Below are 72,089 nucleotides of genomic sequence, written 5' to 3'. Positions count from 1 at the left end.
GATCTCTCCGATGATATGTCCAAAGGACGTGCGATGCAATCTCACTGCTCTCTCTTCCGAGGGTCTGGCTGGCTGGACTTCCTCCAACTCGTGCTTTATTCATCTTCCTCCCCATCGCCCTCCCTCAAAGGCATTGTTTCTTCGGTGGTGCCTGGCGCAGCTCTCACAGGGTTAGCCCTAGTACAATAAAAGCCATCACATCTAAACGCAATTAACGAGAAACAAGATCAGATGCAGGATCCGAGCGACCAGTTTGAATATGCAGAGTTCCAAGAGTGTCGAGAGGTCCAAGTTTTATAGTCAACACATGCGCTTCTAGGCAGAGGAAAGCTTCCATCCACTGACACTATGTCATTCGGTGGTGGCTTGCACTTTGCTGTGGGGCTAGCGGTGATGCCCCCAGGCATGATTACGAGTATCAGCAGGTGGACTGGTTTCAGGGCAGTGTCCAGACTAAAGCAATCTAGGAATAAAGGCCGGGTGGTCTACTTCCACATCGTAGCCATTGGAAAACTCGTGCGTTCCAGAAGATGTGCCATCTCCAGGATGGGACCCACTCCCAGTACACAGTGCTGACAACAATGGAGCCAAGCATGCCAACTGTCACGAAGATGGGGCCGTATCAGGTGGTACTCCATTTTGTTGTATATGGGGGTCACTCTCAGGTCCTGAATGTCAGTACTGGGTCAAGTTACTATTTGGGCGTGGGCCCTCGGGTGGCGGGTAGGGAGTGCTCATTCACTGCCAAGCCAACTGTGTCCCCTTATGCAAGCCCTCGCAATTCTGAACCTGCCCAGGTTTGATCAGACCTCCCGGAGCCTGGGGAGACTACCACACTCTAGTTCCTGAGAGCTCCATCCAGATGCCTGGAGCCAGTCCACAGCAGACGGACATCTCCCCTACCCAGCCGCATCCAGGAGCAGATCCGGACCTCCTCAGTCCTAGGGCTCAGGACACTCTCCCAGAATGCACAGGGCAGCCCTACACAGCAAAGGATGATGCCAACAGCTGAGGTGGAGAAACTTTGGTTTGAGTGTATCCAGCAGAATATGGCTATTTTATCTATTTTATGCTAAGCAGAGTCCACTGAAAGAAACATGCACATGCTATCGTTTGATCTCCCTTTTGACTCATTTTAAATTTGTTCTATTTTAAAACATTTTCTGCTTTCATTTCAAGTGAGGTTTTGCTCTGTTTTACTTTGTTATTGTAGTTGTGAGTTTTGTTTGTATGTTTTTCTGTATTCAAAATTCAGGATAGGCAAATCTATAGAAAAAGTAACTGGATTAATGATTTATTTGGAGTGTGACAGGGAGGTTGGGGGAAAATGGGGAGCTAATAACAATGAGTACAAGAATCTACACATAGTCTCCTCCCTGGGGGAGGGGCAGCAGAGAAGAAGGCAGGGGGAGACATCGGACAGTGTAATATATGACAAAATAATAATAATAATCTATGAATTATGAAGGGTTCATGAGGTGGGGGGGAGTGGCAATGGAGGGGGAAAATGAGCAGCAGATATTAAGGGCTCAGGTGGAAGGCAAATGTTTTGAGAATGATGATGGCAACAAATGTACATATGTTCTTGACACAATGGATGTATGTATGGATTGTGATAAGAATTGTATAAGCCTCCAATAAAATGATTAAAAAAAAGAAGAAGAAAATGTTCTAAAATCAATTGTGATGATGACTGCACAACTCTTCTTAATAAGACTGGTCTACCAAATTGTATGATGTGTAAATTTATATGTCAATAAAACTGTTAGAAAAAATACTAGTAAATGCGCTGGAAAAAATACCCGCATGCACACTTATCTAATGTTTCCCTTTCTCCTTGAAATTGTATTCCACTCCTTTTACTCACAGAATTTTATTCTGATAAATATACTTTATTTAAAGAGTAAACATGTATACTTGAAAGCCTTATTAATCATCTAATATGTCTCTGCGATAAAAATGTTCATGGTGGGCGGTTTGGGAGGGAGGATTACAAAGAGGAGCTAAAACCAAGGGCTCAAATAGAAAGTAAATAAATGTTTAGAAAATGGTGATGTCAACATACGATGCATGCAATGTTATAAGAGCTGTGAGAGTTCCCAATAAAACGATTAAAGCAAGATATTCATATACATTGAAAGTGTTTTAGTTTCAAATCCTATGGCCATGGAATTCTGAAAGTTAAGGTAGCATTCGTCGTCCAAATTACGGTAGCATTGTTATGTGACAGATCCAAACAACAAAAAAATATTACAAACTTGGATTAAAAATACTTTATTACTTTTATTAAGCACAGAAACCTTTTGGTTGAAAGGCTTTCCGTGGGGAGATCACCCCAAGTGTCTGGTAAGATGTGGGGTTTTCAGCAGGGGTGCAGGGCAGCTGGAGGTGGGGCTGGAGAGAGAGAGAGATGTGCCTACTAGCATATGATCGCAGTCCTGCAGTTGTGGAAAGAGGGTAGAAATGATACTCCTGCCTGCTATTTCCTTAGGCAGATCAATTTTAGGACATTAAGCTCAGGGGTGTTGAGGATTTGGAAATGAAAGAGTCCTCTAAAACTTTCCGGGCCTGGTACACTCCGGAAAGTTCATGCTTCACAGAGGCAGGGTATCTCCCTGTGGTGTGACCCAGTCTGGCTGTAACTGATGACTCCTCCCTTTCAGTGATGCTGACTGTCTGCACACGGCTAATGCATGTGAAAGAAGCCAGTGTAGATCATGAGTACTTTACAAGTCAAGCCAGTCGAATTCTCACGGGAGGCATAATTATAGTGGAGGTGGGATAGCATCTTACTGGCAGCGTGTGTGATTTCGGGAGTCAGACGTGGTATTTGCTCCTATTTTCCGACACTAGCAACCGTGTGACCTGGGGCAAAGGAGGAATGGTTCTGGACTGCAGCCTTCTCACCTGGGAAGTGGCGCTAAAAAGAAAACCCCCATTGTGAGATTTAAATGAGATCCTGCATGCAAAACACTTAGTACAGTGTCTGACCTTAGTAAGCACTCAGTACACCATAGCTAATGTTATCTTCACAGGAAGGAGCCCTGGTGGTGCAGTGGGTACACTTTGGGCTGCTAACTGCAAGGTCGGGAGTTTGAAACCACCAGCTGCTCCCTGGGAGAAAGATGAGTTTTTCTATTCCCAGAGAGTCCCTTGCCTAGGAGAGTTAAGAGCGCAGATGCTAGCAAAGTTTAGCATTTCAAGGCCAATCAGAAGGTACCTTGGAAGGAAGAATGCTCTGGTGATGATCTGCTTTACGAAAATCCCATAGAGTGCACCTGGGGTACTTGAGTTCGCATCTACTCCAGGCAACTGTTTAATTATTTTTATTGTTAGCTTTAGATAGCATAGCGTTTGTCTCAGGAATGAGTATTTCAAAGGTAATGGACTAATGATTTCTGCCTCCTTTCTTTTTATTAAATACTTTTATTGGGGCTCTTACTTCTCTTAGCACAATCCATACATTCCTCCAGTGTGTCAAGCACATTTGCACATATGCCACCATCATCATTTTCAAAGCTTTCTCTTTCCATTTGAGCCCCTGATATCAGCTCCTCATTTCTTCCCCTTCCCTCCCCTGCCTGCCCTTCCTCAGGAACCCTTGATAAGTTATAGATTATTATTTTTATATCTTACATCGTCCTCCATTGCCCCTCACCCACTTTTCTGTTATTCATCCCCGTGGGAGGCGGTTATAGTTTGATCCTTGTGATGGATTCCCCCTTTCTCCACACACCCTCCCCTAACCCTTCTGGTATCTCTATTCTCCTTGTTGGCCCTGAGGAGTTTATCCTGAATTCCCTGTGTTGCAGGCTCTTGTCTGTAGCAGTGTGGATGCTCTGGTCTAATCCGATTTGTAAGGTAGAATTGAGGTCATGATAGTGAGGGGGAAGGAAGCACCAAAGAACCAGAGGAAAGTAGTGTGCTTCATTGGTGCTATACTGCACCCTCACTAGCTCGTTTCTTCCCTGTGACCCCTCTGTAGGGGGATGTCTCCACTCCATGTCTCCCCCAGCCCCCAAATTCACCTTGGGTATGATTTTTGTTCTGGGTCTTAGATGCCTGTTACATGATCCCATCCACACCTCATGATCACACAGGTTGGTGTGCTTCTTCCATGTGGGCTTTGTTGCTTCTCAGCTAGATGGCTGCTTGTTTATCTTCAAGCCTTTAAGACCCCAGATGCTATATCTTTCGATAGCCGGGTCTGTCTTATTTCTTATATCACTGTGTCATTTTTGGATACTGAAGTTATCATAGTTGACTTCCCAGAGTTTATGGACAGTAGTAGGTCTTTGATCATCCCCAACTTAACCCTGAGTCCAGAAAGCCCCAGGCTCTTGGGATGCTGCTGGAGCTTTGGAAGGAGGCTGTCAGGAGCCTCAGTGGCACTGTGGGTGAGGTTGGGCAAGGCCAATGGTCCAATCTCACCCGCTGTTCCATGGGAGAAAGAGCAGGCTGTCTGCTGCCCCCAGAATTTACATTCTTGGAGACTCTGTATAGTCAGAGTCAGAATTGACCGGGTGGCAATTGGAGACCACAGTGTGCTCTCATTTTCTGGCCAGCCTCACAAGGACAAACGTAAATGCTCTCAGCACACCTTTGGGGAGGGTGACCCCTTCTTACTCTCAGAGCACTCTAGGAACTGCACCCTGTAGACAGACCTGGTGCCGAGTCTCCTGTGGGATCCCTTACCCACACTCAAACCAACCCCACACCCATGGCCATCGACTTGACGGATGCCCCGAGGATGTAAGGGCATGCCTCGAGGTAACAATACCAAAGCCCCTTAGCCTCATGTCGACAACGGTTCTCTTGGGTTCCGCAGTTTTCATCCCACAGGAGTTGACTCTTGACATTAAACTGTCCAAGCAGTATTTATATCTGCGGCTGCCCTGCAAGATCACTTAACCCTGCAGAGCCGTGTAAAAGTAGTTAATGACGGAACCGGCAGGACTTGCCCCTTATGAATGATCACACAAGTTCGACCTGCGCTGTCATGGTTTATGGAGGAAGGCAGTTTGTCCATAGCTGGCTTCACCCACAGCAGGTAATTTGAAATGAAATGAGACAGTTTCTACAAGCAGATTGATTTGGGAATCTTGCCTGTTCTTCCCTTTGACCCTTGACAAGTTGACACTACAAAGATTGTGACTTTAAAAAATGATTGGGTGCAAATGCATGTAGGGAGATGATTTACGGTGTGCCGAAGCAAGGACAGTGCATTTCGAGGATGCTGCGAGGGAAGGTGATTGTAAGCTTTAACAGCGCGGGTTTTATATTTCTGGATCTTGTTAATTGTCCTACCAGCACAATCTACAGACTACTGTTGATCAAATACTTCCTAAGCCTGGTAAGACATCAGGGACCCACTGTCTGGGCAAACACCGAGAGAATTAAAGTCCACACTGAGAGATTCTAGTGGAGTGTTTATGATGAGCTTATCCAAAATTACTGACTCAGTGCATTGTATTTAGCTAAAAACCACTTTGAGTGTATGAGGATAAGAAATAAAGCCCTCTCTTGTGAATCTCATTTTCCCCCCTTGTTACTTAAATGTGTGTGTGTGTGGGGGGGGGGATGCGCGTGGTAAATATAGGAAACGGCGGTGTGATTAAAAGTATGATACATTTAACTTGTGATTTCTAGAGATGTCAGAAGAGGAAGTGACATCCAAATGTGCATTAGCACGTGTTTTTTTCTTCCCCAACCTTTTGTAATCACATTTAGATTTTCACACCAAATATGATGTAATGCTTAAAGAAATCTTTTCAATCGTATGACTCCCTCCCCCTGACGCAACTTGTCTTTTAGATGTGACATTTCATCATGAATAGACATAATCACCAAAGAATTTAAACATCAACTCTTTCCCAAATAGCAAGCAACTGAAAAGTGACAAGATTATTATTGCTATTAACATCTGCTTTCTCTGTTCAAAATTCTATAACCTTCATGCCCACATGCTTTTAAAAATGACATTTGTGATAGAATGGTTAATTTCTTTAATGCTTGGATTTTCGTGGAGCAAGCAATAGATGCCCCTGCCCTTTGGCGTAGAAAATATCGGCCACGTACGGTTTGTATGGCTTGGGCTGCTCTGAAGCCTCTTTGTGTTTCTCTCTCTTCTAAACCACTTCGTTTGAAATAGAATTTTGAAGATGCTAGTAAAATATATATATAACAAATTCCCTATTGGTCTTGGTTTAAATTATTTACTGCCCCTTGGAGTCATATCTTCATTGAACTATGCTAAAAGTATTTTGCTGAAATGTTTCTTTATGTTGTCCATTGGGTTTAATAGACGTGCCATTTAATAAGCTCTCTACCTGTAAGGATAGACTATTTGACCTCTGTGACCTGCCACTGGTACACATAGTATAAGATTGCTTTGTGAAATAAAGCTGTCGGTAACATCAACAAAATAAAAAATGATCGTATTCCAATACTCTCTGCTGAGTACTATGACAGCGCTGAAATATGGAATAAAATTGAAAGTAGATTAGTTTTGGGTCTTAAGTCATGTTTTGACAAGATATAAGAGAGGAGAACATATCTTTGAACTTTTAGTTTTAAAGTTTTTTAATGAAAATATTTATCATTTTGTAAGGTCCCTTCTTTCTTGATCACATCTAGGCTCTATAACCTTAAAACAATCTGTTCTCTCATTGTGAGGGATATAAATACTATAGCTCTCTTTATACTTTATCTTTATACTAAATATCATAAAGGACAGACCGGCAGTGGGAGATGGGTTGACATGTGTAAGTTAGGGAGTGTCATGCTAATAAAAACAGCTATGGCTGAGGCTGGAAAATCCATCATTAATAAGCTACATATTTTTAAGGTATGTAAAGCATGTAAATACAAGAGACAAGCAGTGCTTTTTTTTTCTGGCAAGGGTTTGGATTTGAAAAGCAAGAACTGAGGTGTCGGGAGTTGAGGAAGTTTGTCTGGTGGTTGCTTTCAGCTTACAAGAATTTGAAAATTGAAGCAACATGCAGATAGGGGAAGTATGTCTTTCCTCTCTGCGTTAAGATGGAAGCGGGGGGTCCACAGAGCATCCGCGTGCCCCTGAGCCCACAGCCCTACCCTTCAGGAATCTGCAAACATCCTGGGTCATCCAATAGCGAGGTTGTAGAGCAATTAACACAAGCTGGGCCAATTTCCCCTGCATTTCCTATGCAGAAGGATTACCAAGGGGCTGGGCAAGCAGCTCTGGGAGCTCCGTTCAGAAGGAACTATTCTCTTTTCAAATTCTTTCCTTTAAAAAAAAAGGCGCATTCTCCCGCCCCTGCCCCCCACCCTTCCATGCTGGGCAGGAAAAGGCACTGCCCCACCTGGCCCAGTGTGCCCTGCAGCCTCTGCACAAAGGCAGGGCAATGCCAACTGGTGGGCCCTGCTAACAGGGGTTTCTACCTGAAAAATCCAAATGAGCTTTTCTGGTCTTCTGAGAAATGTGAATTTGATGGTCAATGAGGACCGGGGAGAATTACAGCCAGAATGCTCCTTGGAAGCAAGGACGGCGAGCCGTCGGTCGCCTCACATACTTTGGACCTGTAGTCTGGAGAGACGGGTCCCTAGAAGAGGACATCAGGCTTGGTAAAGTAGAGGGGCAGCGAAGAGGAGGAAGACCTTCATTGAGGGATGGGCTCAGTGGCTCCAAGAACGGGCTCAAACATAAGAGCCATTGGGAGGACGGTGCAGGACCCGGCAGCGTTTCCTTCTGCTGTCCACAGGATCACTGAGAGTCGGAACCAACTCCCAGTACCTAACAACCACAACCTAGACGAATGGAGATGGTGCTTGCTCCATGGACAAATGTTTCGCTTCCCTGAGGGAAACCCTGGCTTGATTTCCAGCCAGTGTAGCTGCCCGTCTGACGGTGATGTGGTGGCTCGCTTGTTACAGTGCTGAGCAGGCTATGGTGAGTGTCCAGACTCCAGCGAACCAGCCAGAAAGGGGATCCAATTCCAAGAGATCAGCCAAAGAAACCCCGAGGGCTCACAGTGACCCCAGCCCTGGGGCAGTACAGGGCAGCCTGCCAGTCATGGTGCACTGGGATGACCATTGGCACTGGCCGATGGGTTAAACCTGCGGCGAGACCCCAATGGAGTCTTTGTCGGCATGAAAAGGGTTAACGTGTTGGTCTAACCACCAGACGTTTAAAAAGTAACAGTTACGTAGTCAAAAAGTTCTAAAGCAATTTCTCCCAGAGTTTCAAAACTACCTCTTTACCAAATAGTTTAAAGCTGTGGCCAAGGGAACAGGGAAAACATCAGTGAGATGAATATAAAATATAGTTGTCTTTCCAGTAGTTGAGGGTAAAGGGGTTTGTGAGGGTCCTGTAACATCACCCCTTCATTTGTTCCGTGACATGATTTTAACCTTGACTTTGCTAAATAATATCTTTAAACAGGACAGTGAATGACGGTGTCATTAGGCGGGTGTCATTTGTCATCATCAGTGTAGGCTTGTCTCCGGACCCTGGGAGGTTGTTAAATAGCTATAGTATTCAGCCATCAAGACCAAATCGACATGCATATTTCCTTTGTGATTTTTCCTGTGTCAACATGTCAGCTGGAGGAAGGGCCTGGAGCCCTTGGGAGGGGTCAGGGACAGGGAGTCAGCATCTGGCTCTTAGAGGATAGGAATGCCGAATCCCTGGGAGACTGTGCCCAGGCAGCAGGAAATCTGCTGGAAGTGAATGAGGCTAAGGAAGGAGCGGGATATGACTCAGAACAGGGGAGAAGCCTCCGTAGTCCAGGGATTCAGAGCTTGGCTTCTTAAAGGTCAGCGGTTCAGGACCCCCCTCTGCCTGAGAAATATCGGGGGATCTGCTCCAGTAAAGATTAGAAAACTCGTAGTGACCCCAGGAGAATTGAAGAGCTGCGCGTGGGGCTCCCAAGGCGCAGTCTTCATGGCTGCATTCTGCTTTGCCTCTCTCCAGTGGAGCTGCGGTGGGGGGGGGGGGGGGGAGGTCGGAACTACTGCCCTCTGGTTAGCAGTTGAGCTCTTCATCATTGCACTATGAATGCTCCTTCCTATAAAGATTACAGCCTTGGGAACTCTTTGGGGGCCATTCTATGCTACCCTACAAGGTGGCTATGAGTCTCAATCAACTTGCCAGCACCTAACAATAAGGTCCTGGGAGGGTAACAGAAACTTAGAGGTGGGATACAAGTTAGAACTTTTCAGAAGGGAAACAGAGAAATCGAAAGACAGTATTAAAAAAAATGAATCATGCCACTCTAAAGAACTACCTATTGAAATGAGGATGAGATAGCTTTCAGAAGGACCTTCTCCAAGTATGGAAAACGGTACCTTGTCCTTGGATGGTAGACAGTTGGGGTTCAGGCGTCCGTTCTACACTTAACAGCTGTGGTGCCCTGAGCAAAAGACGTGAACCTTCTTAGTCTCAGCTTTCTAATAAGCTTTGTAATCTAGAGGGCTGTGCTCACCTGTGAAATAAGTGAAATCACATACTTTAGTGAGCCTTGCACGGTGGCTGACACATGGTAACTGCCCAGAGCATGCTGGGGGCCTTTTCTTCCACTCCACCTGCAGTGAGGGTGTCAGCCCCTCCTTCTGCCCAGATTGCATGGCCTCAATGAGTCCATTCCATCTTGTGAAAGGCAGTACTTGAGTGGCATCAAAAAGTCTGTGGAAAAATGGAATGAAAAGATACTGGAAGCTTTCCACAAACTTTTGAAGCTTCCATGAATTTTATCTCCATTAAACAAAACACCTTTATTCCATTTTTATTCCAGTCATTTAAAAAAATTATTATTTCCCCCCAGTCATTTGGTTTTATCTAATCCAGAACCCTAATGTCATGAATTTTAGAGACAATTTATCTTGTAGCTTAGTAATTAAGTTGGAATTAGCTTTATTTGTAAAATTGTGGGTCCCTTTACTGTGCATCCATCCATAGTATTATAGGAGAATATAGGACCTTAGGTGAATAATGACTTTTTAAATCATTTTTTGGCATATAATCCTTATATCATAACATGCCACAGTGCAATCATATCACAAAGAGTTGTACAATCATCATCACAATCAACGTTAGACCATTGTCTTCTTTCTTGTGCTCATTGGTATTAGCTCCCCATTTCTCTCCAATGTCTCCTGCGGTACCCCAGGAAACCGTTAATTCAGTTACTGTGTCTGTAGAGTTTCCTATCCTGGGCTTCATATACAGAAAAGCATATTAAACAACAACAACAAAATGAACAACAACAAATTAAAACAGAAAAAATTCAATTGAAAAAAGAGCAGGAAACATTAAAGAGTAGAAGAGAGGTTTTAGAAGACACACAGACTCTTAGGTCAGACTTCCTGATTTTTCTATCCAGGCTCTGCTATTTCCCGAAGGACTTACTTCTCTCTGCCTCAGTTTCCCCATCTATTAAAAAAATTACAACACACAGGTGCCATCAAGTTGATTCTGACTCATGGTGCTCCTACGTGTGTCAGAATAGAAGTAGGTTCCACAGGATTCTCAATGTCTGATTTCCTTAAAAGGAGAGCACCAGGCCTTTCTTGAGAGGCACCTATGGGTGGACTAGAACAGGCAACCTTTTGGCTCAAGGAGCAGTCAGACTGACTGACAAGTCATTTCCTGAATATCTAGAGGAGTGATTGCTAAGGGACAGTGCATTTCTGTTGCTGTTGGTAGGTAGTCAAGCCGGTTCTAACCCATAGCGACCGTAGGCACAGCAGAATGAAGTACAGCTGCCCGTCCCTGTGCCACGCTCACAGTTGTCCCTATGCATATGCCCATTGCTGCAGCCCTGGCGTTAATCCATCCCCTGAGGGCCTGCCTTTCCTTTGCTGCCCTTCCACCTTACTACACATGATGCCCTTCTCCAGGGACAAGTTCCTCCTGACCACATGCCCAAAGTATGTAAGAGAGGTCTTGCCATCCTTGCCACTAAGGAGCACTCTGACTTTACTTCTTCTAAGACGGATGGGCTTCTCCTTTTATCAGTCCACGCTACTTTAACACTCTTCTCCAGCCCCACAGTTCAAGTGTGTCGATTCTTCTTTGGCCTTCTTCATTCAGTGTCCAACTTTCACCGGCATGTGGCGCAATGAAAACACCATGGCTTGAGTCGGGTGCATCCCAGTCCTCTAAGAATAATCTTTGCTTTCCAGTACTCTGAGGAGGTCTTGTGCAGCAGATTGACTTAATGCAGTGGTTCTCACCCGCGGGTCTCGGCCCCTTTGGGGGGTGTTGAACGTCACAGCGGGCACCTAAGACCACCAGAAAACACAAAATTTCATATATTTGTAATCAGAAATAAACATTTCACAATATATAATTACATACTGTTTTGTGATTAATCACTATGCTTTAATGATGTTCAATTTGTGACAAAGACAATACTTCCTGCATATCAAATATTTACATTATGATTCATAACAATAGCAAAATTGCAGTTATGAAGTAGCAATGAAAATAATTTTATGGTTGGGGGTCACCACCACATTAGGAACTGTATTAAAGAGTCATGCCATTAGGAAGGTTGAGAATTTAATTCGAAAGACTTAATGCAACTTGTCTTTTGATCTCTTGACTGCTGCTTCAGTAAGCATTGATTATAGATCCAAGCAAGACAAAATCCTTGTCAACGTCAACATTTTCTCCATTTATCATGATGCGATCGATGCTCTGGTTGTGAGGATCTTTGTGTTCCTTTCCACTGAGTTGTGATCCATTCTAAGGGCTGCAATTCTTTATCTGCTCCAAGCCCTCCTCACTTTCAGCATGCCAGGTTGCACCATGTGCACATCGCTGGTTGTTAGTAATCCTTCCTCCAATCCTGATGCCACCTTCTTCCTCCTACATGGCATCTTCTCTGATGATTTGCTCAGCAGACAGATTAAGTGTGGTGCGAGGTTACCTCCGGATGTGCCCCTTTCCTGATTTTAAATAATGCAGGATCCCCTTGCTCCCTTCTCACAAGTGCCTCTTGATCCATGGACATGTGTGCAGGAGCACAGTTATCAGGCATCAAAGACAAAAAATCATATCATTGTGTGCTCACCTCCTGGATACCATTACTGACGACAAATGGGTGCATAAGCAAATGTGGTGAAGAAAGCTGATGGTGCCCTGCTATCAAAAGATATAGCGTCTGGGGTCTTAAAGGCTTAAAGGTAAACAAGTGGCCATCTAGTTCAGAAGCAACAAAGTCTACATGGAAGAAGCACACCAGCCTGTGTGACTATTGCCCAGAAGTTCGATGTACACAGGTACAGATAGGAACTGGAAACACAGGGAATCCAGGACAGATGATCCCTTTAGGACCAGTGCTGACAGTGGCGATACAAGGAGTGTGGGGTGGAAAGGGGAACCGATTACAAGGATCTACATATAACCTCCTCCCTGGGGGATGGCCAACAGAAAAGTGAGGGAAGGGAGATGTTGGACAGTGTAAGATATGATAAAAATAATAATAATTTATAAATTATCAAGGGTTCATGATGAAGGGGGTAGCAGGGAGGGAGGGGAAAACAAGGAGCTGATACCAAGGGATCAAGCAGAAAGCAAATGTTTTGAGAATGACGAGGGCAACAAATGTACAAATGTGCTTGACGCAGTGGATATATGTATGGATTGTGATAAGAGTTGTATGAGCTCCGAATAAAATGATTTTTTAAAAAAGGTATTCGGGAAGCCCCATTCTTCTCAAGTTGGTCCGTAGTTTTTTATGATCCGTACACTCAAATGCCTTTGCATCGTCAATAGAGCAACCGTGGACATCTTTCTGGTGTTCTCTGCTTCCTGCCAAGATCCCTGTGTTATCAGCAATGACAGCCCTTGCTCCAGGTCCTCCCAGGAGTCTAGCCTGCACTTCTGGCAGCTCCCTGTGAATGTACTGCTACAGCTGTTGTTGGAGGATCTTCAGCAGAATGTTACTTGCAGTCACATCAGTGATACTGTTCCATCATTTGAGCATTTTATTGGGCTACCTTCCTTTGGAATGGGTACAAATGGATCTCTTCCAGTCAGTTGGCCAGGTGGCTGTTTTACAAGTTTCCTGGTGAAGACAAGTGAGCGTGTCCAGTACTTCATTAGCTTGTTGAAACGAGTGTTTCTGTTCAAGGCGAGGAAACCATTTGGAAATGGATAGTGGCAGTGACTGCACAAGCATGATGAACGTCACTGAAAGGCACATATAACAAGGGCAGACATTGCAAATGGTTGGGTATAGAGATTCCCGCCCCCCGGAAAAAAAATCATCCTTTGGGGGGAAAAACCCTAAAATCTGTGGCTATGCTACTGTAAATATAACTGCTTCTCGATGCCTGCTTGAAGAGAGGCTTGTGTGGGCCACCGTTAATTCTGTTTGATTCTTGCGTAAACGGCAGTGGCTGTTCATGGGAAAGGAAGTGCCAGCACCTCGCTGGTAACACCCGTCATATGCATTTGCGATTGTATGCGGCAAAGAAGCGCGTGAGCTGCATTTTATTGCTTGAATAAACAGCAATGGCTCTAGAAATGACTCAGGCCCCGGAGCAGCAACACTCTGCGGGCTGGCTGCCTGCCCTGCCCCTCCTGGCAGAGGTTAGTCAAATTTCTGTTAACTAGCAATAAGGCTCCTCTCGGAAATGACAGCATTGAGGAGAAAGGGTTGCATTTTGATGAGCGAACATGTTATCCGAGAGCTATGCGAGCAACAGCCCAGATAATACAAACAAACAAACAAACAAACAAACAAACCCAAGTCAACGAGAACGAAAAGCAAGATGGGAGAACTTCTCATTCATGGGGTTGGCACAATGCCAGATTTGGTAGAAAATCACGCACCCCTTGGCACGTTGGCACCTGCACTGTATGTGGGGTGAGGGAAGTTAAGGGCGCTGTTCAGATTGCTGGAGTGTACGGCTCCCAGCACGCTGGGCTAATACCTTGGCCACAGTGACAGGTAAAAAGGACCGTGTTGAACCGTCTGGGCCGGTCGATAGCTCTTTAGGCGTCTGCCATTCACTCCATTAGGCGCTCCAAGGTCTGGGCCGTGGGAGGGTGGGGGCAGAGGGGCTCCCTGCGGGAGGCGGTCGGCTTCGGGTCTGGATCGCCAGCGCTGGCCGCTGCCGCCCTGCTAAAATCTTCGTAGAAACCCAGAAGGCATTTCCATACACGGAGCAAAGGACAGCCTTGCCCCAGGGAGGATTTAAGGGAGCTACAGCGGCCGTGTCGCAATCATACGGCTTCTGTTGGAAACTCGCACCTCCCAGAGTCCCTGGAGAGACTTCTCCAGCGGTTAGAATTTAGATGAACAACGATAAGAAATCGGGTAGTCTTTGCTGCAAGGCGAAGTTCAGAGGGAGTCCCCCTTCCTCCCCACCCCTGCCCGTTTCTTTCAAGGCCTAATCAATTTTGAACTACAAGAATCACTTGAAGGCAAACGCTATCTTCTGGATGAGTTTGCATTAGAATTCTTGGTTCCAAGTGCCCACACTCTCCCAGAATCTGTCATAGCTCATGCTTGTGTTGCGAATGCTTGACGGGGTCTGGAAAGGGTATGCGGAAGGGCTTCAAGTGGTCCAGAGCATTCTACATGTGGGTAGAACAGAACAGAACAAAACGGTTTGTGTGTATATCTTTGCTGGGGAGGAAGTGCAAAGCTTCCACAACATTCTCCGAAGGGCCTGCAATCCCCTGGCTGCCCCTTAGAAGCAGGGCCCTGACAGGAACACTGCTCCTTGCCCGGGGGTGCATTTCCTTGGAAGTCCAAGAGATGGCAGCACACACAGCCACCTGCCGCCGTCCCATTTTCCTGACAGGCTTTGCAGGGGTAAATCTGAACCATGCGATGTCTCACGGGTAATTTTGTTTTGACTTGGACGGGCTGTCCATCCAGGGTCCTGTCAAGCTGTCCTGAATACTTGTGGGGCAGCAGAATGAGAGTGAGTGAGCAGCCCTGTACTTAAAAGTCACAAAATGTCAAACACGATATTTTATATACTTCGGATTAGGACGTTGGGCCCAGTGTGGAGAAAAGTGCAGACTGGGGCTTGAGTTGAACTAAAGACCTTGACGTACTGTAAAATCGAATGTAGTTTCCAAGCTGTTTAGCTAGCATACCAGGAATTACTTACTCTGAGCAAGAAAACACTTTAGCTTCTTAGAACGAACCACCCAAACATCTGTCAGGCTTTTTTTTTGTCTTCAGTCCTTGGAGGATTGAAAATAATAGAAAAGGGGAAGTTATTTTACACATGTAGACTCTAAGGATTTAAAAAATCTGACAGCTAGGCATCGCTTTCACTTTCTGTAGACTTAGGCGAAGGATGAATGAGTGCATATGGCAAGCGAATCACACTGGAGTACTATTATTTTTTCACTTTAAAGATATCGGCTGTTGCTACTTGTAATCAAATCAATTACAACACACGGGGAAGCCAGGTGTCTTTTAAAAAACCAAACCAAACTCATTGCCATCAAGTCAATTCTGACTCATGACCACCTTATAAGGCAGGGTAGAGTTGTCTTGTAGGCTTGTAAGACTGTAACTTTTTAGTCTTGGAAAGCCTCATCTTGCTCCCCCAAAGTGGCTGGTAGCTTTGAACTGCTGACCTGTGGTTACCAGCCCAACTCATAACCCCATGACACTACCACTGATTCTTGCCATGTGTGCTGAAGCCAAGTCCCAAATAAACTTTTAAGTACATAGTTGTTTCTGGGCCTTAACATGGCGATTATAATGGCATTTCCTAAGTACACTCATTTGTTTCATGGTGTACCTTATCTGGTGTTAGTGGTTCTTAGTGATGAAAATAAGTCTCTGCTTAATTTTTTTTGTTTTTTTTCTGCTTAAATCTTAAAGGAGACCTTGAAAAAAGTCAGTTGATGGGTTTAACTGGAAGATAGTTCACCTATGATTTTGTTTCTTTGATAAAAACTCTCACCGCCATCGTGTCGATTCTAACTCACCGTGGCCCTATAGGACAGACTGGAACTGCCGCCTGTGGATTTCTGAGACTGTAACTCGTTCTGGGAGTAGAAAGTCTCATCTTTCTCCTACGGAGCAGCTGGTGGATTCGATGTGTTGACCTTGCGGTTTGCAGTGCAACACATTAGCTCACTATGCCGCCATCACTCTCTGTTCCTTTGATAAGGTCTTGTAATATCTTTAAAATTCCTAATAATTAACTAGTGGTGTAAGTGCGCACTGTCAGTTTGAGGCTGTTCTTTGTGGAAGAAGAGGCTTGGATGGGCCGGTGGGGGTGGACCGACATCCACAGGAGCAACGCAAAGGCGGCTGAACAGAATCGGGAACTCGGGTCAGCTTCCACTTTCAGAGTCCGGGTCAGTCTGCGGTGCCCCTTGAGTGGAAAACCACCTCCCGGGGAGAAGCTGGGCCGAGGTGTTGGCATCCAGCTAGGAGTCCAGCTTCTCTGCGGTGACAGGGCCTTCAGACAAAGCATCTATCGATCCGTCCCTTAATCAAGCCATTACCATTTCGAAGCGTCTCCTTTTGGCCTACTCCTCAGCTAAGGCTCATGGGAAGGGGACACAAATGTAGGCAGACTCCCTTCGTGGGAGCCATGTGATTGCTGTGCCTTTCTGTAGTGCTGGTGGTGGGTTGGGGTGTTGTAGGAAAACTTGAATGGGCAGGGGGGCCTGTGTTTTCCTGGAGGCGCTTCGGTTTTACTTTCTGGGGTCTCTCCCAGATGGAGGAGGACTGAATGAACCCCCTTCCCTGTGGACTGCCCCTCATTTGCTGCCAGCCAGCTACACTGGGTGCCCTGGGGCTTCTCTAACCAGCTGCTCTGGCAGGGTGCACCGGGTGGGGCAGCGGCTAGCCCTGGGGCTGCGGCTTGTCGCCAGGTGCAGGCCTGAGGCTCCGCACATTCCTCTGTCCGCACATCCCTCTGTCGGTGGCCAGCGTGTCCCGCAGAGCAAAGGGCACTTGGCAGGGCTTTACGGTCATGCAGACCAAAGCCTGCTGATTCGCTTTGGGAGTCCACACCGGGGCTCAGGGGGTAGACCAGGGCTGCACTGGGCGCAGCAATCTCAGTCTCAGGGACGAGTTTTAAATACGCCTGGTCTCCTGGGGGCTGATGGACATGCCCTTTCAGGAAGGAGGGAATGCACCAGACTTGGGGCTGTCCTTCCCATGGGGTGGAAAGGGAGGTTCTGGAACCTTTTCATACAGTAGTTCTGAATATTGACACCGTGTCCACTCACCTAGTTATTTAAAGCACCTTTACTTTATCTATTGTTAAAAACACTGGATTTATGGAATTCACAAACCGTAATTAGGATCAGCTTACTCTTTAACTCACTAAAATATTTTAAAAATACTTATCTCACTTTCATTTGACCTAAAATTATTCCATCTATCGTTAGGTGCTGTCCAGGCGGTGCCCACGCATAGTGACCCTGCACACAGCAAAGGGAAACTGCCCAGGTCGGTACCAGCCTCACCATGGTCCATGGTGGCATTCAACTTTTTGGTTGAGTCTGCTGAACCGGTGGCTAAAACGCCACTTGTAACCAGGATTCTCTCTAAGGGGATTCTCTCAATGTGGAAATCACAGATTTACTTTCCTTACTCTTTTTTTAAAACGTTCATCCACGCATACTTCACTCCTTCGTGTTTGTTACTTCAGAAAACAACATAGAACACAGAGAGGAAAAGGGCCAAACCAGAGGGCGCTATGCTGTTCTTCATTTCAGCGCTGCGTTACAGCCCGAACTCTCACTGGATAGTAAGAGTGAATGATGAAATGCCTGAAAGGGTGCAAAGAGCTGAAACCGTTGTCAGAGGTAGAAAGGGGCTTTTCCAAGGTGAACAAGCTATGTGCATAGAGGAGGAGTGGCCTGTTTCTGATCTAGCCAACACAACAACTGTTGTCTGATTGGCCTACCTCTAAAGGAAAGGGATCCTATTCGTACAGGGAAAGATGCTGAAGGACAAATCACACAGCCATTCATCCTGGATAAAAGCGAGGGAGAATGCCAGTCAAGAAACAATATGGAAATACCATAGAACAATTGTATGGGTTTTTCTCAGGTATCATTTACTTTTTGAAATTAACATTTAAAAACTTTCTTATAATCCAGCTTTGTGAACCTCCTTTATTGTGTTCTTTAAATATTAATTGAAATAATAAACTACCTATTTGTATATATATTTTTAATACTTAAAACCATCGTTAGGACAGCAAATCAGTCAAATGCTTTGAATCCCACCCCGGCTGCGTTTGAGGCTGTGGTTTTATCCCCTGAGCATCAGAGCACGGATCTTGCTGAAGGTTGTCCTCCTTTTTGCTGACCCTCAAGCATCCTGCTGCCCTGCTTCTGGGAACAATGTCCTAAGTACGCGAGTCTCACCATCCTCATAGCTTAGGTGCACTCTGGCTGTGTGTGTATAATTTTATTTGGGACTCTTACAGCTCTTATCACTCTCTCTCTATATATATGTGTGTGTGTGTGTGTGTACACACACACATTGTGTCAAGCACATTTGTACATAGGTTACCACCATCATTTTCACAACGTTTTCTTTCTACGTAAGCCCTTGGTACCAGGTCCTCATTTTTTCCCCTCCCTCCACCCTCTTTCCTTCATGAACCCTTGATAATTTATAAATGATCTTTTTTTCATGTCTTACACTGACTGCTGTCTCCCTTCACCCACTTCTCTGTTGTCTGTCCCCCTGGGGGGGGTTATATGTAGATCATTGTGATCAGTTCCCTCTCACCCCCCCCTTTTCTTTACCCTCCTAGTATCGTTACTCTCATTATTGGTCTTGAGGGGATTGTCTGTCCTGGATTCCTGGTGTTGCAAGCTCTTATCTGTACCCGTGCACTTTCTCTGGTCTAGCTGGATTTGTAAGGTAGAATTGGGGTCATGATAGTGACATGGGGTGGGGGAAGCATTAAAGAACTAGAGGAAAGTTGGATGTTTCATTGGTGCTATACTGCATCCCATTTGGCTGTCTCTTCCTTGTGACCCTTCTGAAAGGGAATGTCCAATTGACTACAGATGGGCTTTGGGTCTCCACTCTGCCCTCCCCCTCATTCACATCGATATGATTTTTTGTTTGTTTGTTTTGGATCTTTGATACCTGATACCTGATCCCATTGACACCTTATGATCACACAAGCTGGTGTGCTTTTTTCCATGTGGGCTGGCTGTACTTCTTCAAAGACAAATTTAATTGTTCTTCTGGCAGTTCATGTCCAGGGTATAGTCATTCTTCTTGGTCAAAAATTTAAACCATAATTTAAAGGCATGAATTAGTCCTTATTCATTAACCAGCTTTCACAAGTCGCTTGGGTCCAGGACATAGTAGTTTTCAAAGTGAGAACTGAAGGAAATCTATTGCCGCACATTTGCCCAATGCAACTGGTCCTTTAATTTCTTGGCTGCTGTTTGCGTGAGTGTTGAACGTGGACCTGAGAATAATGAAATCCTCCACACCCCCAGTCTTATCTCTGTTTATTATGATGCTGTTACTTGGTCCCCTTATAATGGTTCTCGCTTTCCTCATGTTGAGGTGTAATCCTTATGGAGAGCTGTAGTCTTGGCTCTTCACCAGTAAGGGCTTTAAGCCCTCTTTGCTTACAGCAAGCAGGGTTGTGTCATCTGCATTTCATAGGTTGTGAATGTGTCTTTCTCTAATCTTGGTGCATGTTCTTCTACACAGAGGACAACTTCTCAGACGATTTACTCGGCATGCAGATTGAATAAATGGATGGAAAGATACAACCCCGACACCTTTTTTCTAACTTTAAAGTACTCAGTATTCCTCTGTTCTGTTCAAACAACTGGCTCTAGGTCTAGGTCTGTGTTCTCCAAGAGCACAATGAAATGTTCAGAAATCCCTATTATTCTGAATATTACCCATAATGTGCTATGACTCACACAGCCAAACACCTTTGCATTGCGATGAAACACGGGTAAACATCACTCAGGTACTCTCTGCTGTCAGACAAGCTCAGATGACATCAGTAATGATGGGCTCTACTCCACGTCCTCTTCTGAATCTAGCTTGGATTTCTGGAGGTTCTCTTTTGATGTATCGCTGCCAACACTTCTAAATTATCAGAATTTTATTTATGATATTATTCTGTAAATTCAAACCCCTCTTGCCTAAACAACAACAACAACAACAAACAGAACATAGCGCAATTAGTATAAATACTAAAACCAGACCTTAGAAGTTGTTTCTGTGGGAAAATTCACGGCAAATTGAAAAGAATCAGTTAGACATTGGATGGCCAACTGAGGACTCTCCGAGAGGAAATGGCTACATTGTGTGCCCAGGAAATGTTTATCTGGCGAGTGCCTGGTCTCTTACTTAGGGCGAGCTGGTAGGGAATCTCTAGGATAGAATAGAACTTCTTTGGTGCGTTTCCCAGACTATAATTCTCTACAGGAGGACAGAGCCTTAGGATTGAGTTTCGTACATAGGACCAGATAAAAGGTTGCAAGTGAGAAATAAAGTAACTTATTTGCTGCACGGTGATTTGTCTTGAAGCTCACTCATGTATTTGAGTGAGTGTGTGTGCATGTGCGTGTGTGCAGCCACCGCTGTTTTGTCCCATTGGGGTGGTTGGTGTGTTGCTGTGCCTCCAGTGTTTCAAATAGCAGCAGGTCATTCATGGTGGATAAATGACAGTGGGACTTTTAATCTAATAACCAACTAGGAAGAAGCCATAAGGGATCTGAGGCCGAGGGATTAGCCATTGAAAATGTTACGAATAATTATGACATATTGTTTGACATGGTGGCAGAAGATGAACCGATTGGGCTGGAAGGCACTCAAAAGAAGGCTGGGGAAGAGTTACCGCCTCAAATGGGTCACCCTTAAAGACCTGGATGAAGCAGAGCTTTCAGGACGGTCATTTGAGCATGACGCAAAATGGGGAGAAACAGCTGCAAACATCCACTGATCATCGAATGTGGAATGTGCAAGCATGAATCTAGGAAAACGGAAAGTTCTCTGAGATGGAACGGACAGCATAAAGATCTGTGTTCTAGGCACTCTGAACGCATTTGGCCAGCACCACAATTCAAATGCATCAATTCTTCTTTGCAGTTTTTAAGTCAGCGTCCAACTTTCACACGCATGATGAGGCAATTGAAAGCACCAAGGTTGGGATCAGGTGCTCTCTCTGACAATGCTCTGCTTCCCTCACTAGGCCTTTAGTATCTGACAGTGCTCTGCTTCCCTCACTAGGCCTTTAGTATCTGACAGTGCTCTGCTTCCCTCACTAGGCCTTTAGTATCTGACAGTGCTCTGCTTCCCTCACTAGGCCTTTAGTATCTGACAGTGCTCTGCTTCCCTCACTAGGCCTTTAGTATCTGACAGTGCTCTGCTTCCCTCACTAGGCCTTTAGTATCTGACAGTGCTCTGCTTCCCTCACTAGGCCTTTAGTATCTGACAGTGCTCTGCTTCCCTCACTAGGCCTTTAGTATCTGACAGTGCTCTGCTTCCCTCACTAGGCCTTTAGTATCTGACAGTGCTCTGCTTCCCTCACTAGGCCTTTAGTATCTGACAGTGCTCTGCTTCCCTCACTAGGCCTTTAGTATCTGACAGTGCTCTGCTTCCCTCACTAGGCCTTTAGTATCTGACAGTGCTCTGCTTCCCTCACTAGGCCTTTAGTATCTGACAGTGCTCTGCTTCCCTCACTAGGCCTTTAGTATCTGACAGTGCTCTGCTTCCCTCACTAGGCCTTTAGTATCTGACAGTGCTCTGCTTCCCTCACTAGGCCTTTAGTCTCTGACAGTGCTCTGCTTCCCTCACTAGGCCTTTAGTATCTGACAGTGCTCTGCTTCCCTCACTAGGCCTTTAGTATCTGACAGTGCTCTGCTTCCCTCACTAGGCCTTTAGTATCTGACAGTGCTCTGCTTCCCTCACTAGGCCTTTAGTATCTGACAGTGCTCTGCTTCCCTCACTAGGCCTTTAGTATCTGACAGTGCTCTGCTTCCCTCACTAGGCCTTTAGTATCTGACAGTGCTCTGCTTCCCTCACTAGGCCTTTAGTATCTGACAGTGCTCTGCTTCCCTCACTAGGCCTTTAGTGTCTGACAGTGCTCTGCTTCCCTCACTAGGCCTTTAGTATCTGACAGTGCTCTGCTTCCCTCACTAGGCCTTTAGTATCTGACAGTGCTCTGCTTCCCTCACTAGGCCTTTAGTATCTGACAGTGCTCTGCTTCCCTCACTAGGCCTTTAGTATCTGACAGTGCTCTGCTTCCCTCACTAGGCCTTTAGTATCTGACAGTGCTCTGCTTCCCTCACTAGGCCTTTAGTATCTGACAGTGCTCTGCTTCCCTCACTAGGCCTTTAGTATCTGACAGTGCTCTGCTTCCCTCACTAGGCCTTTAGTATCTGACAGTGCTCTGCTTCCCTCACTAGGCCTTTAGTATCTGACAGTGCTCTGCTTCCCTCACTAGGCCTTTAGTATCTGACAGTGCTCTGCTTCCCTCACTAGGCCTTTAGTATCTGACAGTGCTCTGCTTCCCTCACTAGGCCTTTAGTATCTGACAGTGCTCTGCTTCCCTCACTAGGCCTTTAGTATCTGACAGTGCTCTGCTTCCCTCACTAGGCCTTTAGTATCTGACAGTGCTCTGCTTCCCTCACTAGGCCTTTAGTATCTGACAGTGCTCTGCTTCCCTCACTAGGCCTTTAGTATCTGACAGTGCTCTGCTTCCCTCACTAGGCCTTTAGTATCTGACAGTGCTCTGCTTCCCTCACTAGGCCTTTAGTATCTGACAGTGCTCTGCTTCCCTCACTAGGCCTGTAGTGTCTGACAGTGCTCTGCTTCCCTCACTAGGCCTTTAGTATCTGACAGTGCTCTGCTTCCCTCACTAGGCCTTTAGTCTCTGACAGTGCTCTGCTTCCCTCACTAGGCCTTTAGTATCTGACAGTGCTCTGCTTCCCTCACTAGGCCTTTAGTGTCTGACAGTGCTCTGCTTCCCTCACTAGGCCTTTAGTATCTGACAGTGCTCTGCTTCCCTCACTAGGCCTTTAGTCTCTGACAGTGCTCTGCTTCCCTCACTAGGCCTTTAGTATCTGACAGTGCTCTGCTTCCCTCACTAGGCCTTTAGTATCTGACAGTGCTCTGCTTCCCTCACTAGGCCTTTAGTATCTGACAGTGCTCTGCTTCCCTCACTAGGCCTTTAGTATCTGACAGTGCTCTGCTTCCCTCACTAGGCCTTTAGTATCTGACAGTGCTCTGCTTCCCTCACTAGGCCTTTAGTATCTGACAGTGCTCTGCTTCCCTCACTAGGCCTGTAGTGTCTGACAGTGCTCTGCTTCCCTCACTAGGCCTTTAGTATCTGACAGTGCTCTGCTTCCCTCACTAGGCCTTTAGTCTCTGACAGTGCTCTGCTTCCCTCACTAGGCCTTTAGTATCTGACAGTGCTCTGCTTCCCTCACTAGGCCTTTAGTGTCTGACAGTGCTCTGCTTCCCTCACTAGGCCTTTAGTATCTGACAGTGCTCTGCTTCCCTCACTAGGCCTTTAGTCTCTGACAGTGCTCTGCTTCCCTCACTAGGCCTTTAGTATCTGACAGTGCTCTGCTTCCCTCACTAGGCCTTTAGTATCTGACAGTGCTCTGCTTCCCTCACTAGGCCTTTAGTCTCTGACAGTGCTCTGCTTCCCTCACTAGGCCTTTAGTATCTGACAGTGCTCTGCTTCCCTCACTAGGCCTTTAGTGTCTGACAGTGCTCTGCTTCCCTCACTAGGCCTTTAGTATCTGACAGTGCTCTGCTTCCCTCACTAGGCCTTTAGTATCTGACAGTGCTCTGCTTCCCTCACTAGGCCTTTAGTATCTGACAGTGCTCTGCTTCCCTCACTAGGCCTTTAGTATCTGACAGTGCTCTGCTTCCCTCACTAGGCCTTTAGTATCTGACAGTGCTCTGCTTCCCTCACTAGGCCTTTAGTATCTGACAGTGCTCTGCTTCCCTCACTAGGCCTTTAGTATCTGACAGTGCTCTGCTTCCCTCACTAGGCCTTTAGTATCTGACAGTGCTCTGCTTCCCTCACTAGGCCTTTAGTATCTGACAGTGCTCTGCTTCCCTCACTAGGCCTTTAGTATCTGACAGTGCTCTGCTTCCCTCACTAGGCCTTTAGTATCTGACAGTGCTCTGCTTCCCTCACTAGGCCTTTAGTATCTGACAGTGCTCTGCTTCCCTCACTAGGCCTTTAGTATCTGACAGTGCTCTGCTTCCCTCACTAGGCCTGTAGTGTCTGACAGTGCTCTGCTTCCCTCACTAGGCCTTTAGTATCTGACAGTGCTCTGCTTCCCTCACTAGGCCTTTAGTCTCTGACAGTGCTCTGCTTCCCTCACTAGGCCTTTAGTATCTGACAGTGCTCTGCTTCCCTCACTAGGCCTTTAGTGTCTGACAGTGCTCTGCTTCCCTCACTAGGCCTTTAGTATCTGACAGTGCTCTGCTTCCCTCACTAGGCCTTTAGTCTCTGACAGTGCTCTGCTTCCCTCACTAGGCCTTTAGTCTCTGACAGTGCTCTGCTTCCCTCACTAGGCCTTTAGTATCTGACAGTGCTCTGCTTCCCTCACTAGGCCTTTAGTATCTGACAGTGCTCTGCTTCCCTCACTAGGCCTTTAGTATCTGACAGTGCTCTGCTTCCCTCACTAGGCCTTTAGTCTCTGACAGTGCTCTGCTTCCCTCACTAGGCCTTTAGTATCTGACAGTGCTCTGCTTCCCTCACTAGGCCTTTAGTATCTGACAGTGCTCTGCTTCCCTCACTAGGCCTGTAGTGTCTGACAGTGCTCTGCTTCCCTCACTAGGCCTTTAGTATCTGACAGTGCTCTGCTTCCCTCACTAGGCCTTTAGTCTCTGACAGTGCTCTGCTTCCCTCACTAGGCCTGTAGTGTCTGACAGTGCTCTGCTTCCCTCACTAGGCCTTTAGTGTCTGACAGTGCTCTGCTTCCCTCACTAGGCCTTTAGTCTCTGACAGTGCTCTGCTTCCCTCACTAGGCCTTTAGTATCTGACAGTGCTCTGCTTCCCTCACTAGGCCTTTAGTGTCTGACAGTGCTCTGCTTCCCTCACTAGGCCTTTAGTATCTGACAGTGCTCTGCTTCCCTCACTAGGCCTTTAGTATCTGACAGTGCTCTGCTTCCCTCACTAGGCCTTTAGTATCTGACAGTGCTCTGCTTCCCTCACTAGGCCTTTAGTCTCTGACAGTGCTCTGCTTCCCTCACTAGGCCTTTAGTATCTGACAGTGCTCTGCTTCCCTCACTAGGCCTTTAGTGTCTGACAGTGCTCTGCTTCCCTCACTAGGCCTTTAGTATCTGACAGTGCTCTGCTTCCCTCACTAGGCCTTTAGTCTCTGACAGTGCTCTGCTTCCCTCACTAGGCCTTTAGTATCTGACAGTGCTCTGCTTCCCTCACTAGGCCTTTAGTATCTGACAGTGCTCTGCTTCCCTCACTAGGCCTTTAGTATCTGACAGTGCTCTGCTTCCCTCACTAGGCCTTTAGTATCTGACAGTGCTCTGCTTCCCTCACTAGGCCTTTAGTATCTGACAGTGCTCTGCTTCCCTCACTAGGCCTTTAGTCTCTGACAGTGCTCTGCTTCCCTCACTAGGCCTTTAGTATCTGACAGTGCTCTGCTTCCCTCACTAGGCCTTTAGTATCTGACAGTGCTCTGCTTCCCTCACTAGGCCTTTAGTATCTGACAGTGCTCTGCTTCCCTCACTAGGCCTTTAGTATCTGACAGTGCTCTGCTTCCCTCACTAGGCCTTTAGTATCTGACAGTGCTCTGCTTCCCTCACTAGGCCTTTAGTATCTGACAGTGCTCTGCTTCCCTCACTAGGCCTTTAGTATCTGACAGTGCTCTGCTTCCCTCACTAGGCCTTTAGTCTCTGACAGTGCTCTGCTTCCCTCACTAGGCCTTTAGTATCTGACAGTGCTCTGCTTCCCTCACTAGGCCTTTAGTATCTGACAGTGCTCTGCTTCCCTCACTAGGCCTTTAGTATCTGACAGTGCTCTGCTTCCCTCACTAGGCCTTTAGTATCTGACAGTGCTCTGCTTCCCTCACTAGGCCTTTAGTATCTGACAGTGCTCTGCTTCCCTCACTAGGCCTTTAGTATCTGACAGTGCTCTGCTTCCCTCACTAGGCCTTTAGTATCTGACAGTGCTCTGCTTCCCTCACTAGGCCTTTAGTATCTGACAGTGCTCTGCTTCCCTCACTAGGCCTTTAGTATCTGACAGTGCTCTGCTTCCCTCACTAGGCCTTTAGTATCTGACAGTGCTCTGCTTCCCTCACTAGGCCTTTAGTATCTGACAGTGCTCTGCTTCCCTCACTAGGCCTTTAGTATCTGACAGTGCTCTGCTTCCCTCACTAGGCCTTTAGTATCTGACAGTGCTCTGCTTCCCTCACTAGGCCTTTAGTATCTGACAGTGCTCTGCTTCCCTCACTAGGCCTTTAGTATCTGACAGCGCGTCCACGCGAGGCATCAGGTTTTCAGCGGCTCCTTCCTTTGACGCATCACAGAAACACACGAGCCACCGCAGCACGACAAATTGACGACAAGTGGTGGTTGTTGGAAGCTGAGTCACTGGTATTTCCCATGTTAGCAGATCACCCACAGTGAACAGCTTTCAGCAGAGCTTCCAGACTAAGAAAAGACAAACAAGAAATCAGCCGTCCACTTTGGAGGAAGTAACCACTAAAACCCTCAAGCCTATCACCAGAATATTGTCAGATACTGAAGGCAGAGCATTGTCAGAGAGCGCCTGCCAATGAGCACCTCTGCTCAGAAGACACTCAGACTGTGACTGGGGAAGAGCTGCCTTCTCGAAGTAAAGTCGACCATCATGACACGAAGGCAGCAAAACTTGGGGGACCTTCACTTGCTTCCGGGGCATGATGCAAAATAAGAAGAAATCACTGCAAAAAATCACTAACAATCAGGACTTGTAACGGATGAAGTTTGTATCTAGGAAAATTGGAAGTCATCAAAAATAAATGGAAAATATAAAGAGGTGTTTGGTATTGACCATTTTGAATCAGAAAATCATATGATGTACGATGCGGGAAAGACACGATCAAGAGGAATGGCATTGCATTCAGTGTCAAAAAGTACCGTGCCATCTGTGTTAGGATTACATCTATCCGCCTTCAAGGAGAGCCGATCAATACAACTATTATTCACAAGCATGCACCACCCCCTAAACTAGTGATTCAGAAACTGGAAAATCCTACCAAAATCTTCAGTCTGAATTAAATCAACTTTGCATCTAATCAAGCAGCTCATGGGGCAGGGGTTATGAGTTTGAGGGTTAGATTCAGTGCTACATGGTATCTGGGGTCAGGGCAGCTGGTCTGGGAGCAGTTTGTGACAGTTCAGGGTTCTTGTCCAGAAGGCAAATGGAGGCAGGGGAGCTGGTTATGAAAGGAAGTGCAGGACTTCCAGGGGTGGCTGGGGCTCAGCAGCTCATCTGGAGCTGTGTGTTCTGCTGATCTCATGAGGCAGATTCACCCAGTGGGTTTGGCTAGGACTTATGATTAAGCATGGATTTGGGGAGGGGTGGGAGGCAGCCAAGGGAGGATGTCACTGGCCGATGGGAGGGTGGAGGTGGTGACTCGCCATGCTGCCAGGAGAGTGTAGGTGGCAAGGTGAGTATTACATTTTTCTGGCTGTCAGCCACCTGTGTGGATGCTTATGTGTAAGACCAGGTTGCGTTGTGCTGTTGTGCACAGGGTCATTCTGAGTCATCACGGACTCAATGGCGCTCAACAAGGCTGCCACATTGGCGTTTTGTAGCATCTCACTAATCCCAATGTTGTTATTTAAAAAAAAATCAGTTTCAGTAATCCTCTCTTGCCTTTGGTCTTTGAACAATGCACTTCCTTTGCTTTAAATGGATTTTAATTGTTGTGGAGAACGTACACACCCAAACTTACACCAATCCAACAAGTTCTCCGTGTAGTGCTCAGTGGCAGTGGTTCTGCTGCTCGAGTTGTACAACTATGCTCACCCTCCTTCTTTGAACGGGTAGTTCAAGAAAAACAAATCCCTAACATATGATTGAGCTTATAACTAAGTCATTACAGGTGTGGCAAGTGTTGTACTAGGGACAGGCCAAGGGCTACAGGAGCATGGAGTAGGGGCCACACTGGTCCTTAGGAAGAGTGGTCAGGCTGGCTCTTTCAGACAAGAAGGTCAAAGGATGTGAGCAAACAAAGAGAAGGAGCCTGAGCTCAGGGTGGAAGCAGTGTGCTGGGGGGTGAGAAGTAGAGGAGGTTACGGGGTCTGAAGGGCCAAGAGGGGCTGGATATGGTTGAAGGTTAAAAACGAAAAGCTGATGGGAGTTGTGGGCCAGAGAGATGATAATGTCAGATTTTTCAGGATCTTGAAGACTACCCGAACGAGTTATATTTTTATGGAAAGCGCTTGAGGTCTTCTTAGCTAAGAAGATTCGGATCTGTACGGTCCCATCAGATGTGTGTCACAACCATTGTCACTCTAGCGGCAGAGAGGAGAAGGGAGAGGGCTGTGAAGAGCGGGGGAGGGACCCCAGTTAGACAGTGGTGACTGATGGCTGGGAGAGACAGGAAGGAGGACTGAATGAGGGTGGTGACATTAGGATCCGAAGGAAGTAGACAGAGCTAAGATATGCCATTTTACACGGATCCTGGATTGTACATATTTCCATATTTTCACATCTTTGAAATTGGGTACAGGCTTAGATTTGGTGATATTTTAAAAACAAAAATGTTAGTGTCACATAAGGCAAGAGTGGGTCTTCTGATTGACATACGGTGTTTGGGAGATAAGGGCTTCGGAGCTTGCCATAGAGCTGAAAGAACAGGGACTCGGGTCATCAGATGATGTGGAGCCTCAGATTCCAGCAGAGAAAAGACTTTATGGGAACACATTCAGTCATTCCCTTTCTTTCTTTTTCCCCTCAACTACAGCAAAGTCCAAATGAGAAGAGTCATTAGTTAATATGTACCAGGAATTGAGTTGCCCAGTTTGAAGACTGTGAGGTAAGAGGTCAAGCCTTTAGCTGTTGATAGGCAACTTGCTTTATGGAGCGACGAGCCCTTTCCTAACTTATTTCTCAGTCCACACAGATCTGCTTAAGGCAATACACTTGGTCCCTGCCCTCTTTCTGCCTTCCTTTCGGTCAGTTTTAGTCTCTGTGGCTTGAGGACACAGAAGCTTCACTTTGTACACGACTGACCAAGGGGCGATGCCAAATAGCTGCCTCATTGGTGTGTTTGTGCCTCGGATGCTCTAGAACGCCTGATCCTTCGTGCCTCTTGGCAAAGCCACCCAATGAAAGACAGCTTTTGTAAGAAAGCAGGAGTCATCGGAGAGGAAGATTGGGAAGTAGTCTCCTCTAGTTTATGCAGGCTGGAGGGTATTTTTAGCTCAGGAATACCAGGCCTGCAGGTAATAGCTGCTGGTCACCTGAGCAGGGTGTTGAGACTCGCCAATGGCAAAATATAGGCATACTTCTCTTCTCTACCTTGCAAAGAAACCTACATTACACGGCATCTTTAAGGCGACAATTTTGACTTGGTGGTTAGATATGAAATTACTAATTATGTTCCAGGCACTATGGTGGGACAATGGATAATAACAGACAGAGCTTGGCTGACTACTTTAAGTTGATGGTTTTGACCAGTTGCATCTACCCAGTGCCTCTAGGGAAGGAAGAGCAGGCAAGCTGCTCCCGGATGGATGACAGCCCAGGAAATCCCGCCTGTCTCATGGGGTCTCTCTGAGTCAACAACAACTTGGGAGCAGCTAAGAACAACAGCAATTATTGTTGTTTTGAAAAGGAACATGTGCACTTCCCTTTTAAAAACAATTTCAACCTTGTCCATCCATTTCATTTTTAACAAGTCTGACATGCTTGCACTGGTCACTGCCCTTTTTATCCAAAGCTCCCAGACCAGACTCTGGTACTGCCAACTTTCATCTACCATGATAGGCAGAAATGCCTAGGGATCAAGCCCACCCATGATTCCTGCTCTGACATCTACTTTGAGGACCTGGAAGTGGAAGCATAATTGAGCTATTGTCCAATTTATTTCATCAAGCTTGTGACCATTAATAATAATGGATAGCTTATCATGTTTTTGGATAAATTAAAAGCATGTACTTAAATACTGAGTTTCTTGAAAGTACTTATCTCATCAATGGGGATTCATGCCTATTATTGACTGACAGTAATAAAAAATATTTCACCCTGTGAATGAATTATCATAAACGAGTATTTAGAAGATGCTATTTTCACTATCAATAGAATGATGGTTTGGCATACTCCAAAACTCGAAACTCACTGCCGACTCCTAGTGCCCCGCAGATTTCTGAGACTAACTCTTTACAGGAGTAGAAAACCTCATGGTTTGGTGTACAGGTTGTGAAAAATACATTGTTCCAGGGCAAATGAAGCTAGGCCTCCAGGGGGCCATTCTTATTTAAAAAAAAATCCCGGAGTAGGTTAGGGTCTTCATTTCAGACTACCAATTCTGCATTCACCAGTTGACACCACTCACCAACCCCCACCCCTGTATTCTATCCCCCCCTCTCCTGATCGCTCTTCTCCTTCTTATGGACCCCCTCTTCCTTCACACCCAGGTCCATACCCATCAACCTTCTAGTCCACTGCTCCATCTTCTCACCCTGCACTCCCTCCCTTGGAAACCGCCAGAGTCCATGGTCCTTGGTATGCCAGTCTTTGCCTCCGTGTTGATCCTTCTAGCGGTGGTCCCTGTGATAGCTGTCCTTTATGACTTCCCTCAGAACATACTCTCCAGCTCCGCTATGCCGTGAGACCTTCATGGATTCATCAGTGTTTCTAGGGATGCATAGTGCACCAAGTGTGCATGTACCAAAGGTTCCTTAACCGTTCTTCTCTTGAAGGACAGGTAGTGGTTTCCAGCTTCTTGCTACTGTGAACAGTGCTGCGAGGAGCATGGGAGTACTTATGTGTGTTAGACAGGGTTCTCTAGAGAGAGAAAACCAGATTGCTAGTGATTATAGATATATAACACAAGAAATTAACTGTTAAATTATATACAGATAGATAGATATATAATACAAGAAATAAACAGTTAAATTATAAAGCAGTACAAATGGCTCAGTGCAACTCACTCCCGCGAGAGAGCTGTGAGACACTGGCAGTCCTTCAAGTCTTGAGGGCCGCCAGGTAGTTCTCTGTAGAGAGAGCTAGGCTATCTCAGCACAGGCAGCAAACAGCAAGGCAGGTCACCAACCATCAGTCCCCAGCTCCAGAGATGTACATTCCAACCATTTGGGCTTAAAGGAATCTCAATTAACAGTGACAAAGTCCACAGGCTAGGCATCCCACAGGTAGTGTAGCCTGTAAATTGAGGCACAGAATGAGCAAGGCAGCCGCACACTGGTCCAATGATCAAAGAGCGAGAGACAAGAAAGGCAAGGCTCACCGAGCCATTTATCTCCCCGCCCTTCAATTAATCCTACTTGTGTTTATTGGCCAGACTGCCACAATAAACTATCTCAATCCACCCATTGCCAACCTGAAACCTGTACACAGTTCTTTAGCCATTTATACTTATGTAATTTCCGGATATTGATTAAATCACACTTATACTTATCATCAATCATCTATCATACATATAAACGAAAACACACTGAGTCCAGTTGTAGCTGATATATTATACCCGAACAAAGAAAACATATGCAGTAAGCACATAAAAAGAAAATACATGGACAATTACAAATCTCGCTTTTGCAATTGATCACATGGTCGTAATTGATAGGTAGAACTACCTTCCTTTACTACCCATTCTGTATTACCTTTGCCCTCAAAAAGCACAACTCCCTTTTTCATGAATTGAAAAAGAAAACCTGACCCACTGCCATCGAGTTGATGCCGACACATATCGACTATAGGATTTCCGAGAGTGCCAACCTTTAACTGGAAGGCAGCTGTGCTCTCCACTGCACCACCGATGTTGTCAACCTTTACCGGCACAGCCAGCCTCGGCTTCCTCCCGCCTGGCTCGTGGGTTTGCCAAGCAAGCCTTCTCTCCAGCAGTCTGACTCAACAGCACCCCCTGCTGTAGCCTCCCTTTTTCTGTATCCTGTTTGGTCAGAACACTGCTGACCAAGTCAACTTTGCTGCGGCTTTGGGTAAAAAAAAATCTGGAATGATTTCTCCTCTCTAAATGCTTTATTTGTAAGTGCGTTAACCTTCCAATAGTATTTTAAAAGAATGCCACACATTCGTCTGAAGAATGATGGATGCAGTGAAATGGGGTCACACTGTGTGGTCTCACTCATCTGTTGGACATTTCTAGCTGCTGACTGCTAGATCTTAAAAACAAAAGGCAGAGTGAAAGATAAGTCTGAAATTGATTCTGATCACGAACATACTAGCATTTATATAAGTAAATTCTCCTTCTTCCTTACCTTTTATATTAGTCAATGGTGGTGTGGTACGTAAGTAAGAATTACACATCCCTTGGAATTTGGCCTCTAGAAATAGAGGCATCACTAGGTGTGGATGCAGGGGCCTTGGTAGCCCACTGGGTTCAGCGTTGGGCTGTTAACTGAAAGGCTGTGTTTGGAGCCCAGTAGCCAGTCCCCAGGAAGATGAGGCTCTCTGTTCCCATAAAGATTCACGGTCTCTAAACCCCACAGGGGCAGTTGTACTCTGTCCTGTAGAGTCACAAGGAGTTGGATTTGACTCGATGGCTGAGGTCTTTGTTGTTCTGTTGTGTGTCTTCACGTTCACAAACGCCTGTCACTGCCTGGTTGGGATGGGAAACAGAGCACTACCTAAATGCCCATCAAGAAGAGAATGGCTGGGTACCTGCATTACGGCATCTTCGGCAACAATTCCAGAGAATGCTGGACATCTGGATCTGCCAGTGTGGTGTGGGAGGGGGGGGCGGGGGGCTGGGAGGGGGCGTTCACTATGCTACGCCCTTAGATGAAAAAGCGAACCGCAGAGGTCTTAGGAAGAAAAAAAATTCAAGTAGAGACTGTGTGGAGAGAGGGTCTCTCACTGTGCGGTTAGCAGGCTCACCTGCAGGGACTGCAGGGAGATGACCACAAGACCGCTCAAGACGACAAAAACAACATCGTGTTAGAAATGCTAAAGGAAATTGGAGTGCAAAGACTCTCTCTGATGTCAAAATCTGCAAACCGTGGAAATCTCCATGAGGAAGAGTCTAACAAGAATCAAATAAATTCTGGATAAGACGCTAAGGAGTGAAAAGAAGATGCCTGGACAAAGAGCAATGCTAGCCGAGCAAACACAAGGCACTTTGAACTGGAGTTTCTTACAAAGGGCAACCCAAGCTCGCCATTCCATCCAGCCGTCTAGAGGCGCCTTGGGAGAAAGATGAGGCTGTCTGCTCCCAGCAAGAGTTACAGTCTAGGAAAACTGATAGGGTATATGTAGCCGTGGACTGGGGGCTGTACAGTAATGTGTGTGTGTGTCTAAGGTGACCAGATTTTAACACTGGTAAAGTGGGGCACCATTGACAAAACTCGTATCCTGGCGAAAGAGCCACATGGCAGCCGAAAACCGTGTACCCTAGCTTGTCGTGCATTCTTTCCCAAAATCGGGACTTTTTAAAAATGCCACGGGACGTGGGACAAATTGTTAAAAATTGGGACTGTCCCGCCAAAAGCAGGATGTCTGGTCTTTCACAACCTTAGGATAACTGGAAGAAGAGGAGGAGGAGCATGAGTAGGGAGATAAAAAGGGGGGGAGCAGGAAAATCAAGTTAGAGAAGGCACCCAGCACATGGACCGCCGATGAGAGTGTCACACACGAATGAATCCAACACTCTGCCCCGAAAGACGGCAAGCAAAGTCAGATGCACGCGTCCTCGCGGTGTCACTCATGGAAAGAAGAATGTGGATGATGAACTTAAAATTCAAGGGTGACCATGTCCGCCCCGTCCGCCTAGCCCGCATGACCTGTGTCAGTCGGTGGGGGAAGACCCTTCGGCCGGCTGGCCGTCTGCTCTCCTCAGTCTTCGTGCAATCAGTACCCTGGGGAGAATCTTAGCTCTTTATCATTCTCCTTGAACACTGGCTTACAATTTTTCAAGTTACATTCGTGGGTGGTCTTCTAAAAGAATGCCATGTCACTTTTAGGCCATTGAGACTTTTTGTTTCATTTCCCCTGGGCTGTTCTTTGCCTCTTCTGGCCTCTGGCTTGTGTCCTTTCTGTAACCCTCTGCACGGAGGGAGCTCTTGAGCTTTGCCCCTGTCCCAGCGGATCAGGTATTTCACTGAGGCCACCAGTCTCCAGAAATAGGTTAACACCGTAAAAGAATGGCTTAAAAAATTAGTTCATTTAAAATTTTCAGTGACATACTATTCATGCATCGTACATTTATTTGGCAATTTCAACCATCTTCATCGGAGTTGGGCAAATATCACCAACGATAAATTCCAGAATATTTCTTCTTCCTTGAACTCATTGCTTTAGCTCTCCATTTCCCGTCCCCTCTGCCCGCTCCCCCACACCCGCCACCCCCCTTTGAAACTACTAATCCAGTTGTTTTTTCCGTAGCTTTTTGCATGTGTGATCAAAGCCCTGCCTTGCCGCCCAGGTCTGAGGCTGGTAGCTTCCTGTCTGTGGATGCCAGTGGCAGAACCTCCTTGCTATGTTGCCTTTTTTTCTGGTTCTGTGAGTAACTGGGGGCTTGCTAGGCCTGGCGCTGGGCCGGAAGGCGTCAGATCAGATACACTTGCAGGGTGGCTGCTCCTGGTGTGGGCGCTACTGATGTGGGGACCCTGCTCACCGGGCGCTCTCGGTTGCTGCGAGACCACGTAAAAGTAGTTGCCTCCCCTCTGCCGGAACGCGTGGTGCGCTGGATGGCACTCATTACAGTTAATGAGCTGTTCGCATTTCCATTAAGGGATTTTTTAACAGGGTTTATAACCTGGTAATAACAATAATTTGCTTCAGTCTGGAGCTGGAGAAGCCCAGCCATTACTTGTGCTCTTGATCTTGCTGAGGCGAAGACTTGGTTCTACCCCGTGTTTGCAGCATACAAAAGGAAAGGCTTCAGAAATGGTGAGGCACCGGAAGTCTTTTTCCTTTTCTTGACAATCACAACTGAGCAATAAGCCTGTTGGGTATTAAAAAGTTACTGTCAGAACACAGGGTCACCAAGAACCCCAGATGGACCCCGGATGGCTGTGGTGGTGGGTGCTGGGGATGTGCCTGCCTGGTGCTTCTGAGGGGCCAGGCTGGGAAATCTAGTGCCCATCAGCTGGTGGAGCTCAGTCAGGACCCTCGAACTTCTTAACCACAGGTCTCAAGAAGGTCTGGGTTGTTTCCAGAGAGATCCATGGAGGATTTAGTTCATCAAGCAGTCTGGTCTCTGAGAAAGGCCATTCAGTATTTCGCAGGCCATGGGAAATGTTCAGTTGGCCTTTCTGGACTGAGGGGCTTGGCCTGAGACACTTTGCAGATGTGAGCCAGACCTCCCCCCTGAAAAGGGGGTCACGGGCTTCTGGAGAGCCTCATGAATGGCAATGAGTCGCTCAGTGGTCAAATCCCTCTCTAGGAGGGAGACCAGGGTTGGATTCCTGGGCAACGAAGCTTGTGTGTAGCTGTCTTCCTCCCAGTGTAGGCTTGGGTGTTGCTGTGATGCTGCCTGGTGAAGCTGCCGGACTAAGATGGACTAGGAAGAAGGACTAATCTCAGTGGGTCACAATGATTCAATCTGTGACCTGTAACAAGGACGGCACAGGCTGAGGCAGCTTTTTGCTGTATTGTGTCTCCACAAGGGGTGTGCCAACTCAATGGTGACTAACAACAAAACTGAGTGGAAGAAGTGATTGAAGAAGGCAGCCCTTGAGGTGAGGGAGCCTAGACTGGACGAGAGGTTGCCAGGAAGAAGGGGGTGAGGAAGGGATTTACTCTCTCAAGTTCTATGGTAGGTGAGTGGCTAAGAGTCAATGCTGACCTTCACAGGACAATACAAGGGAGTAAAGGGAACTGGCAGGGGTGAGGGGGCCTGGTGCCAGCCCTGGGGAGAAGTGAGGTTTCACGGTCTTGGGGATACAGACTTATGCCAGCTGAGACCACCTACAAAATAGAGCATCTGGGGCCATGTACAAAAACAGAAGGGTGTAGATAGCAAAAAGACAACTAGCCCAAGTTAAAAATGAGCAAAGGATTTGAATAGACAGTTCTTCAAAGAAGTTATACAATTGATCAATGAGCACAGGACAAGACACTCAACATCATTAGTCATTAGGAACAAAGCACAGTGGATAGTATCAGAGAGAACGAAGAGAGCCAAGGCTGGTGAGGGTGTGGAGGAATTGGGATCCTTTTGCCTCGCCGGTGGGAAAGTAAAGATACAGTAAGCGCTTTTTAAAAGAAAAAGTCATTCTCATTTCGAACCACGGTGGTTGGATACGCGAGTGAGGGAATCTAACATTCCGGCCCTCAGCCAGTAGCGGGTTTTGGAAGACCTAAGTTGGCTTGATTACGCTTAGGTGTCTTCCTCCCAACTTTCTGTGGAAGAGCTGACGCTGGCCCTGGGGTCACTAAGTCCCAGTCCCTTGGGACGTGAGCTCACAAAGACTCGGGAGATGCCCTTGGCCGGAGTGGCTCTTGCCTAATCAAGAGGCTTTTACCTTTAAATCGGAGTGTTGGGCTGTTCCGGTAGGAGGGGAAGCTGTCTACCGTAGAAATGAATCACTTTCAACAGAAGTGGCCGTTGTTTTTCAGAGGAACCAGCTCCCGAAGAGGCCACGGGATAGAAGATGTTGATAATCACAGGGGATGCTTTGCATCAGCTACACTTGTGAGTAGTCCCCCCCACCCCCTCCAATATTAAAATAAAGCATGAGCGCTACAGAAAGTGTAAGAAAATACAGGTCAGGGTGAAAAAGAAACAAAGAGCTCATTGTTTCTTCCCTCGTTATCAGTAACGACTGCTACCCACTTGCAGTATTTGTTTTCACATTAAGCATCTTTTAAAAGTGATTTTTTAGCTTGATTTTTTTATTGCAGAGATTTTAGAATAATCAGAAAAGTACAAAAAAGAAAATAGTGCCAATAAAGCCACCCTCTCTATTAACACAGCTTTTAACTTTGGACTAAGGAAAACTACAAACATATCCCACCTGCTAACATTTTCATATATTTAATGCATTTCTTTTTTAAACATTTTATTAGGGGCTCATACAACTCATCACAATCCATACATATACATACATCAATTGTATAAAGCACATCTGTACATTCTTTGCTCTAATCATTTTCAAAGTTAATTCATTTCTTGTCTCTGTATACTTGTATGCGTATAATATATCTGTAAATGTACTTATACACAGCCATATACAGAAGCACATACATAGGGACACATATATAGGTAAAACTAGAATTATATTTCATATTTTGCTTCATATGACTTTGTGACGTATTCTTTGAGACATTTGACAAGAGAAGCAAAACAATTTTATAGGTTACTGTCTTAGTTTGTATTCTCTAGAAGAACAAAATATGTTTATATATAGAACTTTACCTCAAGGAAATGGCTTGTTTATGTGTGAGGAAATAGCTCGTGTAATACTGGAGGCTGTCAAGTATCCCAAATCCATAGGTCAGAAAACAATTTGAAAACCTCTGCTGGCATGTGTGCTTGAGGGGGCTGAGAACCCCGCAATCTGCAGGTCAGGTGGGAGGTGGAGGCCTCTGATGGCTCATCGGGTTGCAGGAGACATAGTAGAGGCTTTGTCAGACATGCATGGCAAGAACTGGAGATCAGGCAATGAAAAGAGTGTGCAGAGATGTGTGTGTGTGTGAGTGTGTGTGTGTGTGTGTGTGTGTGTGTGTGTGTGTGTGAGAGAGAGAGAGAGAGAGAGAGAGAGAGAGAGAGAGAGAGAGAGAGAGAGAGAGAGAGAGACAGACAGACTTTGGGCCAGCTTTGACAAGATATTCATTTACATGGCCCCAATCCAGAGGAATCTCCCCCTTTCAACTGATTGGCTGCTCACATTGGACCATAGAATAGAAGATAATGACAAAGTATCTGCCAAAGCCTGGAGCATCATAACCCAGCCCGGCGACACATCTCGTTAACTAGCCCAATTACCTTGAACTTGGTGGGAGAAGACACGTCATGCAACTCAGTAAGGGAAACCGTTTCTAATGTCTCGGAACTCGTAGATACTCAGTGAATGGTGCTTTGTTCAAAAATAGACCGAATCCAAAGGGTGACTAAGGGACACTGCAGGGAAAGGCATGAACGACAATACACATTGTCGCTCCTGGAACTTGAACTTGCAGTCCATGGGGATTTTACTTTTCAGGCTCAGAAGTAAGGCAGAGGAAAACATGAGCCTCTCAACTGGAATGTAGGTTTCTGCTGGTTGAGGTGCTCAATAGTCGATCGCAAACGTAGTGTGGGTCGATGGCATGGTATTAAAAAAATTGACGTAAGCCTATCATCGATCCCATCACTCAATTGATATACAGCACAGCCAATCAGATGCCACCTTTGGTGTCAAACGCATGCGCAAACAACTGCGCTAAGTGCAGCAAAACGGACAAGCTAAGTCATCACCAATTTTTAGACCTTGTTTTTTTTTCCTTTTAAACGTAAGAAAGGGTATTAAAATGGGTGGGGGAACTGGACCAAGTGAGAAGACAAAAACGCATCACTTTCATCCGGAATGGGAGATTTTGACCCTACAAGCCAACATTCAGCTGAAGTCCAGAGCGCATGCACAATTCTGGAACTTACTCGCAGAGGGAAAGTATCCAAACATGAGACAATGTGCTACCTCCTTGACCGCTCTACTTATTGATGTGAGTCAACCTTTTCCCACATGAAGATCATTAAGTCCAAGTAACATTCCACCATAGGTGATGATCATTTGGAAGTGTGCTTGAGGCTGGCTGTCAGCAGCTACTGTCTGGACTAGGCATCCCTGTCTCATTCCATTCAGTGCAAGTCATCAGAGTAAACTCAGGTCATGACAAAAAAAATCTACACAGTTCATTGTGTTGTGCAATATGGACTCATGCGGTTATGTAAGGACATAAACATACATTGTACAGAGAAAGAATTTCTATGCATTTATGAATAAATGTAATAAATAAATAAAAATAAACATATGTTTTGTAGTTGGTAGATCATTTTGACTTGATCAATTTATAAGTAGCTCGTATGCTGGAAAAGTGTGAGCTCCCCTGCTCTAGATCCTCCTGCAGACAGACCTTTGCTTGCGGTCTGTTACTTCTCCTTGTCAATCCCAATACTTGCCTGCATCCATTGCAAACCAGTTGCTGTCCAGGCAGCTCCAGTTCCTGGTCACCCTGTATGTGTTGGAATAGAATTGTGCTCAGTGGGATTTTCAGTAGCGATGATTATTATTTTTAGAAGTAGAGTGAAAGGCTTTTTCCTGAGATTCCTCTGAGCTACTCCACTTTCCAGTTAGCAGTCCAGCTCGTTAACTATTTGCACCACCAGTTCTCCAAAGCTCATGGGAGGAGCCGAGTATTCTGGGTTTCTGGAATGCAGAAATAAACGTCTTTGGCCACACAGGAAGGCCGTGAAGGATGGGGGCTTTTTTTGGATGGGTGCTCTCGGTGAAGGAGAATGAAGTAATGACATAAAGGAAATGGTCCTTTGGGAGTGTTTGAACTAATAAATATGTTGACAAATTGAATACATTTGCAATTTTGTTAGTTCCCTTTTCCATTAAACATATACTAAACCCTGACAGCATGCCAGGGCCAAGAGCTATACACATAGAGAAGAAATGCTATCTTCTTCCAGAAGTTCACAGTAGAAAAATATGGAGCAAAACTCAAAAAGGACCAGGTTCGCTGGGTGGATCGACTGGTGGAATGTCCGTACTTTGGTCCTTAGTCGCCCTCCAGGTCTGGAAGAAAATTCACCCTGTGGCCGAATTTTATGCCCAATGATAGACAGGGTTATGGGGGAAGCAATGACACAAGCGAAGTACACACCTTAGAAGAATCAATGATTTGAGATCAAAAGGATGGCATTTGTTCCGGAACAAAGTTCAGCAGGGTTAGCAAAGGTATAGGAAGGGAACTAGGCAACCCAGGGAGAAAGTGGGCTAAGTGACCCGGCATTGATGGAATTGCACTGAATGACTGGAAGCACAATGTGTGTGACTGTTGGTGGGAGGACTGATGGTCCAGAGGGGCGACAGATGCTAACTGGGGTGAAGGAGGAGGCAATGGCCGACAAGAGGCCGATGGGGGAAAGGAGGAGGGGAGCGTGGGGCGAGCCACGGAGAAGGTTCATCAGTTGTTTAAGTTTGTGGAATGCAAAATCGATGATTCGATACGTAACCCCTCACTAAATGCACAATGAAAAAAATTCAGAACAAAACCAACGGATGATCTGCTATGTAATTGCTCACCCAACTGACAATAAAACACTGAGTAGGCATAATAAATGCTCGATGAATCTTAAGTATTAAGCTGAGGAAAGCGTCTCCATTGGCTGTGAGCTAGGTCACTCAACAGCGGAGAGGCGAAGGGCTCCAAAGTAGAAAAGCCTGTCCCCAGGGGGCCCGAGAGTAGTTTGTCCCCAGAGCGGAGAGGCCTAGCCAAGGGGGCTCAGAAGATGCCCTCCAGGAGGGACCCTGGAGGAGGACTGCCCTGAAGGAGTTGAGAGGAGGCTGCATAGATGAGGGTCGGGCGCCGTGGAGAGAAAGCCCTGTCTGCCTGCAAGCCCCACAGGAGCTGATCGAGATGCTCTGTCCTGAGGAAGGGAGAGATGTGGGGGCCTTTCAGACTTTGCGGACATGCTTCCCCCTCCTGATCTTGAGTTGTAGCTTGTTGGTCCTTTTCTTGAGTTATGCCCTGTTGAGTCCTTAATAACCCCCTGAGTTCTGTGTGGCCGGTGTGGCAGATTACTGAACCCATAGGGAATAAAAGAGTGTCAGAGGAAGGACGGCTGGCATCAGAGTTGGTAAAAACCATGGAGAGCGGAGGTAGGTCTGGTCTCCACCTCATGGGATTCAGCCTTGGGCTGACCCTCCTTCTCACTGTCCCGCCATGCTAGTATTTTATGACCTTCCTCATCACTTGCCCTTGTCCTCTGGATTGAGCTCAGACTCTGTATCACAGTGCCTAGGGCTTTTCTGCTGGGCTTCTGATAAATACACACCCTCTCCTTTACTCAATCGGCTCCCGTGGCACATTTATAGAGTACCTGCCATGTGCTAGATGCTGGAAACAAACTCAACAAAAGATTTGTCATGCGGATCTTACAACCTACTGAAGGGGCATAGAAAACAACATTTTAAAAAGTAAATAAGTTATTGCACTTCTATTTAATAAAAGGTACTGTATACAAACATTTGTGGGGTGAAGACTGTGTAGTATGGCAGAGACCAGAACAAAACCAGGGATGCACATGGTAGACAATAGTGGAGGGGCGGGGGAAGGAAAACAAAAGGATGAATATAAGGAAGAAAAGGGGAGTGGGGGCATGGGGCACTAATCCACCCAAGGGGAGGGTATTGTTTATATCTTCACAGGGAAAGTGGGACCAGACTTCAACCCAGTGCCGCAAGGTGTGAATGCAATATCCTGGCGTGGAGTAGGGAACCAGTGGAGAGGTCTGGGAGGCTGGCCCCAGCACCATAAATTAAGTGGATTCCTGCCCCTCCCCCGAAAAGAATTTGTTTCAAAGGACGACATTGACTCTGCAGCTCTGGGAGATGGACATATCTGATCAGAGCACACGGGAGCAGATGAAGGGGCAGGAGGAGAGAGTGGAACACAGCCTGGCCCACCAGGCAGTGAGGATGATGTTCCTGAGTAGAGCAGCCAGTCCACAGAGAGAACAACATGGCTGGCCCCGCTATGAGACATGATGCCCCTCAGTGACTAAGGGCGCTACAGGGGACAGCACTGGAGACACAGTGTGGGAATTGCACCTGACCTGATCCCACCACACCGAGGCAAAGCACTGGGGGAATGCAACGGAACAGCAAGGGAATGGAGTGGCAAGGTCCCCAGGGAATGCTGAAAGTGGACTTTGGGGCCAGGGCGGGGTGCCCCAACAGACTGGACTGGAAAATGCTCCTAAGGGCCAGCAAACGATCCCTGAACTAACTACAAGCTTTTCTTTGGTGAAGTGTTAAAAAAAAAGAGTTTATATCTTTTAATAATTTAGGTGAAATCACATATGAAGTAGCGATTAGGCTTCTTGGCATCAGAAGGTGGTAAATGCATTGTGTGGGGTGAAAACATGTCAGGTAAGGAAGGATCCGGGGCTCTTGAGTCGAGGGTGGGAGGCGGGTGTGTGTGTGCAGGACTGGCTTGCAAGTTAAGAAAAGTGATCAGGGATGTGTCTGAGAGGGAGAGATTTGAGGTTGGGATGGGGAGGTTGTGAATCAGGTGAATGTCTGGGGCAGGGAGGGAAGAGTCCTTGCAAAGGTCCTGAGGTGTGTGCTGGTCTATTCCAGGGGCCTGGGTGAGTGGAGTGGAATAAGTGTTGAGTGCAGTGGGGAGGGGACTCACATCCTTTGGGATTTTCCAGACCCCTTAAAGAGCCTGAGTGACTTAGCATTTTTGAAAGACTCACTCTGGGGCTCAGTGTATGGGCTGACCTGTTAGGAGTTGAACGCAACAACCTGGGGAAGAGACGTGGTGGTTTGGATCTGAGGGTGGCCCCGGAGGAGGTGCGGAAGTGAAAGAGCATCCTGGTGCTGGACTCATCCTTCTGAACTCATATTTCTTTTCAGAGTTGTGGTCCTGGAAGATTGAGTAGTGGGACACCGGACAGGGGTTGAACTGCTACCACCAGAAGAAGGAAATCCATTGCTAGATCATGGGTTGATCCCTTACACCCCAGATTATGTCACTTTTCAGCTAAAACCTCCGGTGCGGAAAACACCTCAATCCATTGGAAAGCATTCATTGTCTGAGGGCTGTAGATTGGGCTACCCATTTTTCATTTTCCTCTTTCCTTTTCAAAACTGGAGGGAGGGGCGAACGAGTCACTTGTGTGCACAGTGGCACTGCGGTGAGGGTGGGAGGTGGGAGGGTGGAGGACAGGAGTATTGATCATAACTCATTGGCCTTGCAGTTAAATTCTCCTTATTGAAGCTGAAATTCTTGAAGACTCCTGCCTGTGTGAGACTGCGAATTACATATCATAGGGATTCAGTCTAACCGGCAATAAAAAAGTTACTGTATTATTGTGTTCACGGAATCCAGAAACTCTGTTTTACAAATACCTCCAGTCATAGGTTTCTAGACATCATACCAACTCTCTCACCCACTCAACTTAATGAGGGATGAGTGTGTGAATAGTGTTTTAAACTTCATTCGATCTTATTTCTTTGAGGTATCAAGTAGCAGTTTAAAACTGGTAAGAACAGTTTGTATTGGGGAGAGAAAAGAGTTTTCAGGACACCTACATGTGCCAGGAGCCCTGGTGGTAGAGGGGCCATGGTGAGGAGTTATTGAACCCAGCAGAGGAGTAGAGTATCCTGGGGGAATGGTTGGTGTCCTAAAAGGGTAAAGGATGCTGGAGACTGGAAGCATATCTAACCTTGGCCTTGTGGCAGCCAGCCTTGGGCTAGTGTGGAGCCAGACTGTGCCTTCTGCTTTGTGCAGCCAGGAGTCAGATACGGCCCCACCCCCTTTTCCTAGTCTTCTAGTGTATTTTCATAGTGAGTTGGAATGAACTTGGCAGCAGTGGGCTGATCTTAATATTTGTTTTGTATTGGCCACAACCATTCTTTTTTACTTCTGTTCCTCACTTATTTCTTTTCTTTTCGGTAAATTGAATATTTGTTATAATCAATTTTACTTCCTCTATTGATATTTTAGCTATATCTCTTGTGTGTGTTAGCATTACACTATGTATCTTTAATTTATCATAGTCTACCTTCAGATGTTTTATTATTTCGTTCCCATCTCATCAGGCAGTTCATTTGTTATATAATGGTGAGCGGAAAATCAATGTTATACCGATCATATTTAGGTGAAGATTAGCTGTATTTAGATTTGCATTTTAAAATCAATGTGGGTGAAGCTCTGTTCTCTATCTAATTATAGAATTGATTATGTAGTTCTCAGACATTTGTGCGGCTCTTGGTTGCTGGCTTAACTGATATTTAATTTCTTCAGAGACAAATTACTCTTTCCTTTTTCTTTTTTGAAATAACTTGTGCAAGTTTAGAAGAGAAAAAAAAAGGCAACGCTAAGCAGAAATCTTCCTTAAAAGGAAGTTGAAGCAGGGTTGGTAAAGCCCTGGTCATGGGGTAGTGGCCTTTGCATGACATTGATGATGAGAATCTCCCTCCCCCCCACTCTCTTAGTCATTGGCGCTCTTTTTATTGAGGCCGGAGTTGACTAGTTTGAGAATGTGAATGGTTTGAGGAGCCTTATTTTGATTAAAACAAAACTCCTTGTCATATGTCTGAATATATTTTGCAAATGAACTCTTTCTTGTTTTCTTGTAAGATTGGTACTGTGCCACATCCTACTTAGCATCAGTAGATCCATCACCGAAGTTAGTGTGGGGTTAGTTCCTGGCACAGTGGCAGGGACATGTTAACTATTGGAAGCTAACTCACCCTAACTGCCATCCAGTCAGTGCCGATGCATAACAACCTCTGGAGCATTTCCAAGACTATAGCGACTTACAGGAGCAGTGTGGTCTTTCTCCTGTGGAGCTGTTGGTGGTTTTGAACTGCCGAAGATGCAGATCACAGTCCAATGAGCCATCATTCTGGTCATGGCTCTAGAAGAAGTTTGTATTTCAGTTTCCAGAAGCTAACACGCATTGGCATTCCCAGGCTTATAGCTACATCTGCCATGTGTATCTGTCTTCATTTGACATCTCTGCCTGTGCCTCGTTATCTATTCTGCTCCTTTTACTACTCAGAAGTGCTGAGGTTTAGGACCCACCCTACTCTGAAATGAGCCCATTAATATAACAGAAGAAAACATATAAATCCAAATGTCATATTTACAGTAGTTATGTTAGGATTTTAGCATGTATTTCAGGGGGACACAATTATTCCATATCACTGATTTAGTACATATCAGTAATCAAATATTCATCTTATGAACTCCACTATTTCAACTGGATTGGTTGAAATACTCTCTACGGAGACTGACCATTGCTGGACACGAGTTTTCTTTCATGCCAAAGGAACAATTAAACAAGAAGAGAAAGCAGCAACAACAAAAAGAACCCACTTAATTTACCCCAAATTGTAAAATTCCATCTGTTATTGTTTTACAATGCTCACTTCAGTTTATATATCAGTGCATATGCATTTGATTTTAAAAAGTGGTATTTAAGCTGCATGGCATATCTCAAAGTGACTTATGCATGAGTGGTTCTTTTGTGTTTTTAGCAAACTTAGGAGGCAGAAAAAGCTGGGATTGTGATGACTAACAAAAGACAGAAGTATGCTTTATATTTATGATTGCTTTCCAAAGTGCACTGACCTGCTTAACATCCATCCACACAGAATTCACAGCATACACATCTGTACACAGCAGTAATCACCTGATCACTGCTTTGCTTTTAACTGACTACTTGGAATAGTTGCTCTCCTGGTTCTTATCATGAAATACAATCCCCAAATCACTAGCATTAATACCTTTCGAAGGCTTTGCAGAGAGAAATGATATTTATGGAGCATTGCCTGAGGGATTTGCTGTTCATCCATTTTTTAGATAAGTCATCACCAACCTGTTGTCTTACCGACCCCTGGGGGAATGAGGAGTTATTGCCAGACTGCCTGAAAATCCTCCAGTGAAGGCATTATTTCTGTCATCGTTCTCTGTAAGGACACCATGGTGACATTGAATAGTTTGGTTAAGGGAATGCAGCCTTTTCTAACATTTAGGCTTTTAGTTAGAAGAATATAAGTATGTGATCCATTCAGTTAGTAATGGGATATAGAACTAGAGTCTCTATGATTAAGAATTGTACTTAACTACTTGTGTTCCAAGTGCCCCTTTAGCATGTTAACATCACAGGACATTAGTATTGGAAAAGATTCCATGGATCCAGTTGGGCCAATTATGATAAAAAATTGTGGAGAGCACAATTGCTGAAGACAAATGGGTGCATAAGAAAATGTGGCAAAGAAAGCGGATGGTGACCGGCTATCAAAAGATAAAGCATCTGGGGTCTTAAAGACTTGAAGGTAAACAAACGGCCATCCAGCTCAGAAGCAACAAAGACCACATGGAAGAAGCAAACCAGCCTGTGCAATCACGAGGTGTCAAAGGGATTAGGTGTCAGGCATCATCAGAACAAAAACTCATATCATTGTGAATGAGGGGGAGTGTGGAGTGAAGACCCAAACCTATCTGCAGGCAATTGAACATCCCCTCACGGAAGAGTCGTGGGGAGGAGACGAGCCAGTAAGGGTGCGATGTAGCAACAATGAAACATACAACTTTCTTCTAATTCCTAAGTGTTTCCTCTCTCCAGCACCCTTCCACTATCATGATCCCAATTCTACCTTACAAATCTGGCTAGACCAGAGGATGTACACTGGTACAGACAGAACTGAAACACAGGGAATCCAGGGCGGATGATCCCTTCAGGACCAGTGGTGAGAGTGGCAATACTGGGAGGATGGAGGGAGGGAGGGGTGGAAAGGGGAACCAATTACAAGGATCTACTTATAACCTCCTCCCTGGGGGATGGACAACAGAAAAATGGGTGAAGGGAGATGTCAGACAATGCAAGATATGACAAAACAATAATTTATAAATTATCTAAGGTTCAGGAGGGAGGGGAAAATGAGGACCTGATGCCAGGGGCTTAAGTGGAGAGCAAATGTTTTGAGAATGATGAGGGCAATGAATGTACAGATGTGCTTTACACAATTGATGTATGTATGGATTGTGATAAGAGTTGTATGAACCCCTAATAAAACAATTTAAAAAATTATGGGAGTTGATGGGCTCAGATGCTAACCCCAAAGTTGGAGGTTTAAATCCACCCGGAGACATCTTGGAAGAAAAGCTTGACCATCTCCTTTCAAAACAAAAAACCCACCAGTCATTGAAAATCCCAGGGCGCTCAGCTCTGCCCTAGCACACATGGGCCACCATGAGCTGGGTTCACCTTGGCAGGACTGGGTGAGAATGGCCTTTTCCACTGGTGGTGGTGGTAGGAGACAATTTCCAAAGCTGGTTTTGGTTGTTGGAAACCTGAGAAGAGGCTAAGGCTTCTATATAAATGTCTATTTTTACAATATCAACGAGGAAAATAATTTTCCAAAAAGTCCGCCTTTGAAATGGAGCAGAAAGGAGAGTGGTTCCCCAGGATGTGTTCTGTGAGCACTCTGTGGGTGATGAGTGCTGGCTGGTCACCCCCGGAGCGGGACTGGAACAGCACAGTTGTTTGTTTGTGATCACCTGCTGTTTAGTTTGTCTCCGCAGTGGACCATGGATTCAAGGTGGGAGGCTTCAGAGCACTGGATTGGATGGGGAGGGGGCGTGGCAAAAAAATCAAACAAACAAGCTAATCAGAAGTGCAGAAATTATAGTAATTCTGCCAATTTACTCCAAGAAGCCTTTTCATCAAATCTGTCAATTGCACGGATCTGATCTGAATTCTAACACACGTCAAGAAGCTTCTAGTTTCTCAAAAACCCATGGTAAGAAGGGGAAAGAAGATGATGATTAAATGTAATTTAGCCCTTTATTTATGGAGGATTAAAGTTATCCATACTGTCTGCTTGTAGGTGCTTACAAATAGTAATGGGAAGTCTTCTTTAAAAAAAAAAAACCACCACCAACAACTGACCCTGTAGAAATAAAACATACGAATTGCAAAAATAGCTTTTTAATTTACGTATTAAACAAATTTGCAAAGGCAGTCCCCTCCCACTACCACAAATTAAGCAGTTTCCCCAATTTGGGGAACTCGTGAGATCAGCATATCCGGGCACCCGGGTGTAGTGGGGAAGGCAGGCCCTGGGAGAGCCATCTTCCTGACCATGCCATCTCCCCTGCCAGGTGAACAAACAGACACAGCTTGTTAGTGTAAACTAGTAGGACTCCAAGCATCGCGTCTTAAAGGCAGTGTTTAATCTCTGTTCAATATAGCTACATTTATTAACTAGATTTAGTGTATACTTTCTACCCAAGTCATACATGAGATGGTAGTCATTTTAACATTTACTTGCTATCAAACCACGCCCCCCCATCAAGATGTAATTACCACTTTAAAGAACTGAAACCTGCCGATAGTTGTGGGAGGCGCAGATTCAGCACACAGTGAAGCCTGTGAGAGCTGCCATGATTTGATGGGAAGTCGATGTCAACATGAATGCTCACCCTATCATTTGACCTTTCTCTTGACTTAGTTTACATTTGTTCTACTCTTTCATGTTTTCTACTTTCTTTTCTACTGAGGTTTTTCTCTGTTTCACTTCGTTACTTTTGTTGGACTTAAAAAAATGTTTTTCTGTTTAGGAAATCCAGCATAAGTAAACCTACAGAGATAGTAACTGGATTAATGTTTGGCGGGGCTATGGCAGGAGAGGTTGCGGGGAGATGAGGAGTGAGTCCAAGAAAGAAGAATGTGTTCTCAAATCGATTGTACAACTCATCTTAATCCAATTGAACTGTCTAATTGTAGGAATGAAAGAAGGAGAATGGCCCAGGGAGGTAGCTCCTCCACGGATGATGGGAAATGAAGCCATCGTTGCCTTCGCGGTGGCCTGTCTCACCAGGGTGAAGCTTCCGGCTTCTGGTGACCTCGCGTGTGTCATACAAGTATGACCGTGCTTGGTGGTGGGTTTCTGAAGTAGATCCCTCGGCTTTCTTGTCAGGTGCCAGCGGATGGACTTGGATCTCCCCCCTTTCAATGAGAAGACGAGCTGTCTGTACTGGCCAGGGGCTGATCTTCAGAGGTAATCATCAACAGCCTCAGGAACTTTGGAACGAGACCCAGAGATATTTCAAACATTCCAACTTAAAGAACGAACAGTTCAGGGGTAAGGAAGACCAGACTTGTACATCTCGGGTGTTTTAGGTACTTGTAACAATTAAGAACATTTGGATAGCCATCCTTGTAAGTTCAGTCAAAAAGGTGTGACTTCGTGATTATGGTACGCCTGTATTTTCTATAGAAATCTTAATTGTGATTTTTAAAGTAGAAAGTTTACTTACAAAGGGCTTCAAAAAGTTCACAGAAGATTTCCATTATCTTTTCATTTTCCTTTCTACAAACTTTTTGAAGTTCCTTCATATAACATAAAATTGTAGAATTATCAAAATATTTCTATATTGTAGAATTTCAATTCAAATGTATAATATAGATAAATTAAATGTATAAGTGTTTTTAGTTTCTTGGGACTAATTCATTATCTGACCACTGAGATATTATTAAAGTAGGATGTATTAAATATATAAATGAAATTAACATTTTCCAAAGGAGTTCAATATCCCAACTTTGTAAGGGAACTAAGTATGAACAGAACATGTTTCAAGGAGATTGCTAAGTTTTTAATCTTATCAATCAAATAGAAAGACATGACTCAGTCAAACGCTCACTGCCATTGAGTTGATGGTGGCCCACTGGGATCCTACAGGACAGGGCAGAATTGCTCCTGTGGGTTTCCGAGATGGCAAACCCGTTATGGGAGTGAAAAGCTTCATTTTTCTCCCAAAGAGCGGCTGGTGCTTCGAATGGTTGACCTTTCCGTTAGAAGCCCAGTAAAAAGTAAGCTCTCCATCTGAAATCTTAATTAGAATTAAATATTACTCATTTGGTTATTAAAAGGGTTATTAAAAGTTGAATGATGTTTTTGTACACTAAAGATTAGACCAGATTTCAACCAAGAGTCAACAAATGTAACTGCATCTGGATACATGGACTCTTTTCCTAATCCACTTCTTACAATTCAATCTGGTATGTGAGTGACTGTCAAACTATTTCTATGAGGGGGCTTCCAAAAGTTCATGGAAAAATGGAATTAAGAGACCCTAATTTTTCCACTAACTTTTAAAAGCCCAACTGTTATACTGCCTCAACTGCACTACTATTTTAAAATGTTATCTGCATTATTAACTCACTTTCTTAAGTCTAAACAAAAAGTAGAGCAATGTCTTCAATAGTATTTGCCAATTTTCACGGTGTAAACCCATTGCAAACTCACTGCCGTGGCGTCAATTTCGACTCATCGCAACCCTACAGGACAGGGTAGAACTGCCCTTGTGGGTTTCTGAGACAGTCACTGTGTACAGGAATAGAAAGCCTTATTTTTTGGGAGAGCTACACAATGGCACAGCATTGTGTAATATTGCCACTGTACAAGACCTGACTAACCCTAAGACCATCCATCCTAGTACAACGTAACGAAATAGTGGAGGACTGGTGAATTCTGAGTCATTACCACATGTGTTTTAAATATTATTTAATCGTAAGAATATGAAATTTATTATCTAAAAACTGATATGCTGAATAGCCTTCAAAATTCTTTAAACTATACAACGGACTCTTGTGAGTTCGTCCTAGCTGGCTGCAGCACACCAATGGTCCAGAGAAGTCCCCGGGAGCTCCTGGCCCGGCTTCGAGGAATGAGGAGGGTCCCAGCAGTCTCTTGATCGCATGAGGACGCAAAGGAGGATGCGGCCTATGACAGGAACCCTAAAACTTACCTTTACCCTTTAACTTTGCACACCGGCATCCCAGCTTGCTTCCCGAGACGTCGTAAGCCTTCTCTCTGGTGCACAGCGGGCTAAGTGGTTCGGACAGAGGCCTCCACGTGATAAATCCTCCGCGAATGTTTCTCGTTGATGTACTTCCAGATGACCTTATACAGTTTGACCCAGCTCGTGCGTTCCACTTGTGCTTACGGCTTACTGTTTTCAGCGCAGCTTCCTTTGTCAGGGTAGGGAACGCCAGGCTTGTTTGCACATTACCTCTCAAACGAACTTGCGCTTTCCAATTTAGCATTTTATTTCCACTGGATACTAAAATGATATCATGTCTTTTTTCTCTCCATCTCCTCACTAAGATGAGTAAGTGAATTAACCCGCGAGGTCATGATGTAGAAGCGGATGTGTCGGATCAGCGGCAGCCGGGGGGCCATCCCCCAGTGTTTCAGAGAATGGACTGGGCAGCCCCACGGGGTGATTCCTGATCTGCCTCTGCCAGGAGGTAGCTTGTGAACTCGAGCACACAGCTCCACCTCTTGTTGTCTCAATTCCCTCGAGTGCAAAATGGGAATGATAGTGGTGATTCTCCCTCACAGGGAAACCATCCTCTTCTTTTAAAAAAAAATTTAAATCATTTTATTGGGAGCTCTTACAGGTATCACAAACATTCCATAGTTCAACCACATCAAGCAGTATTGTACAATTGCTACCATAATCAGTTTCAAAACAGTCATTCTTAATAAGCTCCTTGATATCATCTCCCCTTTATCCACTCTGTCTCCCACCCTACCCCGCAGGGACCCTTATTATTATTAATTTTCCTTATAATAATTTTTTGCCATATCTTACATGATCTAATATATCCATTCACATACAATCTATTGGTCAATTGCACTAAGTAGGGTTATACAGTAGCATCAATGCTATCAACTTCCTATTCCCACTCTCCACCCACCTACTCTTTTCCTGGATCCCCAGGGAACCATTACTCCTGTTACTGTTTCTCAAGGGTTATCTATCTTGGTTTTCATGTACTGATTGATCTTAAATATACAAATGAACATACATAAATCTAACATGATTAATTAGGCAAAATAAATAAAAACCAAAATAGTAAGGGATTTTTCATCCCTTTGTGTGGCTCTTCTCAAAGGGTCTGTCCAATTATCTCACAGGTGGATTTTGGGTCTCCACTGTATGAAAGACATCATTGTTGTGGGGAAGATTTAATTTCTACAAGATATCTAGCATATGAACTATTTTTTTCTCTATAAATCATTTTATTGGGGGCTCTTACAGCTTTTATAACAATTCATACATTAATTGTGTCCAACACATTTGTACATTTGCTGAATTCATCATTTTTTAAAAGTACTCATCATTTTCAAAACATTTTCTTTCTACTTGAGGCTTTGATATCAGCTCCTCTTTTGTCCCTCTATCCCCCACCCGCTCACTCTCACAACCCTTTGTTAAATTATTATTATTTTCATGTCTTACACTGTTCTCTGTCTCCCTTCACCCACGTTTCTGTTGTTCATCCCCCTTGGATTGGGGGCTGGGTGTTATATGTCAATCACTGTGATTGGTTCCCCCGTTCTCCCCTTCTCCCCCACCTTCCCCACCCTTCATGGTATCATTGCTCCCAATATTGTTCCTGAAGGATTTATCAGTCCTGGATTCCCAGTGTCCAGAGCTCTTATCTACACCAGTGCACATGCTTCAGTCTAGCCAGATTTGTATGGTAGAACTGGGTCATGATAGTGGGGGAATTGGGGGGGGGCAGGAAGCACTAAAGAACTAGAGGAATGTTGTGTGACTGAATCCTGGATGGATTTTCCCTTCCTTGGGACCCTTCTGTGAGGGGATATTCCATTGTCTACAAATGGGCTTTGGGTCTCCACTCAGACCCCCTCTTTCTTATTAATGTGATTGTTTTGAGTCTTCTGATGCCTGATACCTGATCCTGTTGACACCTAGAGATCACACAGGCTGGTGTGCTTCTTCCATGTGGGCTCTGTGGCTTTCTTGCTAGATGCCACCTGTTTTACTTCTATCTTCTAATAGCTGGGCACCATCAGCTTTCTATGCATCCATTTTGACTTCAGTGATCGTGTCAGGCAGGTGAGCATCACAGAATGTCAGGTTATTAGAACAAAGTGTTCTTGTGTTGAGAGAGGACTTGAGTAGAGGCCCAGTGTTCTTCTGCTGCCTTGATACATAACATATAAATATATGTACATAGACCTTTGTCCCTACCATTATATATTAATATGTTTACATATATACATTCCTATATTTATACCTCTATAAATATCCTTTGTCTCCTAGTTCTTTACTCTATTTCCTTTTACTTTCCTCCTGCCCTACTATCATGTTTGACATTTGTTCAGCTCTCAGTAATTCCTCTTGGCTACATTGCTCTTGATCAAACCCCACCAGGTGTTCTACACACTCCTTGCCATCGATTTTAGATCTCTTGTTAGTCTCTTGTCCCTGGGTTTGTGGGCTCCCCTCTCCCTTTCCCCCACCTCCCCTTCTCCCTGTTCCCTCATAACCATCAGTCCCATTGTTTCTCCTCGGGATTATCTTGTCTATCTTATATAGATAGCCATGAAAAAAAGGAAGAAGGGGGTGGGGTGGGGAAAGGGATAGTTCTTGTAAATAGTTCCAGGTCTGTCTGCTTTCCCTTATGCATGTTTTCTGATGGAGTCTGATGAGGTGCCAAGTTCTGCCGTCTGGGTCTGAAGTCTATTTTCAGGATTCCTTGGGGGTTTTGTTGCTTTCCTCCCCTTGCTGCTCTGTTGTGCTCCCTTTGTGGTCTCCCTGGTGTGGGGTTCAGACTGGGCAATTCCCATGTGTCCCCAGTTCTGTCTCCTGCAATGCTGTGGTCTCATGGCGGGGCCAGCCCTACTGTCCTTTCTGTGCCTTGGCTGCTCTGAGCAGGAGTGTCATCCTTGGGGCTTGGTGGGTCAGGATGCGGTCCACTTTCTCTCTTTCCCTCTTAGTTTGCTCCTGTGTGGTCTGGGCAGACCTGCCACCCTCCCCGGGCTGTATCTTGAGTGCTGTCCTCTGTAGTACAGTCTTCTGGAAAGGGGGTGGTCAATGTAGCTGGGATTGAGGCCAGCCCTGCAGACCTCTCTGTTAGTTTGCTGCTTCATGCCGGTATGTTGTCCTCAAGGCTTGGTGTACCAGGTTGAAGTCTGATTTCACTCCCCCTATCCTTTGGAGACATAAACAAAACCCTCCCCATGGGTGGGTTAGTGCCCTGTTCCCCCACTCTCCATGTCCTCTTTGTTGTTTCCCCTCCTTTTTAACTGGCTGCCACATGCATCTCTGGGTGGGTCTGACCCTGACAGAGGGCCTGGGCCTGGCCCTGGGAATGTATGCATTTAGTGGCCTTTCCCTTATGCCCCTGTGCTTTTGAAGCTTACCTCCATGGACGCATGTTGTACTTGTCTGTTTGTAGCGCATGAACTATTATGCAATCTCAGAAATTCTTCTGTGATGGCCCATAGGGTCAATTCCAATCCACGGAGACATGGTATATGCGGTGTGGAACTGTGCTTAATAGGGGGTTCAAGGTAGAAATACTTGGGAAGCAGATGGCCCTACCTGTCTTCTTTGATATCTCTGAGTGGGCTCAAACCCACGGCTTTTCAGCCAGTAGTTGAGCACTTTACTGTTTGTGCCAAGAGGGTGGCCATTTCAAAAGCCTGTAAAAGTATATGTGTCTCTTTGGGGCTCGCTCGTCAGGTGGATAAGCATATCAGAGTGTTATTTGGTGTCTGCGTTGTTTGGATAGCACCACATTGTTGTTTAGAAAGAAAAACAGAAACCGTAAATCAGTAGAAGGACTGGAAGAAGGATCCTGGCAAAGGTCACACATGTACCACCTCCATTACCACCCCTCTAAGTTCATCAGATGTTTATGGAGTTGGTCAGTCAGTGCTAAGGTAAAGGAGTGTATAGATATCTCTAGAAACACAATGGCCCAGTGGCATCTTGGAGGGCTTCCTGGAAGTGGTGAGTCCAAATTGACTTCTGAAGAATGAGTATGAGTTGAAGGTAAAGTATTTATATCTATATCTATAGATATATATAGAGAGAGCTGATATCTATGACTTTTTAGGATTGAGAATTAAGTGGGTGGGGGAACGTATAGTTTAGACCACTAATTCTGCATTCACCAGTTCAAACCACTCATCAACCACCCTCCCATATTTTATCCTACCCACCCTCCCCTGATTCTCTTCTCCTTTTTATGAGTCTCTAACCTCTCTTTCACCCAAGTCAATATCTGCCAACGTTCTAGTCCATTGCTTCATCTCCCTACCTTTGCCCTCCTTCCCTTGGGAACTCCTCAGTTTTGGGTATACAAGTCTTGGTCTGGGTTTACCTCATAGGAGTGGTCTCATACAAAGATTTCAGGAACAGCAGCGGGCACAGTAGGTGGAGCGCTGTGATGGTGGCCATGTCCAGTCGTCGCCATGTTGGGCTTCAGAAGAGTGCCCTCCAGGTAAACAAGAGGGCCATCGAAGGCCTGTAGTCAGGCCCTTCTCACTAACATACTACAAGTGTTCCAGGTCATGGTCACCGTCAGGAACAGCCTCTGGTTCCACAAGGGACACTAAGTCATGCTGCTGACAGATGCTGGCTTAGCAGGCCAGGGTGTTGGCGTGCTCCTGCATAGCCAGATTGGTCGGACACTGGTCAGCGATGTTCAGCATAGTGCGCTACTTCCCACGATTAGCCCTGTCATTTTTGTACTGAGCACAGCTCTCAGAGAGGCCGCCAAGCCTTGGATGATGGTTCCTTTTGGGGTTCATAAGAGCAGCAGCTCCTTGCTCTAACTTGATTCCCACGGCAAACCCTTCCTTGAGCAGGGTTGGCACAGCTTCCCCTGGTTGTCCCTCTGGTAGAGGGTCTCATGGAAAAGGATCACACCCCGATGCTCTGGTTGATGGACAAATCCACAGTGAAGACGGTTTCTCAGAACTGCCGGTTCTCCTGGCGTTCTCCACCTCGATCCTCTGCCGGCGGTTTCCATTGGTGCCTACGGACTCATCTTCAGCCAGAATCCCCTTTACATCTGGAAAAATGCACTGGGTGATGTCTGAGAGAGCCTTTTCCAGTTGAGGGTGAGGTACGACTGGGCATTGTTATGCTATGGTGATAGTTTGGGAGGAAAGAGTCTTTTTTGATGCCAGAAGTTGTGGCTGAGGCAGCCGCTGCCAAATAGCTCATTGGTTTTTAGGGACATGTGATATTCTCAAAAACCCACAGGGGCTTGTTACGAGTCAGAATTGACTCGATGGCGGTGAGTTTTTGTCTTTTAGTCATCCTTTGTATGGAATGGGTACGTGCACACGTTTCTTTATCAGTCCTTATACTGATGGGCATTTGAGCTGTTTCCAACGTCTTGCAATAGTGAACAGAGCTGCGATGAACACGGGAGAGCATACATCTGTTTGTGTCATGGCTACACATGGAGGTTTGGTGGCTCCTATGGACTTTCTATTCCCAGCTGTTTGGGGTAGTGCCATGCTGCTGTCTACAATGGCTCAATGGCTTCACACTGAGTTTTCAGAAAAAAGATTGAACTGTTCAGACTCTTGTTTGGAAACAGGTGAAAAAAGAGGCAACAATTGAAATTTTCTTTTATAGGGAAAATTCTGTGACAGCAGACTCTGCAGCTGCTGGGAAGCAGAAGGCAGAAGTTCCCAGCAATAATAGTGGAAACCACAATTTCTAAAAACACTCTCGGTTTCAAAACGGATTTGTTGCACAACTTGAAGACTGTTGTCCACGTCACGGAATTGCACATGTAGACATAGTTGAATTGGTGGATGTTTTGCTGAGTATCTTTTCAACAACCACCTTTTAAAACTGAGTCTCACTCCTGTTTTGATAGAGCCCAACAGGAAAAAGCAATTCCTTAGTTGCTCGCTGAACTTGGATGACCTCCTCTCTGCCCCCAGCCAGGAATTCATGTTTACTCATTTCATGAATGTTTTCAATAGTTTTGGGTGTCTATTATGTAGCAGGGAGTCCCTGGGTGGTACAAGCGGTTAAGCACTCAACTGTGAGCTGAGATGTTGCTGGTTCTGGGATGGTAGACCTACCGGTCTCCTTCCAAAAGGTCTCAGCTTTGAGAACCCTGTGGAGCAGGTCTACACTGCACACATGGGGTCAGAGATCAACTGGAACCGAACCAAGCAGAACAACAACACGTGGTAGTGGAAGCAGACCTGGTGGCACAGAGGGTTCAGACTTGTCTACTAACCTGAAGGTGTGCAGTTTGAACCTACCTTTTCCACGATGGTTGTACAATAAGTTGTTCGTATTCTCAGAAAAATGTTCAACAGTTCAAATTGTCTTTTTAAAACAGTTGGAAAAATATTAAGAGATTCAACAATTTAATGTAAAGAAAACAACCATCCTCACAACTGGGCCGGTCGCACCATGAGAAATGGAGAAAAGATTGAATTTGTCAGGGATTTCATCTTGCTTGAATCCTTAGTCAATGCTTACGGAAGCAGCAGTCAAGAGATCAAGCAATGGGTTGTATGGGGTAAATCCGCTGTACAAAACCTCTTTAAAGGACTGAAGAGCAAGGATGTTACTTTGGGGACTCAGGTGTGCCTGCCTCAAGCCACGGTATTTACAGATGCTTCCCATTCATGGGAAAGTTGGACACTGAACAAGGAAGACCAAAGAAGAGCCAATGCATTTAAATCACAGTGCTGGCGAAACTTGGAGCCATTAGATTGGTTTTTGATCCATAGTGACCCCAAGTGGCAGAGTAGAGCTACCCCAGAGGATTTTTGAGACTATAATCTTTCTGGAAACAGATCTCCTGGCATTTGTTCCACAGAAGTACTGGGTAGGTTGGACACTGACATCCTTTCAGCTAGCAGGCTGGCATTTCACCATTGCTCCAGCTGGGCTTCTTCCATAGAGATTACAGCCAAGAAATCCCTCTCCAGCCGTTCTGCTCCGCACTGCTTGGCGTCAGTGGCAATCACTCAAGGACAGTGACTTGGTTTGGGGGGGCGGCGGCTAGTAAGTAGCAGAGGCTGAGACCACAGTGGGGAATGGGTCAGACATGTGATCCCTACCTTCATGGAGCAAAGGAGGCCTTGAGTAAGACAGGCATCAATCAACTGTTGTTGTTGCTAGCTGCTTTACAGTCAGCCCCCCACTCATGATGCCCCACGAAATGAACAACATGCTGCTGGATCCCGTGCCCCCCCACCCCACCCCCACAAGATCCTTTGCAAATTAGACTGTTGTTTCCCTCGGGGTTTCATTGGACGAGTTTTGGATTGGCTGCCCTTTTCTGAGCTTTCTGCTGAAAGCGGTCAGCATTCCAGCAACGTGAAAGCCTCCCTTACAGACACGTGATGACAGTGCATGGGAGACATTGTCCAGGAAGCAAACCCAGGCCTTGCTAAAAGGCGTGACGATATTACGATGGTGGAAGCAAAGTGCTCATGGGAGCACACAGCAGGAGACAGTCGCAGAACCTTCTTTGGAAAAGAGATGTCTACGCATCAGCTAGACCGAGGAGGGAGAGGCAGAGATTCCAGGAAGAGGGAAGGGCACCTGCAAAGGCCTGGAGACGAGACTGGGCTCTGTCTTGAAAATGAAAGTCTGAAGTGACTGGAGCTAGGAAAGTGGAAGGGATGTGTGACTGAGAGTTAAGGTGGTTTAGTTGGGAAGTTTCTCGAAAACCATTGCAAGGAGACGAGATTTTAACCTCAGGGCAACCTTAGAAGAGATGTTTAGAAAGGTCAGGATATCATTTAAGATTTACATTTTAAAATAGTCACTATGACTGTAGGCAAGGAGCCTTAGGTTATAGAGGAGTGTAGTGGATCAGCACTAAGCTGCTAATCGAAAGGCCAGTGACTTGAATCCGCCTGCCTTCTCCATATGAGGCCGAGAGGGTAGCTCTGCGTCACATCAACTCAACAGAAGGGGCTTATGGCTACAGGCAAGAGCCTGGCTGCGTATTTGCTGAGCAAAGATGAGAAGCTCATCAGAGAAGCTGGATTCTATGAAGCAGCATGTGGCATCAGGGTTGGAGGAAGGCTTATGAACAACCTGTGATATGCAGAAGACACAAACTTCCTTGCTGAAAGTGAGGAAGAATTGAAGAATTGCTGATGAAGATCAAGGATTGCAGCCTTCCATATGGATTACAGCTCAATGTAATTAAATGTCACCAAAATCCTCACAACTGGACCAATAAGTAACATCATGATAAATGGAGAAAAGGTTGATGTTGCTAAGGATTTTGTCTTACTTGGCTCTACAAGCAATGCTCATGGAAGCAGCAGTCAAGCCATCAAAAGACCTACTGCATTAGGTAAATCTGTGGCACAAGAACTCTTCAGAGTACTGAAGAGCACAGATGTTACTTTGAGGACTAAGGTGTGCCTGACCCAAGCCATGGTATTCTCCATTGCACAACATGCATGTCAAAGTCAAACATTGAATAAGGAGTACCATGGGAGACTCAGTGTATTTGAATTGTGGTGATACAGGAGAATCTTGAAAGTACCATGGACTGCTAAAAGGACCAACTGATCTGTCTTGGAAGAAGTAAGGTCGCTGTGTTAGTCTGGGTTGACTAAAAAAATGTATTTATAGACACATATATGCATAAGAAAGAGCTTTATATAAAAGAGCAAGTGTATATTGAGAAAACATCCCACCCCAGTCTAGATCAAGCCCATAAGTCTAATATTAGCCCATATGTCCAATATCAATCTATAAATTCCTCTTCAGACCCATGCAAAACATGCAATGATGCCAAATGCAGGGAGATCACAGGCCAGTGGGTGGAAAGTCTTGTGGATCCAGTGGCAGTGGAAGCATCTCAGCACTGTCAGGAGTCTCCACGTGGCCCCTCCGGCTCCAGGGCCCTAGTGTATCTCCATATGTCTTGTCAACAGGAATGTCTATCAGGGAGACAAGCAGAGCATGTCCTTTCCGCCTCCAGGGAGCAAGATAGGAGTTCCCAGAATCCTCAGGAGAATTCCATGCCCACACAGAGGCCTTGTTGGCTATGACCTGATTGACAGGCCAAACTCCACCTTCACAAGTTGACAGGCGATTATATAACTGCTATAGCCAGAGTGCTCCTTAGAGGCAAGGATGGCATGATTTTGTCTCACGTACTATGGACATATTGTCAGGAGAAGGACATCATGTTTGGTAAAGTGGAAGAGCAAGCAGGAAAAAAGAAGAGATGGACTGACACCCTGGCTGCATCAGCTGGCTCGGACACAGGAACAATGGTGAGGGCCGCGCAGGACCGTGCAGTGTTTCCTTCTGCTGTGCACATGGTCGCCACGGGCCGGAGCCGACTCGACGCTGGTACCTAACAACATTTGCTGTGCTATCAGATGCTGTCGTCAAGGCCACTTTTAAATCTGAACAGAAAGACGACACAACCATAATAAAGGAAAGGCCAGATGAAGATGGAAACACGACTGCCCATCAGTGTAGTGCTTTCTCGGCACGGAATTTTTCTCTCTCCGTCTCCTCCCTTTTGGCATTCTTCTCCCTGCTTGTGTGCTCATTTCTCACGCAATCCCAACGGTGGTGGGATGGGTCCTTGCGTCACTACCCACGGCTGAGTAGATGCCAGCTGACAGGCATGCAGGCGCGTGCCACCCAGATGCCAGAGAGAACCCTCCATTGTGAGCCAGTCTTCCGTGGCAGCTCTTGTTGGTGACTGGATTGGCTTGTTTTCTCTGTTCGTGGTGGCTTCGCCAGTGTAGCGAGGGGCTCTGAACCATCATTGGCCCTGATATCTCAGGGTAACCTCTGCCTCCACTGCTCTGGACATGTCGGTCAGTGGTGAGCCAAAGTGAACTGGTGGCTGGTCATGCCATTGAATTGGCTCCCAGTCAGGACGAACGACTTTGTGGATGGCTCCCCAAATGCTCCCACCCTTGGAGGTCGCTGTTGTGCCTCTTGGGTCCATCTATCTCGCTGAGGGTTTCCCTCGTTTTGCGAACCCTTCTACTTTGCCACACACCATGCCCTTTCCTAATGCATGCTCCTTTCGGATGACGTATTCAAAACAAGCGAGCCGAAGTCTCAGCGTCTTCCCTTCTAAGCAATGTTCTGGTTGTGTTTCTTCTAAGACTGAATTGTTCATTCTTTCAGCAGCTCCCCACCCCCTGCTCAATATTCTTCACCAACACCCCAGTCTGAAGGTTCCAAGTCTTTCCCTGTTTTCCTTTTATACGCATACGAGGTGCTAGAAAAGACCAGGGCTGGGGTTAAGTATACCTTAGTTTTAATGACAACTTTGCTTAAAAAAAAAAAGTTAAAGAAATGTTTCTCAGCAGATTTAGCAAATGTGACATGTTGTTTGATTTCTTGACTGCTGCGTCCATGGGCATTGCTTGAAGCTTGGATTGTTGTCAGGAAATATTCACTCTCTCACCTCCTGATGTGGGTGGACTGTTCTCTGCTGCATCCATCCAGGCTTGCCCGCGTGACTGGGTTTGGCCAGGACTGATGGTGAATGTGTCTGGAGCCAGGACCCTCCATGTCCTCCCACCTAAGAATTTGAATCTTGAGCTGCAGGAATCTTCTTGGGAGTGTATGTCCCTGCAGTCTTTGGTCTGGGAAGACTGAGAGGCATCTGCAACAATTCTGTACCATCCTCTGCAGCCAAGTCCAGCAGCCCTCCCCTGTATGATTGTGCGACTTTGCCACGCTCAGCCTAGACCCCTCCCAAACTCAGTAGACGTCTTCTTTCAGGGCACTGAATTGAGGTGGTTTCTTCTGCAACATTATAGTGACAACATCTGACTCAAGGCACTGTGTTGACAGGCCTCTCTCAGGGTGCCTTCAAGTAAATTTCATAGACATCCAAGAGTCTCTATTATAAGTTGATTTTTAAATCACTGTAGCCACTTTATACAATATAATATGATACAGTTATTCCACAATTGTCATATTCGACCTTCATTAGGGTCATGCCCTGTGCAGGACCTCTGGGTACACTAGTGATGGAAGAGAATGCTCCCGAGCTTTGACGCTCACACTGTGAAGAGGAAGATGACTTAACCATGTGAATGTTCAAAATGTGAGGAAACCAACAGGGGAGAACTTATTTGGCATTTCTCAAGCTAAACATACTTAAGTTAAAAGTCAAGCTCCAAATCGCAATATTGATATTGTTGGATTCTGTGAGCAAAATATTGAATTGTGCGGGAAACATTAAAATAAGATGTAAAGAGGATACAGAGTCAGTGTATCAATATATATGTCAATGTTCAACCATTTCAGGAGATAAAATATGATCATGAACCAATAGTATTGAAGGAAAAAGTCTAAGGTGCATTGAAGGCATTTGAAAGAATACAAGACTCCAGGAATCTGTGGAATATTCATGGAGATGTTTCTGATGCAACACTGCAATCGCTGTGGGAACAGCAAGGACGCAGCTGTAGCTGACCTTGAGGCGGGGGTCAGACATACCTTCACCCTCGGTTTTTCTTTACCTGCTCTCACACCACCCATTCCTCTCACTCTGTTTCTTTAAAAAAATTATTTTTATCGCTTTATTGAGAGCTCTTACAGATATTATAACAATCCACTATTCAATTAGATCAAGCATAATTGTACAATTGCTGCCACCATCATTTTCAAAACATTTTCTTTCTTCTTGAACTCTTTGATATTAGCTCCTCTTTAGCCCCTCTCTCCCCTACCCTACCTCCATAGAAACCCTTATTATAACATGACTTTCTTCCATGCCAAATCTCCCTCCGCCCACCTCTTACAAGAGTATTGTGAATACCAACTAATCCAGGATAGCCTCTCTATCTCAAGATGCTCTTTTTGATCATAGGTGCAAAAAATATATATCCACTTTGGAATAAGGTGACATTCACAGATTTCTTCCAGAGACTAGGACCTGGTAATCTTTGGAGTGCATGGGTACCGATTATATGCTTTTATTTTAGGCAGGGTTCTCTAGAGAAACAAAACCGGGACACTTATGATTTATATATATATATATATATATCTGTGTGTGTGTGTTTATATATATATATATACATATGTACATATGTATATATATACATATACATATATATATATATATATATATATATATATATACAAAGATATATATATATATCTGTGTGTGTGTGTTTATGCAGCACAAAGGAAAATAACAGCTCATTAGTCAACACAGCAGTACAGAGGGCTCAGTTCCACTCACTTCCAAGGAACAGCTAATATACTGGAGGTCCTTCAACTCGCTAGGGTTGCTGGGTCCAAGGTCAAGGAAGCAGACAGCTCAGTCTGCCTTTGGGCAATGCAGGCAGTGCCCACCCACAGGGAGCAAACAGCAGGGTGGGTCACCACGTCATCAGCTCCAGAGCTTAGTGAAGCAGGCCCAGATGGGATCTCGAACTCAAGAAATGCAAGATGACAAGATCCACCAGCCTCAAGTTCAAGCGATATACACACCAGCACCATGGCAAAGCAGGTCTCAAAGTAACCTCAAGCTCTAGTGACAAGATTCAAGGGTTGGCTTGTGCCACAGGTAGCGTAGCTCACAAGTCGAAGCAGAGAACTAGCTAAAGCAGCCGCACACTGGTTAGATCACCAGGGAACAGGAGCGTGAGGGCAGGCCTTGCCAAACCATTGATCTCTTTGCCCTCCAATCAAACTAAAACCTGATAAATCCCACATGTTCCTATTGGCCAGGTTGGCACAATAAACCTACCTATCACAGTTTCCATGCTAAATAAAACACTGGCAGTTTGAACCCATCTCTAGTTTCATGGGAGAGAAGTCCTGGTGATCTGCTCCATAAAAAGAATTGTTGTTAGTGTGTTCTGTGTAATTGAGGCTCAACTCACAGCAACCAATGCGACATAGTAGGGATGGTTTTCTAGGCTGAAATCCTTTTAGAAGTATACCACTGGGTCTTTTCTCCCACAGAGCTGCTGGGTGGATTCAAACTGCCAACGATTTGGTTAGCAGTCAAGTGATAAACCATTGCCACTCTGGGGCCCCTCCATAAAGATTACAGCCCAGAAAAGCTGGTGGAGCAGTTCCACCTTGTTCCACTGGAGTTCTCTCTGTTAAAAGCCATCTGGAAGGTACCGAGCAACAACCACTACAGCTGTAGTCACTCGCCTAGAAGGGGTGAAAGTGGTATTTTCCAATTCCGTTGACTCGGGATGCATTTTCATACTGAGTCGGACTCAACAAGAAAACACATTCTTACTGATTCTTTTGAGAATGTTGATTTTAACACAAATATTCTCAAACCCTTTCAGTCATGGTGTATAAGGGGCTCTGGTGGAATTGTGGGTGAGGCACTGCACTGCTAACCACAAAGCTGGCAGTTCAAACCCACCAGCTGCTCTGAGGGAGAAAGGTGAGGCTCTCTGCTCCTGTAAAGATTCACAGTCTCGGAAACCCTATATAGTAGGGTCATTTAGAGTTGTAATCTGCTAGATGGCAGTGGGACCTGGGTCAGGGCAACCTTTAATTAAAGACTGTTTGAGATAGTTTATTGTGCCAGCCTGGCCGATAAACACATGGGGGATTAATTGAAGGGCAGAGAGATAAATGGCTCGGCAAGCCTCACCTTTCTTGTCTCTTGCTCTTTGATCATCGGACCAGTGTGCAGCTGCCTTTCTTGTTCTGTGTCTCAATTTGCAAGCTACACTACCTGTGGGACACCTAACCTGTGGACTGTGTCGCTGAAATTTGAGGTTCCTTCAAGACCCGCTCTGCCACACAACTGGAATGTACATCTCTGGAGCTGGGGACTGACTGTTGGTGACCTGCCTTGCTGTTTGCTGCCTGTGCTGATATAGACTAGCTCTCTCTACAGAGGACAAACTGGTGGCCCTCAAGCCTTGAAGGACTGTGAGTGTCTCACAACTCTTTAACGGGAGTGAGTTGCACTGAGCCATTTACACTGCTTTATAATTTAACTGTTCATTTCTTGTGTTAAATATCTATCTATCTGTATATATATATATAATTATTAGCAATCTGGCTTTATCTCTTTAGAGAACCCTGTCTAACACACTGTTGTTGTTAAGTTAGTTCTGACTCATAGCAAATCCACCTACAACAGAATGAAACTACTGATCCTTCGCTAGCTTCACAATTGTTGTTATGTTTGCATCCACTGTGGCAGTCACGGTGTCACTTCACCTCATTAAGGGCCTTCCTCTTTCTCACTATCCAAGCATGATGTCTTCCTCCAGGTACTGGTCTTTCCTGATTATATGTCCAAGGTGTGTGAGATGAAGTCTCGCTATTCTTATTTCTAAGGAGAATTCTGACTGTAACTTTTTCCAAAACAGATTGACCTATTCTTCTGGAAATTGGTGGCACTTTCAATATTTCTTGCTAGCACCACCATTCAAATGCATCCCCTTTTCTGTGGTCTTCCTTATTCCAGCGCCCACTTTCCCATGTAGATAGGTGGTTAGAAAGACCCTGACTTGGGTCAGGCTCATCTTCGTCCTCCTCACAGGCACCTTTGCTCTTCAACACTTAAGAGGTCTTGTGTAGCAGATTCACCCAATGCAATGCATCATTTACTTTCTTGACTGCTGCTTCCACAAGCTTTGATTGTGGATCCAAGCAAGATAAAGTCTTTTACAACTTCAATCTTTTCTTCGTTTACCATGATTTTACTATTGGTCCAGATGCAAGGATTTTGGTTTTCTTTACATTGAGTTGCAATCCATATTGAAGGCTGTAACCCTTGATCTTCATTAGCAAGTGCTTCAATCCTCCTCACTTTCAGCAAGCATTTCATTTGCCTGTATCAGGCTGTTTGTAAGTCTCCAATCCTAATATTATGTTCTAATTCATATAGTCCAGTTTTTTAGATTATTTGCTCTGCATACAGATTGAAAAAGTGTGGTGAAAAGATACGCTCCTGATGCACATCTTTCTTGATGTTAAACCATGCAGTATCCCCTTGTTCTGTTCCAAGGGCTGCCTCTTTCTCCATGTACAGGTTCAGCATGAGCACAACGAAGCATCCTGGAAATCCCATCCTTCTCAATGTTACCCATAATTTGTTATCACCTGAATCCAGCTTGAATTTCTGGCAGCTCTCTGTTGATGTACTGCTGCAATTGTTTTTGGATGATCTTCAGAAAAACAATATTACTTGCTTTCAATAACATCTTTATAGGATTTCCAGATTCTGTTAGGTTGCCCAATAGAATGCAGAAATGTGAATCCTAGATGTCATTAAAAGTGGTTATTAAGGGATCAAATAGAAAGTAGAGGTTTAGAAAATGATGATGGCAGTGGAGAGCAAATGCTTTGAAAATGATGAGGGCAATGAATGTACAGATGTGCTTTACACAATTGATGTATGTATGGATTGTGATAAGAGTTGTATGAGCCCCTAATAAAATGTTTTTTTTAAAAAGAGAAAATGATGATAGCAACATATGTACAGATATGCTTGATACAATTGATGTATGGAAAGTTAAAAGAGCTGTAAGAACCCCCAATAAAATGACTTAAAAAAAAGTAGATATCAACAATCTTGGTCATTGGAATTTTGCTAAGATTAGCAGGAAGCCCTGACTTCTCTCATCCTAATGAATATATTTTCCTTTTGAAAAATAAGGTCGATATAATGGAAAACCCACTTTATGTAAGTGTGCCTCTTACTTCACTTTACTCTCTGTTAGAAGCAATGTTGAGAGGAGATGATGTCCAGTTGCAGTAACGTGTGTAACAGTAGCTCCAGGGAAACATGGAAACTCCTGACATCTGCTTCTCTGGTGCAGATGAGTAAGGGGGAAAATGTTCTTACCTTTGGACTTAGAAATTTTAACAAGGAAAACAGACAGACACGTCTTTCTCCCCAGCCCTTTTATAAATATATATCAGTAGATTATTTCAGGAAAAACATCAAGTGGTAGGTTATCTGAAAATCAAACATCGATTGGTTGATAAGTTGCTCAGTCATTCATTGGTCACACACATATGTAGTGTGAGAGTTGATACCGAGCCAGGTATTAGCATGAGCTCTGGGGATTCAGCAGTCAGACAGGGAGGGTTCCTACCCTAGTGAGCCTAGTATTCGCTTGCTGTTGGGGAGAGGCAGATCCAGAAGTAGGCCATAAAGAGACATGACTTCAGGTGGTGGCAAGGGTTGAGAAGGAAATGGCATCACATAGCCAAGAATAAGGAGCTCTGGTGTCACTGTCATGTAAGTAGGGGATGGCCAACCATATGGCTGGCAGTACAAGCCCACCAGACCCTCGGCAGGAAAAAGGCTAGGCTGTCTGCTTCTACAAAGATTTCATCCCCTGAAATCCTGTACAAGGTCATTATGAGTTAGAATCAACTCGGTGGCAGTGGCAATTGCGTTTGGAGATGGCGTGCCTGTGTTTTAAAAATCATTCAGCTCTTTTACTATGTTTAACTTTTTAAAACTAATTTTGTTGCTATTGAAAATATACACACAAAAAACATATGCCCACTCAAATATCGACAGGCATCATTTAGTGATATTGACTCCATTCTTTGGATTGGGGCAGTGTTTGAGGTGGAGCAATCCTGAAGTTTCCAAAGAACCAGCCAGGTTTCCATGAAGAGGAACAGCAGCCCCCAACAGACACGAATAGAAGGAAGCCGGTGTGTTCAAGGAAAGAGGCCAGCTCGTCCGGAACAAGGAGAGAGGATGGTCGAGCGGCCAACTGCCATCAGATTAAGACATCCGTCTGCTCATCTGTTTATTTATGTCATTATTTCATACAAGTTACAAATGCCTTCGAGTTAATTCTGACTCATAGTCACCCGATAGGACAGAGTGGAGCTGCCGCACAGGGATCCATGGCTGCAGTCCTTAAGCACGTGGACTAGCTCACCATTCCCCCGGGGAGCAGCTGAAGGGTTGGAACCACTAACCTTCTGGTTAGCAGCTGGGTGATTCAATCATTGTGCTACAGGGATCCTACAACTTACGGTCTAAATCAAGGAAATCTGGACAGGGGACCAACTAGAAAGTGAAACCAAATTCATGGGGATAGCATGTAAAATGCATGTTACAACACTCATACAGTTATGAGCCAAGCAAACAAAACACCAAAACTCACTGCCATCAAGTTGATGCTGACTCATAGCAGCCCTTTAGGACTTGCTAGAACTGCCCTGTGGGTTTCTGAGACTGCACGTCTTCACAGGAGCAGAGAATCTCATCTTTCTCTAGCGCAGCGGCAGATGATTTTGAGCTGCTGACCTTTGGGTTTGGAGCCCTGGTGGGGTAGTGGTTACGTGTTGGGCGACGAACTGCATATCTGGCAGTTCCAAGTCACCAGGAACACGGGAGAAAGACTGGGCTTTTTCTACTTCAGGAAACAGTGATAGTCTCAGAAACCCACCCGAGGTCACGATGAGCCAACACTGACTCAATGGCAGTGGGTATGATTTTGGTTGGAACCTTCTGGTTAGCTGCCCAACAGGTAACCACCATCCCACCAGGGCTCCTACAGTTCTGGACAGTAGTCTGTAAGTTAGGTTTTGAGCTTCCTAGCATTCAAAGCAAAGAGAGAAATGTCTCTGTTTTGTGACTACAATGGGGTATCCCCCCAAAACAGAAATTGCGCTGGGAGGAGCAGAGCTTTTGTAGTTCACATTTTCCCCTCTAGGTGAATATTGAACAACTCACGCCGAGTTAGTGCACCCAGTGGCATTGCCTGGGAAGGTTCTCTCTGGTTAAAGTGACTTTTTGTAAAAGCAGTTTCATTTGGATCTCATTTTTTGTGATTGCCAATCTAAGAGAGCTATGTGTGGCTGTGAAATTTTGTTTCCTGCTCAGGAAAAATGCCACAGAAACTACTGCGATGTTGAACACAGCTTACATGGACAGAACTATTGGGAAAATGCAAGTGTATGAGTGGTTTTCTCATTCCCCAAAAGGTGAATGTCTATTAATGCCAAACCTCATTCTGAATGTCCACCACTTCCCTAATGGATACAGTGCATTTGGAGTTTGTTCCACCAGGTCAGACTGTTAGAGGTTTTGAAAAGATTGCTTAAAAAAAAAAAGAAAAGATTGCTTAACAGTGTTAAACAAAAACGACCTGATTTGCGACAGACGGGGGACTGGTTTTGCCACCATGACAATGCACCTGCTCATGCAGCTAGCTATCTCAGTGTGCCAGTTTTGGGCAAAAACAGCATGCCTCTCTTGTCCCACACACTTGACTCACCTGACCTCATGCTGTGCTTTTTGTTTCTCTGAATGCAGAGGGACATAAAAGGACAGCAATTTGACGATGTAGAAGAGGTGAAGAAAAAAATGAGGGAGGTGTTGTCAGCCATCGAGCAGATGAGTTTGAAGAATGCTTCCAAGAATGGAGTCATAGATTTGACAAATGTATTAAATGTAATGGAGAGTACTTTGAAGGGGATAAAGTTGTTTTAGAATCATAGATTTGACAAATACATTAAGTGTAATAGAGAGTACTTTGAAGGGGATAAAGTTTTTTTGTAAAAAAAAAGTAAACACATAACTTTTGGGGCAAAAATTCCATTTTGGGGAGTGCCCCCTCGTATAGAGTACATGAGATACAAGCAACATTTATTTTTTTTTAAAGAAGAAAAGCTTTACTTATCTGGAAGGTGGAGAAAACATAGTACTTCTTCTAATCTGTGATATTTTAGTACTTTGTTCACCTGGAGTTATAACTTCCAGCATCTCATTCCCTAGGTGACTTGAAACTTCCTAAAAGAGAAAGCAGTTAAAGATTTCTAAGAGGAAGTGCACCTGCAGCCTTTCCTCTCAGTGGGTCTGCAGAGTTGAATGCAGTGAAGGACAGGCTCCAGCTCGCGGTTGCTCTCCTCCACTGCACATCCAGGCACTTCTGCTCGCCCACAGGCCTGCAGACAGTGGCGAGCCCAGACCCACCCCCAGATGCAGCAGCAGCAGCAGTAGCAGCAGCAGCAGCCATTTACCTCATCTCCCCTTTGTGCCTGGTTCTCAGAGTACCCTGAGAACTTGACCGTCCATGCTCACAAGTGCTCCAGAATGGCTGGTTAGCGATCCTCTACGCCCAGCTTCCTTGACAGGTTCTAGCAAGTCAAGATAGAACAACATTAAGGATACAGTTTTGCTTTGTTTTACCTGTGGCTTCTCTTCTGGCACGTTTTCCCTCTGGTCATTGGGGTCCCACAGGGTGCCCCATTCTGCATGCCAACCTCCTGCCTGAAGACACTCGGCTTTACGTATTCCCTGGGCAGAGAAATCAGCTGTTCCATCTCCTGGTCTCTGCCGCCATTTCTCCATGCGGGGATCCTGAGTCCACATGGCTCTTCTCTCTGTCGTCCTGCTGTTCTCTCTTTTCCCGATTTGAAGATGGATCACGTATATCAGAGAAATGGTAAAACAAACCAATTCCCTCCTCAGTCTTCTGCAACTTGTCTGTGTGCTCCCTCCCAGTCCCTGGATGAGAGTTACAAACACTATGTGTAGAAAAGCCAGACCAAGTAATTTCACCTCCTGGCAATGATTACAATTTCTTAAAAGAAAAAACAAAAACAGCATTAAAAAATGTGGCTACCGACACAACCACTGAAGACAAAGCGGGTGCATAAGCAAATGTGATAAAGAAAGTTGATGGCGCCCAGCTATCAGAAGATATAGCATCTGGGATCATTTGGAGCCTGTAGGGTGGCTTGGTTTCAACACAGCCACAGTTTGCCACCACCCGCCTCTGGGCAGGGATTAGACCCTTGTGTATCTTCTTTGTCCCACCCTCGGTCTTGGAGGGCTGCACAGGGGCCTTTTCTCAACACAGCCACAGCTTGCTGCTGCCACCTTGGAGCAGGGACTAAACCCTTGCAGCTCCACTGGCAGGATCTCGACTCAGCTACATTGTTGCTCTGTTTCCATCTCTTCACTATATCCCCCTGCCCCGCCCCTCACAGGCTCATCAGGCTTGCTTTTTAACCTTTTTCCCCTCTTCTTTGCCTCTTTCTTGGTCTCTCACACTCTACTGCTAACCTCCAAACCACTCCCCTTAGCCAAGGGCATTTACCCCTGCACCACACCCAGCTAAGTGAGCTCCACCCTGTGTAGCTAGAGAGGCTTGGAAAAGCCCTGCTGGCTCCCACCAGGGGAGACTCTGCTCAACTTCTTACTGGGGAGTTCCTGCCTGTGTGCGTGGGAGCATAAGGCAGCTCAGCCAACACTCCTCAACGTTCCAAGCTGCAGCAGGAACCTCTGCCAACCTCCACAACACCAAAGCAGGCAACCCTTCTGGGTCACTCCCCTGAGAGGGAAGCCACAGGAGGATAAAGTGATAGGTTAATTCCATAGTGAAATAAGCCATAGGCAGTTTGAAGAAGCACTCCAAGTCTCCCAGAGAGAGCCAGTGCTCTTTGACTCCCTGGAAAATGGCAACTGGCTCATCTAAAACAACGCAATGCAAAAAACCATCAGCCCCAACGACCTCAATGAAAAAATGGGAGAAACAAAAGGCAATACCAGACGATGTCCTGAACATAATGGCATGCATAGAGGAAGCAGACATTGAGCTGTCACAGAAAGAAATTTCCAGAATGCTACTTGGAGTCATAGAGGATATGAGGGAAACAATACAGAAAAAGGATGAAATGATAGAAGAGGTAAAAGCCATAAATCAAAGAGAAGTACAGGAGCTTAGGGAGGAAATAACAAAAACCAGTAGCACACTCATGGACCTCGAGAAGTGACTGGAGGAATCAGAGAACCGCATCAGTGACTTGGAGGACATCCAAGCAGACTTTAACAAATGCGAACAAAAATCTAATAAGATCATCAGAGAAGCTGAAGAAAACTTAAGAGCTATGTCTGATGCTAGGAAGTGAAACAACATTAGAATTATTGGCTTACCGGAGGAAGACACAACAAAGAAGTCAGTTGCAACAATAGTGAGAGAGTTCTTGGAGGAAAGCTCCCCCAGCTTAGTGAATGAAAACCAGGCAACCATTCAGAGGTTGAAAGAACACCAGCTAGACTTGATCCCAACAAGAAGTCACCAAGGCACATAATAGTTAAATTATCCAACTTTGAGGACAAGGAGAAAATCATAAGAGCAGTTAGGGAAAAACAAACAATCACATATAAAGTTTCCAAAATAAGAATATGCTCAGACCTATCAGTAGAAACTATGAAGAAGAGACAAGAGTGGAGTAACATATTCCAAAAATTGAAGGAAAACAATGCAAACCTAAGAATACTCTACCCAGCCAAATTATCGATCAAGATAGATGGAGACGTAAGAGTCTTCCCAGACAAGGAAAAATTCAAAGAATATGTTAGAAGAAACGCAGCCCTACAAAGATCCTTGCCGACCCAGTATGGGCAGAAGAACAACACTCACCAAGCATAAATAAGAGACTACCATATAGAACAACCTCACCCAGAGGGCAGAAAA

Source organism: Tenrec ecaudatus, chromosome 1, assembly GCF_050624435.1.
Source record: "Tenrec ecaudatus isolate mTenEca1 chromosome 1, mTenEca1.hap1, whole genome shotgun sequence".
In the NCBI taxonomy this organism is placed as follows: domain Eukaryota; kingdom Metazoa; phylum Chordata; class Mammalia; order Afrosoricida; family Tenrecidae; genus Tenrec; species Tenrec ecaudatus.
This window is presented reverse-complemented; position numbering follows the sequence as displayed.